Genomic DNA, 62600 nt, shown 5'->3' with positions numbered 1-62600 from the left:
TGAAGTGTGAGAGGAGGATTTAAAGGGAGATGTTTTGTCACGTGTCAAGTGTTGAAGGATGGGTAATTTAAGGGGAGGGGAGGTTCTGACATGTGTCAAGAGTTTAAGGGTGGGTAATTTAAGGGGAGGGGAGGTTCTGACATGTGTCAAGAGTTGAAGGATGGATAATTTAAAGGGAGAGAGGGTTCTGACATGTGTCAAGGATTGAAGGATGAGTAATTTAAAGAAAGTGAGAAGTTCTGACATGTGTCAAGAGTTGGAAGTGGGGTAATTTAAAGGGATGAGAGATTTTAACATATGTCAAGGGTTGAAAGGGGGTCATTTAAGGTGATGAGAGATTTTGACATGTGTCAAGGGTTGGAAGGGGGGTCATTTAAAGGGATAAAAGATTTTGACATGTGTCAAGGGTTAGAAGTGGGGTAATTTAAAGGGAGGGGAGGTTCTGACATATGTCAAGCGTTGAAGAGGGGTAATTTAAAGGGAGGGGGGTGTTTTGACAGGTGTCAATGGTTGGAGAATGACGAATTTAAATGGAGGGAGTGTTTTGACGGTTGTCAATAGTTGGAGGATGGGTAATTTAAAGAGGGTGAGAGATTCTGACATGTGTTATATGTTAATGGTTGGAGGGAGGGATGATTTAAAGGGAGAGAAGATTATGACATGTGTTAATAGTTGGATGCGGGTAATTTAAGTGTCAAATTAGGAATGTAATTTAAAGGAAGGGAGTAATTTTAAAATTATATAAAATAAAAAAAAATTAAAAATTTGATAAAAAAATAATAAACAAAATTGATTAAAGAAATAAAACTAAATAAATATTAAAAATTTTAAAAAATAATAAATAAAATTAATTAAAAATAAAACTAAATAAAAATAAATAAAAAATAAAAGTATTAATGAAAAAATAATAAATAAAATTAATTAAAAAATAAAATTAAATAAAATAAAAAATATATATAAGTATTAATGAAAAATAGTAAATAAAATTGATTAAAAATTTAAACTAAATAAAATTTTTAAAATATATAAACTAAATAAAAATTTTAAAATATATAAGTATGAATGAAAAAAATTAAAATTAAAATTAATTTTAAAAATAAAACTAAATAAAAATTTAAAAATAAATAAGTATGAATAAAAAAATTAAAAATAAAATTAATTACAAATAAAAAATAAAAAATTTAAAATATATAAGTATGAATTAAAAAAATATTAAAAAAAAGACAGAGGGTAGAATTGTGCATTTGAAGAGGGGAGAGAGAGAGAGAGAGAGAGAGAGAGAGAGAGAGAGAGAGAGAGAGAGAGAGAGAGAGAGGGGGGATGACTCCTATCGGTCATTAGGTGGTTCTTAGAAATGGAATAGTGCTAATTGGCAATTAATGTTTATTTATTTTCATGCATCATTTATTCACCGAACTCAGTTCAGTACGTACGGTTTGGTTGCACTAGATTCATAAGTCCCACCTTCATTCTCTTCTTTTTATGGTGAATCTTATCATGCTGATACTTGTGTCCATGAGTCGAGGCTGGTCCCATGCTCATATATTTGCCATATTTCAAGGCCTAACTTGTACTATATATATGTTGAATTCTGAAAAAAAAAAAATTTGGTGCTAATTTAATGTATTTCAATATTTGCATATATTGCCCTCTAAAAAGAATTGTTAATTTGTTTATGAAAAAAAAATTGATGTTTCTGATGTAGAAGCATAAATTTTGATGTTAGTAGTATATCACTGTGAATGGTCTTTCATGATCTTATCTAGCTTCCTATGTGTCATAGCAAGTTAACTCAAAAAATTAAAAGAAGAAGGTGTTTGATCTTGTTCTATTCACATGTTTCACTAGTGTTTTCCTTTTTGAGAAGGTTTAAATCCTTGTTCAGAGAGAAAATATTCTGAAATAGTATTGGTGAAGAATAAAGATTTGGTTCTGCTGCCTTGATTAACCTTTTTTCTACATGGATGTTCACTCTAATCTTTATTAATCATTTCATAATCAAGCAGAATCGTCGTTTCGTTTTCTTCATCTTAATGGAGAGATTGCCATCGAGAACTTGCAGGTGATGCCAAATTTCTTCATCATGTTCCTATAGATTGCAAAGACTCTCTGGTGATTCTCATAATGTTTGACCTCACAAATCGCTCCACTCCAAACAAGTTAGTTTCCTGTCCCCTCAATTTTTCCTGTCATCAATCATCTGTTTCAATATGAGTCATTGTAATATTTTCTCCTTTTTTCGCATGTAGTGTCATTGTCCGGTATCAGAGAGCAAGAAAATGTAACAAGGTGACAATCTTCCTCCTGTCTTTCTTTTATCGATGCACTAAAACTATATGATATGGTTTTCTTTGGGATTTTAGTGATGGGACTGATGATCTTTTTGGTTCAATTTAGGAAGCAATTCCTTATGTAATAGGAACCGAGTTTGATGATTTTGCTCAACTTCCTCTTGAAATGCAATGGGCTATAGTGAATCAGGTAATTTGGCTTCACAGCCTTTGCTATAGGAAATGATTTCTTTTGTACCTTATGAGTTTTTAAGGAGTACCATGATTGCTAAGTTTTTTTTTATAATACAAAAAACAAAGGAGTACACCTTTATTAGAATATGTATATCTAGCAGTAAATAATATAAAAAAAATTATATTAACATATTTTTTGGAATTTTACTTTATTGAAATAGATAAATCTTCGATACACTTAAATAGAAGGTTTAAATAGTATGAAAAGAGTATGGAACAATTCATTAAAGGTTATTTATAGAATTCCAATTGACGGTATATGTTAGTGCAATCATGTCCTGGATGAGAAATTTTAATGATTGATAATTATTTAAGTTTAGATTAATACATTCGATCTAACTTGAGTTCTAAGTTTGCAGGATAAGAGAAGTTCAAAAAAGTCGATGATCGAATTCTTGATAAGAAGAAGTTCTTGCAGGTCGGAAGACCGTATGCAAGGCAAGAGAAGTCCAAGAAAGTTGAGGGTCAGATTCTTGACAAGAAAAAGTTTTTGCAAGTCGGAAGACTAGATCAAAAGCAAGAGGAGTCCAAGAATGTCGAGAACCGAATTTTTGGCAAAAGGTGGGAACCCGAGTAGATAATGAGATTGGATGCTAGGGTAGACGAAGACTCGAAGATGAGGAAGCTCCACGCATAAAGTCTAGGGAATAAGAGGTTCATCTGACATAAGGTAATTAATTTCGATTGGTACATTAAATGGAATATGTGCTTGAGGATTTAGAGACTGAAAAAAAATCAATTTTAGGGTTTGCCAATCGATTGGTGAAAATCACCAATCAATTGGTGAGCTAAAACTTAAAACCCTAAACCTCAAACTTTGGGTTTGCATCACCAATCGATTAGCACAATCGATTGGTATAAACCTATGATTCTGAGTTTAGCAAAATGGTGCATCAGTCGATTTGCACGAATTGCCAATCGATTGGTAATCAATTTTGAGTGCACAGTAGCTTTCCAAATCGATTAGGCATTAACCAATCAATTGGTTGGCAAGCTTTCAACAGCTTTCTTCAAAAAACATAGAAAGTTGCCAAATTGATTGGGTAATCAATTAGGCACTGGCCAATCAATTGGTGCAATTGATTGACAGGCTTTCTTCGAGCAAACAAAAAGTTGCCCAATCGATTAGTCATGATTGACAGGCTTTCTTCGAGCAAACCTAAGTTCCATCTTGTAAGAGGAAGAGAGCTTTGTGAGAGGTTGTACTCCACCGATAAGGAGTAAGATTTAACCGGAGATTACCGGGGACTAATCCACCGAAGGATCAAGGGTTCGTCCACCTCAAGGACACGCCATGGAGTAGGAGCAAGCAATCTCCGAATCACGTAAAGGAATCGTGTTAGCGTTTGTATTCTTGTTTGCTTTCATTGTTTTAGTTTTTATATTTCCGCTATGCACTAACGTCTTGTAGAGAAGCGATTGAAGTTGGGGTGGCCTAACTATTCAACCCCCCCTCCCCCTTCTAGCCAGCCACCGATCTCCTACATGGTTTACTGAAAATGTCAATCAAATTTGATTTGGACTCAACATGGTTAAGTTTAATATTTCCTCTGACAATGTGATCCCTAATGAAGTGATATTTAATTTCAATATGTTTTCTTCTTGAACGATGCAATGGATTTTTGGTTAAGTTAATTGAGCTTATGTTATCAATAAATATGTTTATATTTTTATACTCTAAGTTAAAGTCTCTTAATGTGTGCACCATCCATAATAATTGTGCTACGCATTCACCCATTGCTGTATATTCTACTTCAGTAGTAGACAAAGCAATATAGTGTTATTTTTTACTAAACCAGCTGACAAGTGATGGTCCAAGGAGTTGTCATCCATCACTTGTACTTTTTCGTCTAATTTACAATCGGCAAAATCTGAGTTAGAAAATCTCATAAGTTCAAAGTTTGTTGTCTAAAGGTACCACATTCCTACATTAATTATGCCTTTTATATATCTAAATATTCTTTTAACATTAGCTAGGTGGAATTCTTTAGCATAGGTTTGGTATCTTGCACACATACTAACAGCAAATAGAATGTCGGGTTAGCTTACAGTTAGATATAAGAGACTACCTATAACACTTCTGTAGAATTTAAGGTCAACTGGTTTTCCATTTGGATCATTATCTAATGTTATATTAGTTGTTGTTGGTATTTTTATTTCCTTAGTATTTTTCATTCCAAACCTTTTAAGTAATTCTTTTATGCATCTTTGTTGATATAAATAATTACCTTCTTTAGTTTATTTAATTGTAAACCTAAGAAAAATATTAGTTCACCCACTAGACTCATTTCAAATTCTTGTTCCATTAAGGTTATAAATTCTTGTAAAAATGTTGAGTTAGTTGATCCAAAAACTATGTCATCTACCTATACTTGGGCTAAAAAATATATGACCCAAGGTTTTTTATGAAAAGGGTTGAGTTGACTCATCCTTGATTGAATCCTTTGGATATTAGATATGTAGATAATTTTTCATACCAGACCCTAGGTGCTTGTTTTAGACCATATAGTACTTTTTTAGTTTGAATATATGATTAGGATTATCTATATTTTCAAACCTAGGTGGTTGACCTACATAAACTTCTTCCTTAATTATTTCATTCAAGAAAGTAAATTTAATATTCATTTGATAGAGTTTGAATCCTTTATGGTCTACATAACTTAATAACAATCTAATGAATTCAAGTCTAGCTAATGGGGCATAGATTTCATTATAATTAAGTCCCTCTACTTAACTAAGCCCTTCAGCTACTAACCTTGTTTTATTTCTTATAGTTTCCCCTTTTTCATTTAATTTGTTTCTAAATGCCCATTGTGTTTTTATAATTTTTTTGTTTTGGGACAAAGGTGCTAAGTCTCATACCTCATTACGTTCAAATTGAGCTAATTCTTTCTGCATGACTATAATCCAATCTGGGTCAAGAAGTGATTCTTCTACTATTTTGGGTTTAATTTTAAATATTAATACAATTTGACTTAGGTTTCTAAATACTGATATAGTTTGAACTATTAGGTCACCTAATATTTGTTAAATTAGATGGTCAGAACTAACTCTTATAATTCTTGAATCAATTTGTTCTTGTTGATTCTCTATTGGTTAATCTTGTTTATCTTCTTAATCTTCTATTTGGTTTAGATTTTCACTAGCTCCCCCTTGATCAGTGCTAGACCTAACAAAGTCTATTGGTTGATATTGAGTTTGATTTTGGTTAGATTCAAATTTATATTTGTTGTTTCCTCAATCCTTAGTATATTTTTATTATAAACTCTGTAAACTCTATTATTAAGTGAATATCCTATAAAAATTTCATTTTGAACTTTCAAGGTAAATTTTTCTAAATGTTCTCTTATATTTAATATATACTAAACATTTAAATACATTAAAATATTTAATATTTGGTATTTTATTATAATAAATTTCATAAGAGGTTTTATTATATTTTTTTATTTATTATTATTATATTTTGGACGTAGTAAACTGTATTAACAACTTCACCCTAAAAGAACTTAGGTAGTTTGTATGCATTAAGCATTGTTCTAGTGACTTCTTGTAGGATTCTATTTTTCCTTTCTACTATACTATTTTGTTGAGGTTTTTAAGGATATGAAAATTCATGATGATAACTATTTTCTTGGCAGAAATTATTAAGCCTATGATTTTTAAATTCACCATCATTATCACTCCTAATTCTTTTAATTTTTAATTTTTTTTATTTTCTGTTTGTCTACAAAAAATACTAAAAGTTTCAAAAGTCTCATCTTTATTTCTTAAGAATTTTTATTTAAGTTCATTATAATAGTTTTACAATGAAAATAATTTTGTTGCAAATTTTGTTGCAGATTCTGCAACGAATATGAAAATTTGTTGTAGAATCTTGTAATATTTTTTGGTACATTAGGATAGTTTTGCAATGAAAAAAAAAGTTTATCGTAATATTTATGGCAAAACTACAATGAATATTCAGATTCGTCGCAGATTCCACAACAAATATGATAATTCGTCACAAAATCTACGACGAATATAAAAATTTGTTGCAAAATCTAGACTGTTTTTTAATACATTACGATAGATTTGCGACGAAAATATTTTCGTCGCAAAATTTGTCTCAAAACGTAATAAAAACTATCCAAAATTATGTAAATTTTGTATTTAACTTGGTTGATATAAAAGTATCTATCAAATTCATACACATCGTATCTAACACATCATATCTAACAATAAAACTATACATAAACCAAATCACAATTTATATACATCAAATTCAAACAGCACAAAATATCTATAAAATCCAAACATTTCATACATCAAAATGCAAACATCATCAAATATCCTTACAATCCAAACACATCATACATTAAAATACAAACATCACAAAAAAATCTAATATCCATAAAATCCAAACATCATAAGAAGTTCTAAACCATCCATACATCAACAAATTTCCAAACATCACTAAATCTTCTCCATCTTCTTCTTCTAATATCCTTATTTTCCTGCATCAGAATGAAAATACAAACAATATCAATTATTAAAATAAAGAAATTACTATATATGAACACAAAAAATAATTGTTACTTACTCTGACATTTATTTTCATTGCATTTGACCAATCCTATTTTAAAAAAAAATAGCAGTATTAAAAAAAAAGAAACATTTACAATCAAATAACTAATGTTAAAAAATACTAATTATGAGATAAATAAAATTCATAAAAGAAGATCCATCGTCTCCATCTGGCCATCACCACCAATATCACCAAAACCGAAAGGAGCGGAACTTAACTGAACATATCTCATAATTAAATCTTATTGTTGGCGCATAGCTCTCATTTCTTCCTAGCTAGCTCTCATTTCTGCATCTCTAGCTCTTTTTCCTTCATCTCTTTCTAATATTATGTCCTTTAAATGTGAAACCTCTTCAGTCAAGGAATTGATCTGAGTTGTGAATCCTATTGGGGTGGAAAAGGATTTACGAAAACTCTATTATTTTTGCTTAAAGAACTCATTCCCAATATTCTTCTCCCTCTTTATCCCCTACTAGCCTCTAGCCATAAATCCAAATTATTACCGACAGATGACTCAGTTTCCTCACTAGCACATGAACTTCTTTGTGCCATCGCAAGCTCATCGTATTTGTCCTGTATTGTAATTATAAAATTTAAATAAATTTATTGTAACAATAATTTAGAAACACATATATTTTTAATTATTCCAAACTTTTATTGCTTTTACTCTAGTCCCGCTCTAAGACTTGTCCCTTTTTGTAAAGTTTTGATGAAAGTTTCTATAAATGAAGGTTCCTTCCTCATATCTTTGGTCTAAAAAACAGGATTAGAAATAATAAAATAGTCACGGATTAACCCTCTTCTGTTTGATGATTTGTAGGCCAAGTTATGTGTTCAGCAGTTGCCTTTGATGCATAAAGTTGTTGTAACCTTGGAGTTATAGGCAAATAAAACATATGACTGTATGATTTATGTCATTGTTGATTTCTTCTGGTGATCTTGTACCTAGCTTGATTACAAAATTTACAAACATCTGCATCAGCATCATCTCCCCAATATAGCATACAACCATCTCTGTAAAAATCAATTCTTTCTACTAGAAGACCTAATTCTTTCATCAATTTTTTCATATTGTAAAAATCAGGAGGCAATATATGATCACTTGGCAATGCCTCTTCAAAAGTTTGAACAAAATCATTAAAATAATCTTACGATACTTTTTGCTCTGTCTTTACATTCAAATCTTACAATGAGAGATAATTTAGTATGAATGTTACAGCCAACTCATAATGGTTCATCAACAGCATTGAACACTTCTTGAAATTTAAGATATGTTTCATCAACACCTGGTACTTCTACCTCCTCCAAAGGTTATGTATAAGTAGTAAATATTTGTTCAATTGATGGATGATAACTAGAACTTATACCACGCGTGTTGGGATTTAAATTATGACCCGTTGCATCAAAAACCATCCTCTAGTATGGATTTAATTGATTATAATAGCTCTGATCACTACTAACTGAGACTTATATGTTTCGAGAGTAAAACCAAATCTACAATGATGTTTTTCAACTTTATCAGCGAGTAAAAATTTACCATTGTGACACTTTCTACACAGACACCTTATCTTATTACCATCCTTATACTCAGCTTAACAAGAGGCAAAATTCAAAAATTGCTTCAAGACAGTGATAAACTCATCAGTTATACCTTGTCGGTCAGGCAAATTCTTGTTATACATCCAACTTCTTTCATTCTGTATTTTGTCTATTTCCAATAAATTACATTAATAAAAACAACAAGACAACACACTAATGATCAATATGTATTAAGTACACATACACACGAAAATAAATAACATGAAATTGTATACTAATACTATTATTATTAATTAAAATCAGAAGTGTAGGTGTACCAAACAGAGGTCGATAAAGAAGTTGAGTGTCTCTCAAACATGTCTAATATATACCTGTAAAAACAATATACACAATCAATTATACAGGTCAAAAAAACACAAATAAGCTCGCTATAAACAAGATTATAAGGTTGGTTCAGCTAATAAGTCTCGATCATCTTGGCCATGCCAAGGGCAGCAAGGGCTAGCCAAGGGCAGCAAGGGTCGGGCAAGGGCTAGCCAAGGGCAGCATGGGCCAGCCTTGGGCCCGTAGTCGGACAAGACCAGCCGCAGTCAGGAAGGGCCAGTCGCGGCTGGCCAAGGTCCACTGCAAGTAAACGCGGCCATCTAGGGCCAACCGTGGCCTCCCGCGGTAGGCTAGGGCCAAGCTCTGCTTCCTACAGCCGGCCAGGGCCAGGTTCTACCTCTCACGGTCGGCCAAGGCCAGGCGCTGCCTCGCGAGGCCAACCAGGGGCAAGCTCTGCCTCGCGCGACCGACCAAACCAAGTAGGGGTGAAAATGAGCCGAGCCGCTCGTGAGCCGCTCTCGAGCGGCTCTGTCAAAGCTCGACTCGAGCTCGAATTTGACCGGGCTCAAGCCGAGCTCGAGCTAGCTCGTTTAACATTCAAGTCGAGCTCGAGCTCATTTAACATTGGCTCAAGGGCTCGTCAAGCCTTGTCTAGCCTTATCAAGCCAGGTTAATTTAATATTTTAATAATTAAAATTATTATTACTTTTTAAAATAAAAATAAGTTAAGGAGGAGTTTGTGGCTAGAGCATGTCATTTGGTGTATTTGAGGTCTACGATTCCAATCCTTATTTGAGCAGGTTTTTAATTTATTTTTCCAAGTCAGGCTCGAACTCGACTTGAGCTCGACTCGAGCTCGAGCTCATAAGCTCGATTGAGCTCGAGCTCAAGTCGAACCTATGTAGTTTTCTCGAGCTCGAGTTCGAGCTCAGCTCGGTTCGATTATAGCCCTAGGGCTAGGCGCTGCCGGCCAGGGCAAGCCACTCGCTCTCGCAGGTGGCTAGCACCAGGCATGGGCTCCCGCTGCCTGCCAACACCAACCATGGGCTCCCGCGGCGGCCCAGTGCTAGCTGCCACCGGCCGAGTGTCGGTAGACTCGTCGGTGTTGGAAGAGAGGGGTGACGGCCTTACCTGGACAGAAATTGCCGCACTGAAATCTCCTCCTCACACCGTCCGAGTGTCGGTAGACTCGTTGGTGTTGGAAGAGAGGGGTGACGGCCTTACCTGGACAGAAATTGCCGCACTGAAATCTCCTCCTCACACCGTCCCCAACCAAAATTAGGGCAAAGGATGAAAGGGATCGGATCGGGCAGATTAAATATTTAGGTTTCTTTTGCGACAAAAATAAATTCATTGCCAAATTCTTCGCAGATTCTGCGACGAATTTCAAAATTGATCGCAATTGTAAATATTTTTTATATATATAAATTTAAACTTTTTGAAGTCAAATTTACAATCTGCGACAAATTTTGAAATTCGTTACAAAATCTTCGACAAATTTTGAAATTCGCAAATTTAAGATTTTTTTTATATATAAATTTAAACTTTCCGAGGGCAGTTGAGGTACCTAGAGAGCTTGGAATGAGATGAAATCAGTTCCTACGAGTTCCTATAAATCCCCTGATTTTATAAATATCTTCAATTACAAATTTTACCCAACCGGTGATTTTTTATTATGAAGGTGCCCGAAAAATATTAATCGCCTTCTTAAAATCAATGATTTCAATATATTGGGTAAAATTGATATTTAAGAACATCTATGTGATCAGTGGATTTATAGGAACGTATAAGAATGAGTTTCATTTCATTCCGAGCTCTCTGGGCACTTCAACCGATTTTGAAAAGTTTATTTTAAAAAAAAAAACTACAATCTGCGATAAATTTTGTAATTCATAGCAGAATCTGCCACAAATTTCAAAATTCGTCTTAGATTATAATTTTTTTATATAAATTTGAATGCTCCAAGACCGATTGAGGTACCTAGAGAGCTCGGAATGAGAATTCTATGGATTTCCATAAATCCCCTGATTATATAAATATCCTCAACCACTAATTTTACCCAACCAGTGATTTTTTTTACCGTGAATGTGTTCGAAAAATGTTAATCGCCTTCATAAAATCAATTATCTCAATACATTGGGTAAAATTGATATTTGAGGGCATATATACGATCAGGGGGTTTATAGGAACCCATAGGAATTTATTTCATATCATTCCGAACTCTCTAGATACCTCAACTAGCTAGCTTTGGAATGTTTACTTTTTTTTTAAAAAAAAAATACAATCTGCGACGAATTCGTCGCAAAATCTACAACGAATTTCAAAGTTCATCGCAGAATCTGTGACGAATTTCAAAGTTCGTCACAGATTTGACATTTTATATATATAAAAATTTGAAATTTCTGAGGTTGGTTGAGCTGGAAAAAATAATTTTTGCGACGAATATTAATTTCGTTGCAAAATTTGCGACAAATCCTAAATTTGTCACAAAATTTGAGATGAATGAATTTTTCGTCAGAAAATATGCAACGAATCCATTATTCATTGCAAATTTAGCGATGAATATGGTACTTCGTCGCTAATTTTCAATGACTTTTACAACGAATAATATTTTATTGCCAATTGACGATGAAAATATTTTTATTTCAAAATTTATTGCTAAACTATGACAAGTTAGTTTTTTTATTACAAAAGTTGTCACAAATTTACAATGAATATTTTTTATTGCAAATATCTATCGTTAAATTACATTTTTTTTTAGTGGTGCACATATGGCGATCAAATTTCAAGTGACTCATGATTGCTAAGATGTCGCACTTTCTAAATTTTCTTGGTCGGCCGAACGTGGGATCGGATCGTCTATCCAAAATTAAGCGAATTATAAAATTTGGATAATAATAATAATAATAATAATAATAATAAAATACATTTTCTAACTGTGAATAGGAAGGAGTTCAGGAAAACATCAGATTTTCAGGAAGAAGTTGGAAATGTTACTTATGACTGTCATGAGTAAGTAAATTGCTTCTCGCACCCTCCCTAACACACTCCCCTCCCCAGCCCCATCATAAAGCTTAATTGTATTTATGCTTATACCCTTTTATGGTTTTATTTTTTTATTTTATTGGTTTTGTTTTTACCTCCCGCGAAAAGCACCTCTCCTGGCAGAAAGGGCAAGAGTCCGGCGATCAAGATCGATCTGGGAACCACCTACTCGTGCTTAGGAGTGTGGCACCACTCCTTCCTACGTCGCTTTCACCGACACCGAGTCGCTCATCGGCGATGCCGCCTAGAACCAAGTCGCCATGAACCCTACCAACACGGTTTTTGGTAAGTGGAAAGATTCCCCTCGATCTTGTTCTGGCGATTTTTTTCGCTCTCAATTTTGCATGAACGTAGTGCTTTGATCCTCGAATTTGAACAGTTTTCAAGATATGAATTTCTTTCGTTTTGGTTTTCCCCGACTGCTACTTGCTGAATCAGAACAAATTTTTATTCAAATATTAGCTTTTGGAATCGGATGCATTTTGTTCTTCAGATACACTTCTGATCTCTCCGTCTTCAGAATTGTTGTTCTCTTCAATGTGTTTAGTTTAGTACAAAATTTTATTCTGTGGTCCTTGGATTTGTATTGTCGATCTGTATTGGCTTGTAAGTGATTGAAAACATGACATTCTGATTCAAATTTTGTATCCTCAGATGCTAAACATTTGATCGGGAGGCTTTACAACGATCCTTCCAAGTGACACCAAGCTATAGTCATTCAAAGTGACAAGCCCATGATCGCCGTCCAGTACAAGGGCGAGGAGAAGCAGTGTGTCACCAAGGAGATCTCCTCCATGGTGCTCACCAAGATGAAGGAGATTGTGGAAGCTTATCTCGGAACCACAGTCAAGAACACCGTCGTCACCATCCCTGCCTATTTCAACAGCAGCAGTCAATCAAGGATGTCGGAGTTATTGCTGACCTCAACGTGATGCGAAACCCATGGCTGCGGCCATCGCCTATGGCCTCTAAAAGAAGAGGAGCGCTCCGGCGAGAAGAACGTGCTGATCTTTGATCTAGAGGTAGAACCTTTGATGTCTCACTTCTCACCATCGAAGAGGGCATCTTCGAGGTGAAGGCGACCATCGGCAACACGCACCTCTGCGATGAGGACTTCGACAACAGGATGGTGAATGGAGGAAGCATACAAAGGAAGTGAAATGTAAAAGGTATAAGTGTAACCTTTGTGGTAGGGCCGTAGGAGGGTGCGAAACTGATAATTTAACAATTGGATGGATATAATGTTAAGATCATTTATCCAAGTAAGCACCAAGTTAAGCATAGCTGGTCCCTCCTTTTAAACAAAACGGAAACTCCTTTGCAGCTCCATTACTCACTACGACGCTACAATAATTCTCAAGTACCCATAATTTAAGTCCGATCCTAACTATGACACAATGCAGGATGATTTTTTCTGATGGGATAAAAAATCTGAAACGTTAATTACTAGACGATGAGATACTTGCGCTTCCAGATTTATGACCAGTAAAAAATCTCCGTATCATCTCCGAAATTAATCATACCATCCTTCTCTTTGGAAGGATTCTGATGACCTTGAGCTTCACCAGGTATTATAAAATCTTTTCTCGGTATATTTTGCAATTTTGATAAACTTTTTCTTTGCTCATTTGTGCTTTTCTTCTAACAGTATCAGATATGGATAAAAAAATATTATAACACGAAACCTTATCCCACAAGTAGAGCAGAAAAATAACCAAATTAATATTCCATTCAAGTTGACTGAAGAAACCGGCTCCATAATGGCAAATGATCACCAACTTATTATCCTAATTCTCTTTTTCTTCTCATTAACAGCGTATTTAATTTTAATTAAAAGTAGTTAATTTCATATTTAAGGTTACATATAATATTAGAAGTAGATTTTATATAAGTAGTACCATAAATCATTTTCACTAGGAGCAATGCAATTCTACCCCTGAATCTTCTATACATTAAGCCAAGTTGAAGAAAACTAAAGCAACCAGAATTCACATAGTTGATATGGGACATGAAGTTGGCTAACCAATTTATACCAATGATGCATCTTAAACAGAACAATTGAAAAAATTATAAAATAAATCAGATCCGATGATCAGACAAGAACTCTTATTTTTTTAAAAAAAATCAGGAGTCTATGCAACAAATTATTCAAATATACTTCAAAACTCTAAAGCTAATTACCCGTGCAAGAACCTAGAACAGAGCATATTTAAGATTTAACAATGCCAGCAACAGAAACAATTTCAGAAAATGGCACAATAAAATTAGAAGAGAGCATGAATATTTCCATTGATAAGAGTTATGGTTCTACAAGAAGTGATCTAGCTTGTGAGGTAACGCAGATAATTCAACTTAGACAAAGAATATATTTATTTTCACTAGCTTACAATTCTTATCGGTGGATCTTCACATCGATGAATGAAGTTCGCCATTGTAGAGCAGCGAATTCCAAGCAGGATTTCGTGGTAGATATGTCTCCTGCCAAGGGAGACAAAACAAATGAGTATCTCATTCTCAAAGCAATAAAGGAATATCACAGTCCTTTCTTCCTTCAGGTTATCAACCAACAATTTTTCACTACTTTAACAACTTATTTGGAATCATAATATGTTAAAAAAAATAATTAAAATCTACCAACAATGTTTTCACTATTTTGACAACTTATTTAAAATCTACCACTTGTGACTGACTATCCGGAAAAACTAGGTTAAAGATTTTTCTAGCTTGAAGCATTCGTTTACGAACAAAGCAATTGGGGGAAAAACAAAATCCCTTTTGGGATCACCAAACAGAAAGGTAAAAATTGGATCCCGAAGCCTGAAGTGATGAGAAAATTACAGAGATGTAGGAGCAAGTGGGGACGACGAGCATGGAGTGGCGCTGGGCGTGGGCGAAAGCGGCGTCGCAGAGGCGGGCGGCGAGGCCCAAACCCCTCTTGCTCCTCGGCACGTACGTGTGCACCATGTCCATCGCCACCGCCGGTAGCTTCTTTGCCTTCTCCTGCTCGCCGTCCTCGCCGGGTGCGGCGAGGAGGATGAGGATGTCGTTGATCTGGTACTGGAGGAACGCCTCTTTGTCCTCCGTCTCGAACCTCTGCGCCTTCTCGTCCCACACGATTTCCGGTGGCCGATTCGCCTCCATCCTCCCTAATCCCCGATCCCGATCTGATCTCTTACAGACTACGTTATAGAGTTGTTCTGTAAAATTTGGAAAGAATCGGAGTAAAGAGAAAATTTCCCTTTTAAAATTAATATATTATTTATTACTTAATTTTTCAGGCATTAGGCAATAAAAAGAGAAAATTATTACTTAATATCTAAGATAGAATACCAAACTTGGGATGATTTTTTTTTTTAATGGACGATTGAGCTTCTCAATTTATTTCAAAATTAATCGATGTACTGATTATTTGGTGTTAATTATAAAAAAAATGACTTAATCATATTCTTAATTAAGAATAAAATTAGAAAGAAATTTCTTACATTTCTTCTTAATCATGAATTATCGACGCTTTTTTAATATTTAATTTTAAAAATTATTTTTGAATTACAAAACTAATTGATAAAAGACTTTTAAAAGAAAATATATACCACTAAAATAGATATTTAATAACAAAAAAATTAAGGAATTAGAATAATATTATTAAAATTATTATTTTTTTATTAATATTGTTAAAATATTTAATATTAAAACTATTTTATTTTTAAAATAAAAATACTTAGTAGTGGGGTATATACTAGGCCAAGTATGACACATCTTGCTAAGTCAGAGGCAAAGGATGTTAAATTCTTAAATTCTTCTCTGCCCTTTAAAGAGAGGCAAAATTTATTTATTTTTAATCTAGATATCTCATTTTAACAACAGATTAATTTTGAAGACGATGAGTCCAAATTATAGATCGAATAGAATTAATTTTTATTTTTATTTTTTTTAAAAATGACTATTTTAATTTATTCTATTTGATGTCAATTTAAAATTTGATTAAATTAATTAAATCATACTGATTTAACATATTAATTGATTGATACATTAGAATCAATTAATTACTTGTCCAAATTTATTATAAAAATAATAATTTAAAATTTTATGAATATAATCAAGTCACGGTTAGTTAAAATAATTCTACTATTAAACTAATAAATTTAGTAATTGAATGACATAATTGATTGATGTTCATAAATGAACACAATAAATTAAAAGTCGATTAGTACAACTGACTATTGATGAAAAAATAATCAATTGTGAATAATTTGATTAATTCAACCGAGTTTATATTGATTCACTTTTAATGATAAACTTTAATCAATTCAATTTGTTTCAAAAAAAAATTATTAATTTAATTTAGATTAATTCAAGGTAGTCTATTTAATTTTGACTAAATGATCAACCTTACTTGCACATGTGTGATTTGACCGTCGGTGTCTCAACATTCGATGACTTAGAGTCGACACTCAAATTATTGGCACTCACATTCGACAATCAAAGTCAACACTTGGCAACACATTCGGAAGAAAATAATCAGTCATACAAGATAGTACAATTTTGATCAACAAACTCAATAAAAAAAAATTGAAACCACTTAGTTTGTAATTCCAAAACAAAATCTATTTTTGATGATTATTTTGAATTAAAATTTAGTTATGCAAATTATGTGCCACTAATTCTACAAAAAGTGTATCTTCAATCATGATCTGCATCATTTATTCATCTTAAGAAAGGAAGTGATGGCAACTCAAAATAGGGAATACCTATTGATTTTTTCTTCAAAAAAAAAAAATAGGATTCATATTTGATGTAGCCCGAGGAACCTAGTTGGGTCATCGCCCTAGGGCTTACATGGTAGTCTACATGGACCTTTCACCTCTAAGGGCTTCTGTAACGCACGTTAAAATGAAGCATTAATACCAACATGTCATCCCTTTATTGTCACTATAGCATTAACGCGTTCAGTTCTTTGAACACGTTAATACTTACAGATTTAAAAAAAATAATAATAAACAACATTAACAAGTTCAAGTATTAAAGGCATTGTGGATGCCCTAAGACTATATAAGATCCCTTGAGGGCAACTCTTTTCGTTTTCCTCTAACTCTTTTGCTCTCTCACGCATGCACACAAGCTTCACATTTCAGCCCATTGATGACTACACTTGAAGGAGTCATGCTGGTAATATCGGCCATCGACTAAAGAGCTTTGATTTACAAGACACCAAAAGCGGACACACCAAAGAACCCACCCCATCACAGTTCCAGAGCAAGAAGAAAAAGAGCAGCCCAAGCAGAGAAAGAAGGGCACCGTCAGTATCCATGTAAATAAAATTTGGATCGAAATACACCAAAAAAGCACAAAAATTTCAAGCTAATCCATGTTCTTCAGAACACACCCATCAATTGCAAAGGAAAATGATACTAAATCAGGTGCGGAAGAAACAGATCACACCAAGAGAGAGCAGGAAACGGAGCATTGATTGTACAAGAAAGGGGAACCCTATTTCAAATCCTAAACTTTTAACAAGCTGACTAAGCGCAAGCCTCTCGCCTCGTTGCCATGGCGAAGAGGGCCTCGAGATCCGGCGGGTCGAAGTAGCTGTTCCTCGGCGGAACCCTACGCGTTCCGACGAGCGGAGGGGCGTGGCGCTTCTTCCTTGGAGGCGGAGGGCATCGGAGGGCCGCCGGGATGCGACACTCCCATCGCTTGGGCGTCTCCCAGCCGCCGCCGCTCGGCTCCTTCTCCTCCGCCACCTCCCGGCTCTCCATGCGAGTTTTCAAATCTGGGGCAGGAGGGAAGGGGAAAAGATGGGAGGGACAGGGAACGGACGGCGGGTGATGGAGTTTTAAAACCCCCATTTTGCGTGGTCGTCCCTGATGGCGGGAACCGCGGCGAAGAGCGGGAAAAGTTAAAATGGCAATTTTTACTGCGTGTACTGTAGACAATTTTTTTTTTTTCCACTAATGGTCTATTTTAGTCAACTTTGCTGACGTAAGAATGAGGTAATTTAGTAGTCAGCCACTAACTTGTAGGGCTAATTGAATTTTCAAAAAAAAAAATATTTAAATTATTTTAAATTTTTATATAACTTCCATTTGCATTATCTACTTATATATTTGACTAATGTTATGTCATTATCAAATTTTATCCGTATTGATTATATTTCACATCACATTATATTATTAAATAATATCATTAATTATTTACAATTTAATAAAGCATGCACCTAAATTTCGAAAATCAATCCATTAATAAAGGAACAGTACAATTTTTGACATAGCTAAAACTTGTTTAATCTTATTCTTAACTCTCTAGGATATTTATAAACATTAAAGGGAGTTTATTAATATAAGCTAAGAAAAGAAGCGTTGAAGAAGTAAAGACCTTAGATTTAGTAGAGCTAAAAAGTTCAAAGTTAAATCCTAGACCTTATAAACGCCAAATTGAATAATATTTCTAATGATTAAAATTTTTATGAGAAATATTAGAGAAATAATTAACAAAGAAAATTATTAGTTTAATAAATAAAAAGCATTCCTTATTTTAAGGGAAGTATACTTTAATGCACTCGTTAATGTGAATAGATCTAAGGGAAGTATACTTTAATGCACTCGTTATTTTAAGGGAAGCATTCCTTATTTTAAGGGAAGTATATTTTTAGGGTGCGTTTGATTCAAGTTATCATGTATAATCTTGGTTATGTGATTACCAAGTAATCACATAACCAAGGTTATGGGGCATAAAACATAACCAAATGTTGTTTGGTTCAACTTAGGTCATGCAATAAAAACTTATTTGTTTGAAGGTTTTAATGAATAACCTAGTATAATATTTTACTATATTACCCTTAGTTACAAAACCAACCATTTATTATTATTATTATTATTTAAATTTTATGTGTTTTTTACTTTTGTCTTTTTCACTTTATTTCTATGTTTTATTATTATTATTATTTATTTTCAATTTTTAATTTTTTTAATTTTTTTTAATTTTTTTACTTTTTAATTTTTTTACGTTTTTACTTTTTTTTTTATTGTTTTACTTTAGTTACAAAATTAACTATGCATGTATATAGATAAATAATAAATAATAAATAATAAATAGTAATCAGCTATCATCTTCTTACACACATGTATATAAATAACACAATTTTCAACATTACGCATCACACCATTTGGTCTCAAAGGCTCCGCAAATGTCACACCATCTAGATACAGTTTGAAATTTTTGTGAGGTAAATTAAAATCCAAAATGCATTTCATGTCACAACATTGACACGGTGATGATGATATTGTCCACAAGTTTTAGCACAGTGAGTCCTTCAGCTGAGATGGTACCTCCTCTCCACAAGTGTCTGCACGCTCACTGCATCTGAAACTAGGGGCAGTTGCTACAGTTGTTTTGCCTCTCAAAGTTCTTACAGATGGTGTAGCTCTATGATATAAGTTCAGGAGCAATTAATAAATAGACAGTATAAATAGAGTAGAAGATATATGATATAAGGATACAAAGCAAAAGAGTGAGACTCTTCTTCATCTGCTTGCGTTGCATTATGAAGTTGCAAAGGCTTCTTGGATGTGAGAAGTGAGTTTCTCTGCAATACCAACAGGATTAAATTCACAATTGATCATTCTTTAGATTTCCCAAATACATTTCCAGAAGAATTTGAAATACTTTCAAGAATAGAATAAGCCATATAAATTTGGATTCAAAACTTGTGATCTTCTTGATCTGTTGATAGGATGCATGCATCGAGAATGAACTGCTTAATAGAGAGCGTGCATAGGAATGCTCTAATTTTTATCACAAGTTGATAGTTTGAAGTAAAATAAAAAGTCATCCTTAAAATATTTAGATGTCATTACAGGGACACAATAAGAAATAACATCATGGACGATTAAGTAATTTTTATACCAATGGATAAGTCACCTGAGGCTTGTTTGTGATATTTCTCGACTGGAGATACTCTACAGTTGCGTGTTTGCCTGCATTCACAGTTATAGCACACTTTTCAGTTGCAAGAGTGCAGCTGACTTTTTTTGATTTAATGACTTGTGAATAATATGCTTATTTTCCGCTGCAGTATGTAATTGATCTATTCATAGAATATACAGCATACGAGGGCATGACAAATAATATAAAAATATTTTAAAAAATATTAGTAAAGCGACTAATTGTCCACTATCAAATATTCCATGTAATAAAATCAAGATCAAATGACAACATTTTTTGCTCAAAGAATTTAGAAATAACATTGAGCCGCTTAAAGTTCAATCCAATAACATCCAAGTTCAATCCAAAAAAAAAAAAGATTCATCCAGGTTAAATCAAAACAAAAAGATAGATCCAAATTCAATCCAAAGTATATCAAATCCAAGTTCAATCCAAAGTATATCAAAACATAAGTAGCAAAAACCAAATAGAGTCATTGCAACCTATAATATAAAAAGGACAATGAACCAAATAGAAAATCAACAAGGTGGAAATCCTAATAACTGATAAGCGAAAGATAAATACAAACATAGTTTTCACCTTAGAAGTATCATGAGGTCAGACACATAGATATAAAGTAATTGGGAAATGAGCACATATTTCTCATCCCAATAGTTATCACTAATTCCACAGTTCGAATTAGAAAAGGACTAAAGCAGACAAAATGAAGCCTCCTTAAACTAATTTGACATCATATTCACCTTAGAAGTGGAACCTTTCAAAGAATTTAAATTTTTCAAAAGATTTTATGTTTTATTCAAAGAAAGCAAGGAAATCATAAATTTGCTTGCATGGACTCAAAGTATTACCTTACAAAAGATTTACGGTGCAATTGTATTATGCTGCAGATTTGCAGACTTGACATTTAAACCATTTCTTTTTAGCATATCTCAGCCAAGGAAAGTTGAACGCTAATTGTTAAAGTACTATTAGACACTCTGCTAAGCCTTCAAATACCATTCTAAACTTGTACCAGATCACCCGACACAAACACCAAACTGTTTACCACTATTGTTTCTATTGTTCATGTGTAAAAATCTCAGAAACAATCACGTCGGGTGTAAATTCATACCTGTAATTCTTGAATCCAAGTCTGAACATATGATGTGATAAGATGAACATGCAAAATTTTAGTAAGCATCTGTGCTATCACTCTCACTAAACTAACTATAATTTGCAAGTTCCTATCAAATGGTCAGAGTAACAACCATTGGACACAAATACAAACATAGTTTATTCATTCTTTGATTTTGAAGAGAAAAAGGTTAGCTAATAAAAATCTGATTGTGAGGAAGATCTCAAGATTAGCTAATAACTTGAAAACAGTTCGCCAAAAAACGACACAATTAAATGCAAACAGAATTAGGGAAACTGGAATTTTTTTATCTCTTTAAAAATACCTTCTTTTTTTTTACCCGAAGCAAGATCCTCTTGAGGTTGGACTCCAACCGAGGTGGAGAAGCTTGCTGTCGCCACAGATTTGAAGAAGACGAAGCAGGAGAAGTTTGTCGCCGTCGATGAAGAAGGCGAAGCAGGAGACGTTTGTCGCCGTCGATGAAGAAGGCGAAGCGGGAGAAGTCTGTGGACTGTGGTTGCTGCCGGTTTGAAGAAGACGAAGAGGGAGAAGACTGTCGTCGTTGGTTCGAAGAAGACGAAGAGGGAGAAGCCAAGATCTCTGTCGCAGCCGCCGCCGCCGCCGCTGCGGGTTCAAGTAGGATTTGTTGCCGCTGCTTTAGGGTTTGCGAAAAGAAAAGTGTACGATAGGCGAAAAGAAAAAGGTTTGCTAAACAGCGTTCGCACGAAGGTTATATTTGAGAAAAATATTTACTTAACCCCGGAATCGTCCAAAACCTTACGATTTGGAGGTTTTCTGATTCCGGGATATAACCTCATTTTGCTGACGTGGCGAGAATCAAATATAACTTGGGAATCCCTCATGACCCTGAACCAAACACGGTTAAATAATATAACCTTGATTGGATAACCAAGGGCATGAAGAATAACCCTGAACCAAACATGCCCTTAGAGGAATCTTAAATGCACTCGGCTTTACTTCTTTTTATATCTATAACATGACTCTAGGAATCCGTTAATGTGACGATTCTATATTTTTTAAATATACTCGGCTGATCTATGACCTATAGGTTGCTACTCGGAAAACCTATAGGTTCCACTGTACAAAAATTTTGTACAAAGGTCTGAACCTTTTCCTAGCTACCATGTGTTCTTTTAAATTAAATTTTGGATCGTCTGCGGAACTTAACACGTTTGATCCAAAACTTAATCTATTTGTTCTTTTAGGTTTTGACTTGGATCTCCTGCGGAACTTAACACGTTCGACCCAAGTCTCCTTAAGTTATTAATTCCATTAAATATTAATTTCCATAATTGGTTCCCAGTACTGACGTGGCGAGGCACATGGCCTTCTTGGATATGGGAGCAACCACCACCGACTAGACAAAACCTTTTATAGAAATCTAATATTTAATTTCCTAAAATAACTTTAGGTTAACCGAAGAGAACAATCAAATCACAAGGAAAAGAAAAAAACAAAAGAACACATCATCGAAAAACATATTCAAAATTCAAGAACGTATGCCTCTTGTATTTGGTATTATTTCCATAAATAACTAGTATGATGCGGAAAGAAAAATTACTAGTTATACCTTGTAGAAAAACCTCTTGATCTTCTATCGTATTCCTCTTCTAACCTCGGACGTTGTGTGGGCAACGATCTTCCGAGATGAGAAATCACCAACCACCTTCTTCTCCTCCTAGCTAGGTTCGGCCACAAAGAAAGAAGCTTCACCAAGGAAGAAAATCAAAACACTAACCAAGCTCCAAGAGATGCTAGCTTCCTCTCCTTCTTCTTCTTCTTCTCCAAGTAGTATCCGGCCACCACAAGAGCTCCAAGCCTTTGAGAGAGGTTCGGCCACCACAAGAGGAAGAGAGGGAGATGATGATGATGGCCGGCCACACCAAGGAACAAAAGAGGGAGAGAAAATAATAGAGGTTGTGTCTCATGAAGGCACCCCTACCCCTTCTTTTATATTCCTTGGCCTAGGCAAATTAGGAAATTTAATTATAATAAAATTTCCTTGACATGATTTAATTGAGAAAAATAAAACAAAATTTCCCCAATTGAATTCAATGGCCGGCCACATCAATGAAGGAAAAAATTAGACAAGTTTTAATCAACAATTAAAACTTCCTAATTTGTTTCCGGAAATTTTAAAAAATAAAATTTCTCTTTAAAATCTCTTCATGGTTGATAAAAGGAAATTTCTATAATTTTAATTTTATCAACATGTGGATAATTTTAAAGAGAAAATAAAATATCTCACCAATCTACAAATAAGGAAAGAGATCTAATCTCTTTCTTTAATCTTTTGTAGATCTTTTAAGAGAGATATTTTAATTTTAATTCTCTTTAATAAATTATTTCTTCCACATAATAAAAATTAAAATTAAAATCCCTTTTTAATTTAATTTGGCCGGCCCCCACTAGCTTGGGTTCAAGCTAGGGCCGACCCTAGCTTGATTCCCAAGCTAGCTTGGCCGGCCCCATTAGTGGGGTGGGTATAGAAGGTGGGTATAGGTGGGTATAGTACTCTATAAATAAGAGGCTACGATAGGGACCGAGAGGAGGAATTGGTTTTGGTCTCCCGATAAAATTAAGCATCCCGTGTTCGCCCCGAACACACAACTTAATTTTATCAATAATAATTCATTCCACTAGAGAACTATTATTGAAATACCGCACCAATCCCAAATTACATTTTTTGGGCTCCTTCTTATTATGAGTGTGTTAGTCTCCCTGTGTTTAAGATTTCGAATGTCCACTAATTAAGTGAGTTACTGACAACTCATTTAATTAATATCTAAATCCAAGAGTAGTACCACTCAACCTTATCATCATGTCGGACTAAATCCACCTGCAGGGTTTAACATGACAATCCTTATGAGCTCCTCTTGGGGACATTATCAACCTAGTATCTCTAGGACACAGTTTCCTTCTATAATCAACAACACACACTATAAGTAATATCATTTCTCAACTTATCGGGCTTATTGATTCATCGAACTAAATCTCACCCATTGATAAATTAAAGAAATAAATATCAAATATATATGCTTGTTATTATATTAGGATTAAGAGTGCACACTTCCATAATAACCGAGTTCTTTGTTCCTTTATAAAGTCAGTATAAAAGAAACGACCTCTAATGGTCCTACTCAATACACTCTGAGTGTACTAGTGTAATTATATAGTCAAGATAAACTAATACCTAATTACACTACGACCTTCTAATGGTTTGTTCCTTTCCATTTTGGTCGTGAGCTACTGTTTATAATTTATAAGGTACTGATAACATCATCTTCTGCATGTGACACCACATACTATGTTATCTACAATATAAATTAAATGAACAACTACAAAATGTAGACAATTTGACCAAATGTGATTCTTTATTCATAATGAATGTTTACAAAGCTTAGGCTTTCAGTATACACTCCAACAATAATATGAAAATTATTATGCATTCATGATTTATTACAAAGAATATATAAATGGTAAACGTAGTAAAAATAACTTTATTAATACAAGTACAGCATCGCCCTCCCTGGCAGCTATGTCACACCGACCTCACGACCTCATGGTGACGTCACGGCAGACTCATGACGTCGCTGCGAGGGAGGGTGGACTCGCGAGGGAGTACTCGCGACGTCACTGCGAGAGCAGACTCGCGAAGGAGGACTCACAACGTCACTATGAGGGCGGACTCGAGACATCGCTACTCGCGGCCATGGCGAGGTCGGCGGGAGTGATCGCGTAGGGGAGATAATAACCTCGTGAGGTCGCTTGAGGAGTGAGGAACGTGAAAAGGGAAAAAGTTAATTACTAAAGTACAGAATTAAAATATTTTACAAAGTATTCTAAATCTATCCTCACTGTCAACTCTTCTAATATCTATACTAAAATCTCTCATGTGAGATATGTGTGACCATCTTAGCCCAACTTAAAATCCCGCTACTCAACTCTATCAACCATAATTCTCAAATCGTCTAATTCGTTGAATTGTTATTCCTTAAATTCTCTCCAAACCATCAATTTTCACACTCTCTAATTGTGGTGTTGTCGTGAGACATGTTTTTTTCATTTGATTCGTTTAATACATCACACTTTCGCCTAATTCATTCCTACTGAATTTCTCTCGTAGCCGTCGACACTTTGCAGCCAACACCGACAGTGACGACGATGGCACCATGAACATGCACTGGTAAGTCATCAATGAATGTGTTTTAATATTTTTCTCATTTGATTCATTCAAATGAGTAAGAACCGATATATTTTGTTGGTACACACGATTCATTCACAGTGGTCGATCTCCCTTCTGCTCCATTTTGCTCACCACAAAACTGACATTCTCACCTGTGTAAAGCATAATAACAAGTGAAATAAAATTGATCTTGATTGATACACATTTTCTTTTTGGAAGTCATTCTCATGATCATCAAAGCATAACAGCAACTAAAATAACATTAAAGATTGAAAACAAGAATGAAATTCAGATATCAAAACTCTTGCAATTTATCATACAAAAGTTACAACTAATATATATGAAATTTATATAGATTATGTCGTCTACATATACTTGGGCTATAAAGATATATTGGTTGATTGATTTTACAAATAAAGTTGGATTAATTTGTTCTTGGTTGAATCCTTTGGAAATTAGGTAGGAAGTCAACCTTTCATAATAGGCCCTAGGTGCTTATTTAAGACCATACAAGACTTTCTTAACTTTACAAAAATAGGTACATATGTATAAAAACTGATTTGAGAGATAAAGTTTCTCAAACCGAATGTCAAAACATACATCATAGCTAGGAGTTTATCCTCCACAGTCGAGGTAAACCCCTTGATCATCACACAATTCACTTACATGCTCATACACTTAATGCAACTCATACCATCACTAACATAAACAAAGTCAAACCAACCACCAATCATACACTCACACAATTACAACACCATGACATGGATTACATATGATGAACACGTGGTGTGGCAATCAAACAATGACAACAAGCAGAACCAAAATGTGGAGCAAGTGATACTCGGTCATGGAAAAGCACAGACAGAAGCAATTACATGAACAGTGGCTTCAAAACACGGACAGCAGCACATCCATCCACAGATTCAAGCAAAGGCCACCCTGCACACCTTGGATTGGAAGAAACGATGAACTCCAAACAGAAAGCATTCCTCTATAGATCATCGTCCCACTTTTAACAAGTGGTCAGCTATCAACGGATATGTCATGTTTTTACCGTGAGTCGTTTACTGCGAACTAGATAGATCCTTATGGTGGATCTATGGACCATCTTGGGCTTTTTGGCAAAGCTTCAGCCATCAACGGATTTGGCGTTCTCCTATCGCAAGTCGTTTGCTGTGGACTAGATAGATTATTATGGTGAATCTATTCACCCTCATGGGCTTTTTGGCAAAACCCCAACCATCAACATATTTGACACTGTCTTTACCGCGAATCATTTACTGCGGACTAGATAGATCAATTATGATGGATCTATTCATCATCATCATCTCCCATGCCTCACATGCAAAATTAAAAGATAAATACAAATACATGCAACAAAAATATAGCAAACCAATCTTCATATGCCACCTATGTAAAATCTGGTCAATTCTCCCTTGTGCTACTGATTTAAACTTTGCTCCATCCATATCATAACTTGCATGTACACACAAGACATGAATCTTCAAAACCACGTACAGTAGATGAAGCTCCTTCAAAAACACGGACATAAAAAACAATGAGCTCCAAATTTTGGATAGCAAGCACAGTGAGCTGCAAAAAATAGCAACATCAGCATTGTGGTCTCCATTTCCTTCCACGAGCAGTCAAGTAGAGGACTTCAATCCACAAGTGTTGATAACTATAAAGATTTCATGTTCACAAATCGATGGACATATATTTGGACCTTCCGGAATAGTCAATCCACATCTGGCACAATATCTTGATATCGGCATCTATTCCTAGCTTCCCACACATAATAGATTGAGCTAGAGATGTCTAGATGCCGAGCCTTCATCTTCCTAGTATAACCCTTGTAATGCCTACCAAAAATCTGATGAAACTCCTCAAAGGATTTGAAATTGTACTTGATTTTCAACCATCGCTTCACCTTGCACCAAAGTTCACAAGCCACCATGCATTCGAAGAAGACATGTTGATTGGATTCCTCTTGTTGTCGACACATTACACAATCCTTACTTGGTTCATACTCCATTCAATCCTTGGTCCTCAACCTCTCATGAGCTAGCATCCATAGTGTGAAGTGATGCTTCGGCATGATTTCTGGCATCCACACCATAGATTTCCATACAACATCCGACCCTCTTGGCATGAAGAAATTATATGCATATATAACCCCTTTCCATTTCGAATAAACCAATCCATCATCCTCATATTTTCCTCCCCCACGCCACTGAAGCAACTAGTATCTTGCTTCGGATCCCCAATAGTCTCTTGATTAAAGGTGAGTTTGAGTCCTTCTTGTTGAAGTGTATACTGAAAACCTAAGCTTTTGTAAACATTTGTTTTGAATAAAGAATCACATTTGGTCAAATTATCTACATTTGTTCAATTAATTTATATTGTAGATAACATAGCATGTGGTGTCACATGCAGAAGATAATGTTATCAGTACCTTATAAATTATAAACAGTAGCTCACGACCAAAATGGAAAGGAACAAATCATTAGAAGGTCGTAGTGTAATTAGGTATCAGTTTATCTTGACTGTATAATTACACTAGTACACTTAGAGTGTATTGAGTAGGACCATTTGAGGTCGTTTCTTTTATACTGACTTTATAAAGGAACAAAAACCTCAGTTATTATGGAAGTGTGTGCTCTTAATCCTAATATAATAACAAGCATATATATTTGATATTTATTTCTTTAATTTATCAATGGGTGAGATTTAGTTCGATGAATCAATAAGCCCGATAAGTTGGGAAATGATATCACTTATAGTGTGTGTTGTTGATTATAGAAGGAAACTGTGTCCTAGAGATATTAAGTTGATAATGTCCCCAAGAGGAGCTCATAAGGATTGTCATGTTAAACCCTGCAGGTGGACTTAGTCCGACATGACGATAAGGTTGAGTGGTACTACTCTTGGATTTAGATATTAATTAAATGAGTTGTCAGTAACTCACTTAATTAGTGGACATTCGATATCTTAAACACAGGGAGACTAACACGCTCATAATAAGAAGGAGCCCAAAAATGTAATTTGGGATTGGTGCGGTATTTCAATAATAGTTCTCTAGTGGAATGAATTATTATTGATAAAATTAAGTTGTGTGTTCGGGGCGAACACGGGATGCTTAATTTTATCAGGAGACCAAAACCAATTCCTCCTCTCGGTCCCTATCGTAGCCTCTTATTTATAGAGTTCTATACCCACCTATACCCACCTTCTATACCCACCAATTGGGGGTCGGCCAAGCTAGCTTGGGAACCAAACTAGGGCCGGCCTAGGTATAAAATTGGGTGGTCGGCCCTAGCTTGAACCCAAGCTAGTGGGGGCCGGCCAAATTAAATTAAAAAGGGATTTTAATTTTAATTTTTATTATGTGGAAGAAATAATTTATTAAAGAGAATTAAAATTAAAATATCTCTCTTGTAAAAGATCTACAAAAGATTAAAGAAAGAGATTAGATCTCTTTCCTTATTTGTAGATTGGTGAGATATTTTATTTTCTCTTTAAAATTATCCACATGTTGATAAAATTAAAATTATAGAAATTTCCTTTTATCAACCATGAAGAGATTTTAAAGAGAAATTTTATTTTTTAAAATTTCCGGAAACAAATTAGGAAGTTTTAATTGTTGATTAAAACTTGTCTAATTTTTTCCTTCATTGATGTGGCCGGCCATTGGAGTTTGATTTGGGAAATTTTATTTTATTTTTCTCAATTAAATCATGTCAAGGAAATTAAGGAAATTTTATTGTAATTAAATTTCCTAATTTGCCTAGGCCAAGGAATATAAAACAAGGGGTAGGGGTGCCTTCATGAGATACAACCTCTATTATTTTCTCTCCCTCTTTTGTTCCTTGGTGTGGCCGGCCATCATCATCATCTCCCTCTCTTCCTCTTGTGGTGGCCGAACCTCTCTCAAAGGCTTGGAGCTCTTGTGGTGGCCGGATACTACTTGGAGAAGAAGAAGAAGAAGAAGAAGGAGAGGAAGCTAGCATCTATTGGAGCTTGGTTAGTGTTTTGATTTTCTTCCTTGGTGAAGCTTCTTTCTTTATGGCCGAACCTAGCTAGGAGGAGAAGAAGGTGGTTGGTGATTTCTCATCTCGGAAGATCGTTGCCCACACAACGTCCGAGGTTAGAAGAGGAATACGATAGAAGATCAAGAGGTTTTTCTACAAGGTATAACTAGTAATTTTTCTTTCCGCATCATGCTAGTTATTTATGGAAATAATACCAAATACAAGAGGCTTACGTTCTAGAATTTCGAATATGTTTTTCGATGTTGTGTTCTTTTATTTTTTCTTTTCCTTGTGATTTGATTGTTATTTTTGGTTAACCTAAAGTTATTTTAGGAAATTAAATATTAGATTTCTATAAAAGGTTTTGTCTAGTCGGTGGTGGTTGCTCCCATATCCAAGAAGGCCATGTGCCTCGCCACGTCAGTACTGGGAACCAATTATGGAAATTAATATTTAATGGAATTAATAACTTAAGGTGATTTGGGTCGAACGTGTTAAGTTCCGCAGGAGATCCAAGTCAAAACCTAAAAGAACAAATAGATTAAGTTTTGGATCAAACGTGTTAAGTTCCGCAGGCGATCCAAAATTTAATTTAAAAGAACACATGGTAGCTAGGAAAAGGTTCAGACCTTTGTATAAAATTTTTGTACAGTGGAACCTCTAGGTTTTCCGAGTAGCAACCAACACTTCTTTTGTCATGCCCAAAAATCTGCACCTTTGATATAATGTTGGCGCACCCACTTAACACAAAGTGAATCCGTATTTGCTTGAATGTTCTATAATAATTTGCACAATAATGCTTCATTTCATGCTAGTAGGTCCCTAAGGCCATAACCTGTTTAGGCAAACAAATCTTCGACCAAGAAATGGGTGGATGCTTTGAGGACTACACAAACGTTCGGCATAAAGCATTTATTTTGTCAATCACACCACTAGGAGTAGGGAGCATGGAAAGCCAAAAATATTCCATACCTTGAAGAACCGTCCCCACTAGTTCCAAGCGCCCATAGGATAAAGTGTACTTAGGTCATGAGTTGATCTTCCTTACAATAGCTTCAAGAAGTGGTCCATAATTCGTAATCCTTAACTTTTCCGCCGCCAAAGGGATGCCCAAATATCTAAAAGGAAATTTTTCTTCTTGAAAACCCAAAAGTTGCAATAACCAATTCTTCAAACTTGTGTCCACACCCGCTATGTAAACTTGTGTCTTTTGTGAATTTGCTCTAAGGCTCGAGATCCCTCCAAATTGATTCAAGCAATCCACTAGGTGTTGGGTAGATGTCTCATCCGCTCTACAAAATAGCATTAAGGCATCAGAATATACAAGATGTGTAATACCAACCTCCTTACACATTGGATGAAAATGAAATGAAGACATTATGGAGGTTTCCTTTAGCTTTCTTGAGAGAACCTCAATGCACAAATCAAATAGAGGGGGAGAGAGTGGATCTCCTTGCCTTAGCCCTCTTTTCCCACTGAAAAATTCATATACTCCGCCATTTAATGATATAGAATATGATACTGTGTAGATGCATAACTTGATCCAATCGCAAAATCATTGAGGAAACCCAAAACCAACGAGACCGGCCATGAGAAAGTCCCAATCAACCATGTCAAAGGCCTTCTTCAAATCAACCTTGACCATGCATCTAGGGGAGATCCTTTTGCGAGCATACTTCCGAAGCAATTCTTGAGTTAAGTATATATTGTCCCATATAGAATGCCCCTGAATAAACGCCATTTGAGGCGGGTCCAATAAGAAGTCTAATACCTTTGATAATCGGGTAGTAAGTATCTTCGATATTACCTTATAGAAGACATTACAACAAGATATTGTCCTATAGTTCGAAACCCCAATAGCATGATCTCCTTTTGGCACTAGTGATATCAAAGAGTGGTTCCATTGTTTGAGGATCTTGCTATGTTGAAAGAATTCCTACACTGCTGCCACAAAATCCTTACCAACAATATCCTATGAAGAAATGAAGAATTTTGAGATATACCCATCCGGGCCCGGGGCCTTTCCACATCCAATATCATGTAGGACAACTTTAATCTCTTCTTCCTCAACCAACTTGCACAAATTCTCAGATTGACCCCTTGTGAGTTTCCGCCCCATGAGTCAGTTGTTGTCCCATTCGGCACACACCTCCTTTTGGTCAAGTAATCCATGAAAATAATCAATAAACTCCTCTGCAACTTCGCCTAAGCTTGTGGTTTGTTCCCCATCCCTTTTCTTGAGTATAATGATAGCATTTCTCTTATTGTTTCTCTTTACCACATCATGAAAGAACTTTGTGTACTTGTTCGAACTCCTCAGGTAAACGTTCTTTGCCCTTTGCTGATAAAATTATCTTTCCGCCTCCATAAGTAAGGTAGTTTTCTTCCTCACATGGCTGTACTCTGAGGGAATTAGACCACCATCAAGAATACCCTTTTGTATCTCCGCAAGCTCATCTTTTGCTCTCCTAGCTTTCTCCGAAACATGACCAAAATAATTTTTGTTTAATTCCTTCAAACACTTCTTCAATCGAAACAACTTTGTCTTTAGGATGAATTACGCATTGCCCATCACCGAGGCTACCCATGAATCCCCCACAACCTTCAAAAATCCTTGTGCAATGCCCACGTGTTGACAAATTTGAATGGTCTATTTGGGGCACAATCCTTGGCTAGCGTATGAACAATAGTGCAAGAATGATCCAAAAGACATCCAGGGCCCGTAAATTTCGCATACGCATCAAAATCTGCCATTAGCCAAAAAGAGTTTACAAGAGCTCAATCCAACTTACAAGAAACATTACCATTTGACCATGTAAAGCGACATCCAACAAACCGAAGATCCACCAAACCACAAGCTTGAGCAAAAATCTGCATGTCTCTCATTTCATGATTTGTAACCAAAGAACCACCTTGCTTTTCATGAATAAATAGGAATGAGTTGAAATCACCCATGATCATCCAAGCTTCATAAATGGTATCCCCAAGATCAGTAAGAGCTTCCCACAGAGGTCTTCTTGTGACAATAGAGTGAAGTCCATAAACAAAGGTCACCAAGAATCTCCTGCTAGAGATACGACAATGAACATGACAATGTATATATTATTCGGTGGTCAAGATAATATCCACATCTACCTTGTGCATGTCCCAAAGAAGAAGTATCCTACCATGGTTAGAGAAATCAAAATTATGCGCATAACTCATACCTACAAACCTTCTTTGTAATATGGGACTTAAAGAATCTTCATGGAGCTTTGTCTCCATTAAAGCCATAATTTGGATATCTTTCTGTTGGAGGAGGTGTTGCACTCCCCCATGTTTTAGGGGCTTGTGAAATCCTTAATATTCCACGCAACAACCTTCATTGACCACCATGGCGGGCTGCTCACGCCTGAAGTTGTCTCCCACAACTTGGTGTCGACATCACCTCCTTTGTAGCTCCTTTTGTGTCTTCATTTGCGGTTGAAGTAGTAGTTGTAGGAATGGAGGAGAAAGAAGACTCATTAGATGTAGATGATAATGTTTCACTTGATGTCGTGGAAGAAGAAACGGAGCTCCCCCTGCTGGATGTTGCCGCCTGCTGTCATAGTTCTTCAACAACACTTGTGTTGACTAATGATGGAAGTTATGCAATGTGGGCCTCTCTGTGGATGCCAACCTGATCAAAATGGACTTCATCTTGGCTTTAAAGACATTGGACTTCCACGGATTGGGCAACAACTACAGTAGCTTCAAAAAATTTTACTTCCACGATTTTAGCAATTTTTCCTTGGACACCAATGTCTTCAAAATTGTGGACAACATCTTGGTCAACAACCTTGGTTCCAACGTCTTCAACATTTTGGACAACAACTTCATCAACAATCTAGTCTCCAACGTCTTCAACATTTTGGACAACAACACTACGGTCAACATCACCTTGTAGTCCAACTTGATCAACAACACCTTGGACTCCAACAGCTTGGGATTCAACAGCAACTTCCACATTCTATCTTTGTTGAACCGACCTCCATTGTTGCCTCGTTCTTGTTCTCCCCCATTCTCTTACTGATTGCGACCTTGACCTCCATTGTCGCTGTCCATTTGCACCATGTTGCACATTAGAACCTAACCGATTTACATGCTATCCCGCCGGGGCATCATTTCGACGACAAGTGCCCAAACAATGGCCCAATCTTTTACACACTTCACAGAATTCTGGTAAGCTTTCATAAATGATACGGAGGTCAATTTGAACTTTAGTAGGCAAAGTGATGGGTGTTAGGATCTTCAGATGGCTAGAGAGGGGGGGTGTGAATAGCCTCCTCTAAAAGCTTAAAGAATTTCTTCCTACAAGTCGTTAGCGCAGCGAAAATATGCAAACGAAAATATAATACAAGAAAGAGAGACGAACACCACTAACACCAGTATGTATGAGGTTCGGGGATAACTTGCCCCTACTCCTCGGCGTGTCCGTAAGGTGGACGATCCCTTGATCTTTTGATAGATCACACCCCGGATAGATTCCGGCTAAAGATTTCCTCCTTCTCGGTGGAGTAACCTCTCCACAAAGTCTCAGAAGATATGTAAATAAAGCACAAGACTTACAATGATCAGTGGCTAAAGAGAATGAAGAATATGCTCACAGCCACGCGAAGACGACAGTGAAAGCAAAGTGCAAGAAGGAAGCAGTTTTTCTTTCTCTCTTTTTTTTTCGAACATCTCTTCATCCTTCTTCTTATGCCTCTGCTTTTCCACTGCGTTCAGCCTGTACTGAATCGTTGTCAACCTGCACCGAATCGCTGCTGCAAGCTAAGGCGTCGCCAATCACTCTTCCTCCTCATCTGGTTCTCTGAACTCACACCAATAGAACTCATGGTCTTCACAGGTGTCTCTGAGCTCGAACCAATAAGCAGGAGTCAAGCTGATTCCCAGCTGATCGCAGTCAGATCACAGCCAGTAAACGTTGATGCTCCAATTGCACCATTTACAGCGAAACACAGTAAAAAGAACACTTTGTCTTATTCTTCTGATGGAGCTTGATTTGAATTTAAGCATTGGCATGATACCTGCAACCTGCAGATTTAAAAAGCTCACAGCAGATGGTTAAATCAGACGAATCAGAAGTTGCAGAGAAACAGCAGAAACTACAGACATTATTGTGGATCGGTCAGCAGACCGATCCACAACCTTTTTGACCGATCAGGAGGGCTCTGATCGGTATGTGGACCGATCAGGCTATAGGTGGATTGGTCCACAGACCGATCCCCCTATCCTTTCTCCCGAACTCCGTTGCCTCCTGATCGATCTACAGACCGATCAGTAATTCTCGGTGAGTTCACAGAGAGTTACTGATTGGTTACTGATCGGTCTGGTGACCGATCAGATAACCATAGTATCACTGGATCGGTCAACAGACCGATCCAATGCCTATGTAGGTTTAGAGCTTCCCAGCCCTAAACCCTAAAGCCTTCCTGGTCTAGAGAACGAGCTACCGAGCCCTCTCTGACCTAGTCCGGAGAACGAGCTACCGAGCCCTCTCCGACTTCGTCCGGTCCAGAGAACGAGCTACCGAGCCCTCTCTGACCTAGTCCGGAGAACGAGCTACCGAGCCCTCTCTGACTTCGCGTGCCAAGTTTCCATACTTGGACTTTTCCCTTCCACCTGATCAACCTTGATCAGTAATCAATCTGAGTTTAATTAATATCTGATACAAACTTAAATCAGTGTCAACATCAAAACAACAGCCAGGTCAGACTGTATCAACAATCTTCCCCTTTTTGTTGTTTGACAACACGATTTAAGTTTAGATCAGAAATGCTTATATTTCCATAATTTTAGGGGAATCAAGGTCCTCCCCCTAAGATGGATACAACACTATGTAAGGAAGTCAATAATCCTCAAGGTTATCCTCTCCTCTAAAATCAAAACTTCATTCATCTCTAAACTTAGTCATCTTCTCCCCCTTTGTCAAACACCGAAAAGGTGCGAATTAGGTAATAAGACTTAAAGGACTCCCCCTTAACTCATACTGTCTCTTTCTTAATCCACATAGAATTCCCTCTAAGTGTATTATCGGATAGTAAATAAGAGACAATCAAGATATGGCATATGAAAAGCGTATAAATAGCCAATAAGAACTAAAACATAAAGAGAAGCAAGTAATAGAAAAATGAGTAGCATAAATATATGAAAACAGCTAATATCCAGGTCAGACACATGTATCTATCAAACAGTATCCGTAACATAGGCAATCAAAATGATCAACATAAAACAAGGTGTATCAATCAACATCCTCAATATGAGGAGCATCATCATCATCAGCTGGAGGAATGAGTCCCTGAGGCGGCATGCTGCTGCTTGAGGGTGGATAACACGAGTAATACTGCGGAGGTGGGTAGCTGGCCATCCATCCCAGAAGCACCTGCTGCGTCGCCAAATGCTGACTGTGTAGATCATCGTAACGCTGGTCAATCCGAACGCGCAGCCCATGGAGCTCAGTAGCCAGCAGCTCATCGTGCTGATCGATGCGGCTCTCTAGCTCAGCGATCTGCCAGCGCAGATCAGGATTTGCCTCTCCATACTCAGCAGCAGCAGGAGGAGGAGGAGCAATAGGAGCAGCATCAACCTGTCGTGGAGGTGCCCGTGGTAACTCACCCAGTGCTCTCTCGTCCTTCCAACGAACCGCCCCATACTTTCCTATGATGCCAGACTTGGAAAATGCACGTTTTCCAAGTCTGCAGTCCTACCTCACCATCTTGACTATCCTTCCCTTGGAGACATCAATCTGTAGGGTCTCAAGCCAATCCGTAATTATATGCTCATAAGGCATATAAACGGTGAAGCTGTTAGGCTCACTATAGGAGATAATAGATGAATCAATGCTCGACATGATGTCAAAATCAAGACGCCGCCGCAATCCATAAAGCATCAGGCAGTGATATGGTCGGATCTCTGACAAGGGTTTAGATGTGATTGGCAGAAGGCAATTTGTGACAATCTTAAAGAGAATGTAATCTGGGGCAGATAGTCTCAGGGCTGCAAAGGTAGGAAAATCAACATCTAACTCATCTTGTCCACCCGGTCTAGGATGTCCGAAGAAATACTCATAAATGGAGTTAGATGAGACATCAAAGGGAGAAGGTAAGGGGTCTGGTTAATCAGGATATATGGAAAAGATATTTCCTGAACACCTCCGGCAAGCTAGATAATCAAAGAAGGTCGAGAAAGGAAAATCAATAGTTTGCTTAGCAACTCTAGTTCTATAATTAACATCATTAGTTTGATGAAGATTATTATAAAACTCAGATACTAAGTCGTAATTGATGTCCCGTTCTAAATAGACTAGAGAATCAAGTTTGTAATAGGCAAGTATTTCCGACACAGATGTGTTGGTGCGGGTAGCACTAACGGTCTAACCCAGGTTTTGATGAATGACAAATAGGTTAAGTTAGTTGTGTTGTTGTCTGACACTTTGATCAAGTGTGCAGGAAAAGTCCAGCTAGGTCGACGGGCTGACCGGATAGCTGGCAAGAAGTCCAAGCGGGTCGACGGGCTGACCGGACGCTTGGCGAGAAGTCCAGCTAGGTCGACGGGCTGACCGGATAGCTGGCGAGAAGTCCAAGCGGGTCGACGGGCTGACCGGACGCTTGGCGAGAAGTCCAGCTAGGTCGACGGGACGGTTGGTGAGAAGTCCAGACGGGTCGAAGGGCTGACCGGACGTCTGGCAGGTAAGTAAGGTAAGTCACTGGAGGGGAGTGACTGCGAGGACGCGTTCCCGGGAAGGGAACATTAGGCGTCGATCCGGCTTAGATCCATTTCGGATATCTAAGTCGAGATCGTGACTAGATTCCGGTCTCGGAAAGACGGAATCTAAGTCATACTTTGCTTATCCATAAAACTGTGCTAACAATCTTTGCTGCAGGGTACATTTTGCCTCGGACTAACCTTTTCTTGCAGGAGAAGGACTTTCTGGAGAAGAGGGGTCCGGGCGCCTGGAGGGGATCCGGGCGCCCGGAGGTCCGGGCGCCCGGGAGGCAAGTTTTATCCCGATTGCACGTCGCCACGTGGAGCTCACTGGTTGGACCTGCCACGTCCCACCAGGGTGCCTGGAAGGGATCCGGGGTGCCCTGAGTTTCATATAAAAGAAGGGGCAAGGGTGGAGCTTCACATCAACTAAGAATCCAAGATCTGCTGCTCTGTGCTCTTGCGACGCTACGAAAAGCTCTCCGACTCAGTGCTGGTTTTGTTTTAATTCTATTGTCGGTATTTTCTTTATCTGTCAATTCTTGTACTTAACTCTGTAATATTCGAATTGATAGTGATTGCCCAACGAAAGTGGTCAAGGACCACGGGCCTTCGAGTAGGAGTCGTCATAGGCTCCGAACGAAGTAAAAAACAACTGTGTTCATTTACTTTTCCGCTGCGTATTTATACTATTGTTTTTCGAATCGATATTCACCCCCCCTCTATCGAATCTAACGGTCCTACAAGTGGTATCAGAGCAGGTACCGCTCTGATTTGGTGCAACCACCAATCAGACAAAGAGGGGGTCTTTTTAAAGAAAAATTATATATCGTTCGTTTTTTCCCTCCAAAACTGGTTTTGAAAAATACATCGTCATCTTTTCACTATTATTTAGTATCGACAAAATATTACATTTTCAAAAAATTGAGATAATATTTTTTATTAATATTTTAATAATATTTTATTATTTTTTTTAAAAAAAAATTTAGTGAAATATTATTTTTTTTCCAGCACTGCTAATCCAAGACCAAGTCTTGGGATTTTGTCTTTGTTTCATTGTGTGCAAGAACAATGTCTTTTCAAGAAGGATGGAACCCCAATGAACCACCACCGTACGATGAAGATTTCAACTATTGGAGGCGAAGAATGGAATGCTTTTTAGGAAGCATAAATATCGATTATATGCTAATATTGAAAAAACCTTCTCAGAACTCGGAACTGAATAAAAACGTAAGTAAAATTATTTGTAATATTTTACCTAACAATATTATATGCAGACTAGAAAAATACAAGAATGCATATGAGCTGTGGACCCAGTTGATCAAGCTTCACGAGACGCCAATGGAGCTAGAAGATCAAGTTAAAGTCGAATCCGGACTCGAGTCAGATCCAACGGAGAAGCCTGCTGAATTAGGGGTTGCGCTCAAGGTTAGTAATATTTACCAAAACACCCTTGCTAGTAGTAGTTTAAAATATGTGCATGTTAATTTGGATATATCTGAAAGTATATGTGAAAATAGTGTACATGACAATACTTGCGAAAATACCCCTAGGACATTTTCTGATAAAACAAATATAATTAATTCAGAAAATACAGAAAATACCCCTAGGATATTTTCTGATAAAATAAAAATAATTAATTTAGAAAATACAGAAAATCTGAAAATAATTAATAAATCTAAAAATTCGAATTTAAACCTAAACAAATTTGAAAATTCAAACAAAAAGGATGACAAAGTCAATATCAATCTAGACACAATTAATAAATTGTTTAATAATCTAGACAATATGAATCTAGAAAATTCTATCCAAACCCAAGATAATTTAATTAACAAAAAATTAAATTTTAATGATAAGACTTATTTAATAAATTCCACTAATTATATCAACTTAAAAGGTAAAGAAAATATAAGGATAAAATCAAACACTTTGATAAAATCAAAACGGAAGTTAACAAACTTAAAATTAAATGTTAAAGATAACATATTAAACAAAAATAATCTAGAAAATTCAAAATTAACAATTAATAAAAAGTTAAAAGATAAACCCTTAAAGAAATATAATTCAAACAATTTAATTAACTCAAAATTAAATAAAAACCTAAACTTTAAAAATAAGCTACTAAAGAAAGATAAGTCAATTAACCCAATAAAATTAAAATTGAAAGAAAATTTAAATATTAAATATACTCTTTTAAAGAAAGATAATTTGACCAATTTAATTAATTCAAAATTAAAAACTTAAATTTAAATTACAAATTAAACATTAAAACTTAACTAAAACTAACTCTAATTATACAAGAAATCTTAAAAATAAAAATCAACATTTTAGGGGGAGGCTCCAGAATAGCTGGCACCTCCAAAAATAACTTACCCGGTAGGGTACCCAAAAACCAACCTACCTGGCAGGGTAGTTAGGAATAGAATAAACAGGGACAAAAGTTTAACTTGACAAGTAGTACTGGTGAAGTTTTGGATGATAGTACGTTGGGGAAGCTTGGGCATCGCATGTCTAGAAAGATATGGCTTCGATCTGGTGCATTTGGCCAAGTGGAACTGACCGAAGCTACCCCTTACGGATCATAACTAGGTAGACCAAGGTTTGGTACTAAGCTCCGTGGATAGGACTATTCGGAAAACCTCGAAGGGTTGGTTACTTCTAATGATGTCCAGGTGACTCACCAAGCTTAAAAGTTTATCCGAAGAATGCCTATTTGTTGAGACCAAAGCCAAACCTGAATCTAACACAAGTTAAACCAAACTCTGTAATTAAATCTAATTCATCTCACAAAATTATAGGATTCCCTGATTGATAATCTAGATTGGGTGAGATGAATAAGGATTAAATTAAATAAGTTTCAAATTAAAATTAATTTTCAATTTTCAAATTAAATTAAAATTAATTAAAATTAAAATTCGAATTTCAAATTGAATTTCAAATTCAAATTATAATAACTTTAAAAACAATTTTAAAAATTCTTTAAAAACTATTTTTTAAAATTCTTTAAAAAACTATTTTAAAAATTCTTTAAAAACTATTTTAAAAATTCTTTAAAAACTATTTTAAAAATTCTTTAAAAACTATTTTTTAAAAATTCTTTAAAATCTATTTTAAAAATTCTTTAAAAACTATTTTAAAAATTCTTTAAAATCTATTTTAAAAATCCTTTAAAAACTATTTTAAAAATTCTTTAAAAACTATATTTAAAAATTATTTTAAAAATTCTTTAAAATCTATTTTAAAAATTCTTTAAAAACTATTTTAAAAATTCTTTAAAAACTATTTTTAAAAATTCTTTTAAAAAAAAAATTCTATTTTAAAAATTCTTTCAAAACTATTTTAAAAATTCTTTAAAAACTATTTTAAAAATTCTTTAAAAACTATTTTTAAAAATTCTTTAAAAAAAACTATTTTAAAATTCTTTAAAAATTATTTGAAAATTTTTTAAAAACTATTTGAAATTTTTTTAAAAACTATTTTAAAAATTCTTTAAAAACTATTTTTAAAATTCTTTAAAAAACTATTTTAAAAATTCTTTAAAAACTATTTTTAAAAATTCTTTAAAAACTATTTGAAATTTTTTTAAAAACTATTTTAAAAATTCTTTAAAAACTATTTTTAAAATTCTTTAAAAAACTATTTTAAAAATTCTTTAAAAACTATTTTTAAAAATTCTTTAAAAAAAAACTATTTTAAAATTCTTTAAAAATTATTTGAAAAATTCTTTAAAAACTATTTGAAATTTTTTTTAAAAACTATTTTAAAAATTCTTTAAAAACTATTTTTAAAATTCTTTAAAAACTACTTTTAAAATTCTTTAAAAAATATTTTTAAAATTCTTTAAAAACTATTTTTTAAAATTCTTTAAAAAACTTTTTAAAAATTCTTTAAAAACTCTTTAAAAAATTCTTTTAAAAATTATTTTAAAACATTTTAAAAATTATTTTAAAAACTCTTTTAAAAATCATTTTAAAAAACTTTAAAAATTCTTTTAAAAATTATTTTAAAACATTTTAAAAACTCTTTTAAAAATCATTTTAAAAAACTTTAAAAATTCTTTTAAAAATTATTTTAAAACATTTTAAAAACTCTTTTAAAATCATTTTAAACTTTAAAAATTATTTTAAAACATTTTAAAAACTCTTTTAAAATCATTTTAAACTTTAAAAAATTATTTTAAAACATTTTAAAAACTATTTTAAATATCATTTTAAACTTTAAAAAAAAAAAAATTTCTTTTAAAAATTCTTTTAAAACATTTTAAAAACTCTTTTAAAATCATTTTAAACTTTAAAAAATTATTTTAAAACATTTTAAAAATCATTTTAAACTTTAAAAAAACAATTCTTTTAAAACATTTTAAAAACTCTTTTAAAATCATTTTAAACTTTAAAAAATTATTTTAAAAATTATTTTAAAACATTTTAAAAACTATTTTAAAAATCATTTTAAACTTTAAAAAAAAATTCTTTTAAAACATTTTAAAAATTATTTTAAAAACTCTTTTAAAAAATCATTTAAAAATTGTTTTAAATTATTTTAAAACATTTTAAAAAATTATTTTAAAAACTCTTTTAAAAATAATTTTTTAAAAAAAAAAACTTTAAAAATTCTTTTAAAAAATTCTTTTAAAACCTTTTAATAACTATTGTTATTTTAAAAATTATTTTAACTTAAAAATTATTTTAAATTAAAAATTATTTTTAAAAAAAAAAACTTTTAAAAATCATTTAAAAAATATTTTAAAAATCATATTAAAACTATCTAAAAATTTTGTATCATTTTGAATGAAATTTTGTTAACTTAAAAATAGTAATAATAAATTATTTCTATAGATTATTTTCACTTTAAAAATTATTATTTTGACTTTAAACTCATTTTTAATCTTAAACATCATTTTAACCTTAAAATTAATTTTTAATTTGACTTAACTAAAAATTAAATCTTAAATTAAAACTTAATATTGAAATTACAATTAAAATTAAAATATTTAACTTAAACTTGAAATTAAACTTAAACTTAAATTAACCACTAATATTAATTTAAATCTAAAATCAAAACTGAATCAAACATATGTTAATTGACATAAAACATATTATAAAAATCATTTTAATTTCCTTTTAAATGCTGTTTTAGAAATCCCTTTAAAATTTTTTTAATAATAATAATAATTATAACTAACACTTTCATTGACCAGCTCAATCAAGTAATATGAAATTTAAATTATTTCACTAAGTATTAAATTATTAAATCAAGTAAAAACTAATCAATAAATTATTGATAATGCTTAACTGTTATTGAATTAATAAAATCTTATCTTATTTAACCTTAAACTAAAGTTAAGCACCTGAATCTAAAATTAATTAATAATTGATTAATCAAATTCAAATAAACAGTTATACCAAGGATACAGAGATAATAATATATGTATTACTAAATTAGACAAATGTGTTAGGGCTTTGAAATTTAACACAACCAAACCTTAGTATTAAAGGGGAGATATTAAATTAAGGGGAGTAACCAATTCAGGGGGAGGTTCAATTTCTTTTAAATCCCCTAGAAAAATTAATAAATAAGGAGGATTAATAAATTAAAGGAATATCAATATCAAATTCAGGGGGAGGTTTATTTTTTAATTATCTCCTTAAGCGTTATTTTTTTTAATCTTCTCTTTAAAATCTCTCTAGAAAATTCTACCTCATTTAAAAAAAAAAAAATTACTTTGAATATTTTTAGCAAATATTTTCAAACTTTTAAGTATCAAGTTCAGGGGGAGAAATTAATTAAAATTTTGTGTGTTTGAAAAATGTTTTTTTACATCTATTTTAAAACTAACTTATTTTTAAAACACCAGTTTTCAAAAAGTTAAATTTAACTAAGTTTAATCCCACCTAATTTTCAAACCTGATTTGAAAAATTAACTATTTCCAAAATTAGCCTTAAAAATTAATTTTGGCAAAAATTTTATTTCTTGAAAAGTTTAATTTTTGCTTTGTTTTAAAAAACGAAGTTGAAAAATTTACCTTTTGAAAATTAAATGTTACTTAAACATAAAAAGTAAATTTGAAAAACCTGTCATGAAAATTTCTAGACGCTTGAAAAGTTAAACTTGATTAACTTTAACTTTTCAAAACTCAACTTGTCTACCCCAAGTCAACTTGACTATTTTTTAACTTGGTGTTAAAAAAAAATTACACTTTTATCTTTCAAATTTTGAACCAAACTTAGTTATCTTTCAAAATTTGATTACCTGTTACAGTAACTCTTCACTATGATTATTTACCTTTGTTCATTTTTTGATGAATGCCAAAGGGGGAGGAGGGTTAGGTGGTAAAGTTAGCTAAACCAATTTGAAAATACAAACTAACAAACTTTACAACCACATAAATGCATATTGTTTTCTTGCATATGTTTTCACTAACTTAACCAGGTTGTCATTCCATCAAAAAGGGGGAGATTGTTGGTGCGGGTAGCACTAACGGTCTAACCCAGGTTTTGATGAATGACAAATAGGTTAAGTTAGTTGTGTTGTTGTCTGACACTTTGATCAAGTGTGCAGGAAAAGTCCAGCTAGGTCGACGGGCTGACCGGATAGCTGGCAAGAAGTCCAAGCGGGTCGACGGGCTGACCGGACGCTTGGCGAGAAGTCCAGCTAGGTCGTCTCCGGATAGGTGGCGAGAAGTCCAAGCGGGTCGACGGGCTGACCGGACGGCGAGAAGTCCGCTAGGTCGACGGGCTGACCGGATAGTCGGTGAGAAGTCCAGACGGTCGAAGGGCGACCAACGCGTCTGGCGGTAAGTAAGGTAAGTCATTGGAGGGAGTGATCTGCGAGGACGCGTTCGGGAAGGGAACATTAGGCGTCGATCCGGCTTAGATCCATTTCGGATATCTAAGTCGAGATCGTGACTAGATTCCGGTCTCGGAAAGACGGAATCTAAGTCATACTTTGCTTATCCATAAAACTGTGCTAACAATCTTTGCTGCAGGGTACATTTTGCCTCGGACTAACCTTTTCTTGCAGGAGAAGGACTTTCTGGAGAAGAGGGGTCCGGGCGCCCGGAGGGGGTCCGGGCGCCCGGAAGGGATCCGGGCGCCCGGGAGGCAAGTTTTATCCCGATTGCACGTCGCCACGTGGAGCTCACTGGTTGGACCTGCCACGTCCCACCAGGGCGCCTGGAAGGGATCCGGGGCGCCCTGAGTTTCATATAAAAGAAGGGGCAAGGGTGGAGCTTCACATCAACTAAGAATCCAAGATCCGCTGCTCTGTGCTCTTGCGACGCTACGAAAAGCTCTCCGACTCAGTGCTGGTTTTGTTTTAATTCTATTGTCGGTATTTTCTTTATCTGTCAATTCTTGTACTTAAATCTGTAATATTCGAATTGATAGTGATTGCCCAACGAAAGTGGTCAAGGACCACGGGCCTTCGAGTAGGAGTCGTCACAGGCTCCGAACGAAGTAAAAAACAACTGTGTTCATTTACTTTTCCGCTGCGTATTTATACTATTGTTTTTCGAATCGATATTCACCCCCCCTCTATCGAATCTAACGGTCCTACAAGATGGACAAAATTCATCCATGAATTTTTGATCCACAGACCTACAAGGAAGCAGTTTGAAGGTTCTTTGTTGAAAAGCTTGTTCAAAGTGATGGTTTGGAAATCTTCCAGAAACGGATGGTTGAGGTCGGGAGGGAGCCTTAGCTTTAGAGGTTCCCTCACTAACTTGTTTCTTCCTAAAGGTTAAAAATGTGACACGAACGGGGCAAATAGGTGAGCACGGAAGCCACCAACAACCGAGAACCAAGCCAAATTACAAAGATACGGTGAGAAATGAAAATGAAGTGCCAAAATGAGTAGAGCTCGGGGAGAATGGAGTTACCTTGGTGCCATATATGTATCTTTCGGATAAAGGAGAGAAGAGTTGAGGCATAGGAGGGTGTCGGCTAGGGCTTCGGCGTGCAATGGGAAGAGAAAGGATCGAGAAGAGTTAAGAGGGATGGGTGATCGATCCAGGTGTTGATATGATCGGACGGCTGTCCGATCAGGAGAGATCCTGACCGATCAGGGAACCTCCTGATCGGTCCCTGGACCGATCAGTAAACAAACAGAGAGTTCTGGATCGGTCGACAGACCGATCCAGCCTCTCCTGATCGAGCTGTAGACCGATCAGTGTCTGACAAATTGAAGATTCTCCATTCAGTAACTGAAATTCGTAGAAGTTTTTATCGAAAATTCTGAAGATTCAGAACTCAAGAAGTTCAGAAACTTCCAAATTCAGAACCTAGAACCTGAAGAATCTATAAACATAAATATTTTCGAAAGATGAGCTCTTACGGTCTGAAATTGTTCAGAACCGGAAGGTTCCAAACATTAAAAAAACTCAAACCAATTCCAAACGCATAGAGTTCAGACGTTTTGAACTTTAAGGTTTCAAAACCAGAAAAACTTCTGAAACTATGATCTATAGTGAACCAAGGTATTAATCAAGACTCAGGCTATTTATTACATGGTTCAAAACACATCCTTGCTATGATCAGTTTCGAGTTTGTTAAAATATATCCAAATTGCTATCATTACTTCAACAACTTGTCCTATTTTCAATCAAAATCATGAAAGGTATCGATCAAATATATCAATCAACACATCAACCAAAGTTAGATAATTTCTAGGTAAAGGTCCAACCAAGTTTCCTTGGTTGGAATATATGAGTAAGATCTAGGAATCAAATACACATGAATTATGTAATGGTCTTCCCCATACTCGATTTATGTCTCTTCAACCTAATTATTCAAGGGATGCATGATACATTTTGAATAATTTGGCTGATCCTAGCATCTCACCCCATTTCTAGCAAACAAAAATAATTTGTTAAACCTTATAGTTTGTGTGAGATGTCCCCAAGTTGCCCAAATCAATTTCTCTTATCGTTTTAATTGTCCTTATTGATCATGATGAAGTCCTAATGGCCTATTGAGCCAAACACATTCCCAATTCTCTCCTTAAATGACTAAATTCATTTTCCGGAAGGGGTTTGGTGAAAATATCGACTAGGTTTAATTTTGACTCAACATATGTGAGCACAATGTCTCCCCTAGCTACGTGATCTCTAATGAAGTGATGACGCACTTCAATGTGTTTAGTCCTTGAATTATGGACTGGATTTTTCGTTAGGTTTATTGTGTTGATGTTGTCACACAACACTTTCACTCCCTTATACGAAAGCCCATAATCTTCTAGGGTGTGGATCATCCACAACAATTGTGATACACTCTCTCCCATGGTAATGTATTCAGCCTCGGTCGTGGAGAGAGCAACGCAATGTTGCTTCCGACTTGACCAACTAACCAATGATGAACCTAAAAATTGGCAACCCCCACTAGTACTTTTTCGATCCAATTTGCACCCAGCATAATCGGAGTGCGTATAACCTATCAAATCAAAAGACTCAGTACGAGGGTACCAGAGACCTACTCTAATTGTGCCCTTAAGGTATCTCAGGATTCTCTTAACTGCAATTAAATGAGATTCCTTGGCACATACTTGATATCTAGCGCACATGCCCACAACAAAAAGTATGTCCGGTCGATTAGCTGTGAGATATAGAAGACTACCGATCATGCTTCTATATTGCGTTAGATCAACTGGTTTTCCATTCTCATTATTGTCAAGGCGAGTGATTGTCACCATTGGAACAGATACTTCCTTAGAGTCACTCATTTTGAATTTCTTGAGCATCTCTTGAGTGTATTTTGTCTGATGGACATAAATGTCATCTCGAGTTTGTTTGATTTCAAGTCCAAGGAAAAATGTCAATTCTCCCACTAGACTCATCTCAAACTCACTTTCCATGTGAGTGATAAATTCATTCAAATAGCCCTTGTTATTTGAGCCACAAATTATGTCTTCGACATACACCTGGGCTACAAATATGTTTTCACCATCTCTACGCAAAAATAGTGTTGGATCTATTTGACCTCTTACAAAACTCTTTTCTAGTAAGTAAGTTGACAACCTTTCGTACCAAGCTCGAGGTGCTTGTTTAAGCCCATAAAGAGCTTTCTTGAGCTTGTACACGTGGTTTGGAGCTTCGGTATTCACAAACCCCGGTGGTTGTTCAACAAAGACCTCTTCTTTAATGAAACCGTTTAAGAAGGCCGATTTAACGTCCATTTGATAGAGCTTGAAGCCTCTATGTGCAGTAAAAGCTAGCATTAAACGAATGGACTCTAATCGGGCCACGGGAGCATAAGTCTCATCATAATCGAGGCCTTCGACTTGACTATAGCCCTTGTCTACAAGTCTTGCTTTGTTTCTTACGACTTCTCCCTTTTGGTTTAACTTATTTTTGAAGACCCATTTGGTTCCAATAATGGTGGTCTTCTTAGGTCTAGGAACTAAGTCCCACACTTGGCTCCTTTCAAATTGACCTAAATCATCTTGCATAGCTATGATCCAGTCAGGATCGTGCAATAACTCACAAACTAATTTTGGTTCGATTTCTGAGATCAAGGCGACCTCATTAGACTCATTTCTAAAGAATGATATAGTCCTAACCCCTTGTTGGATGTCTCCAACAATCTGGTCTTGGGGATGACTAGACGCTATCCTAGATTGCCTTGGTGTTGGCGGTGTCTCATGAGTGGTCTCACTAGGCACAGGCAAGGACTCAGTATCAGGCAAGAGATCAGCCTGAGCCCTTTGTTGCCTTTGCTCATCATCATCGGAGTCAACTTCGACTCTTTCTATGTTTTGATCATTCAAACTTAGACTTCTAAATTCAAATTGAGTTTCTCCTACATCCCTCGATTGATCATTTGATTTAGGGATTTCTTCAAATGCTACATCCGAGGATTCTTCAATCAATTTAGTCCTATTGTTGTAGACTCGATAGGCTTTGCTGATGAGAGAGTACCCGACCAGTATCCCTTTATCAGCCTTAGCCGTGAACTTTCCAAGATGATCTTTGGTGTTCAAGATAAACACCTTACAACCAAACACCCTAAGATGTTTAATTGTAGGGGGTTTCCCAAACCAAAGTTCATAGGGAGTCTTTCCTAAAAACCTATGTATCAAGACTCGGTTTTGCACATAGCAAGCTGTATTTACAGCTTCAGCCCATAGGTAATTCGGTAGTGAGTACTCATTGAGCATGCTTCGTGCAGCCTCTTGCAAGACTCGGTTCTTTCTCTCCACAACCCCATTTTGCTGTGGGGTCCTTGGAGTATAGAACTTATATCCTTTTTCTTGACAAAATTCTAAAAATCTATGGTTTTGAAATTCTCCACCATGATCACTTCTAATTGTTTTAATTGTTGTTGATTTTTCATTTTCAGTTCTTCTACAAAAAGAAACAAAAATATCTATGCTTTGATCCTTATATTTCAAAAAGAAAGTCCATGTATATCTAGTAAAATCATTAATGATCACTAAGCAGTATCTACTTCCATTCAATGAAATGATATTACTGCAATCAAATAAATCCATATGTAATAAATCTAAAGCAGTAGATGTACTTACAGCGCTTTTACCTTTATGAGACGCTTTTGTTTGCTTACCCTTTTGACATGCATCACATAATTTTGTCTTTTGGTACTTGATGCTTGGTAGACCTCGCACTAATCCTTTGTTGGCCAACTTTCGAATATTCTTCATGTTCACATGGGCTAACCTCCTATGCCAAAGCCACGATTCTTCTTCTTTTGACATGAACACTTAGCAGAGGCATTAGTAGCACTTTTAAAAGATACTTGATAAATGTTATCTACCCTTGTGCCTACTAGTACCGTGTCAAGTGTGTCAATGTGTTTGACCAGACATTAACTTGAATGAAACTCAATTGTGTAACCCGTATCACATAATTGGCTGACACTTAGGAGATTAAAGGTCATCCCCTTGACTAGAAGGGCATTCTTGATTTGGAGACATTCGGATATATGAATGTCTCCAACTCCTATAACCTTAAGGCTACCATTATTACCAATTGACACATTACCTCTATTTTTATTTTGAAGGGTAGTAAAGAGTGATTTGTCCCCGGTCATGTGCTTGGAGCATCCACTATCAACGAACCAAGTTGATAGATGCTCCCCCTTGACCAATGCCTACAAGACACGAAAGATAGACGTTTTAGGTACCCAAATCTTGGGACCTAATGCATCTACAATGAGCGACCTAGGAACTCATGCCTTAGTCACAACCTTCCTAGTCTCATGAACCCTAGAAGCATGTGATCTATGAAATTGGGTTCTAGACACTAGCGAAATGAAACTAGACTCCTTAGGTTGATATCCTAACCCAGCCTTGTTGTAGACCGCCCTTTGGGCATTAAGAATCATATCTAAGGTCTTAGAGCTAGTTGAGAATTTTTCAAGCATTTTCTTGAGTTTCTCAACTTCACCCTTTAAGGCTTTATTTTCATCCTCAAGGGCCTCTTGATGTAGGTCATCAACCTCATCTTCCCTAAGGGCCCTCAAGTGCTCTACTTCATCTTTTAATGATTTAATTTGAGTTTTTGATTTCTTAAGCAAAGTAGATAAATGTGCAATGGTTTTATAACATTTTTCTAAATGAGGAGAAGTTACCTCTTCATCATCCGAAGATGATGAACCCGCGGCTGAGGTATCACTCGTGTCACCATCACTCCCGGAATCCGATTCCTCCCTTGCCATGAACGCTAATTGACGTGTGCTTTTCTCTTTCTTCTCTTCCTCCGATGAGCTTGAGGAGGATTTATCCCAAGTAGCTTTGAGAGCTTTCTTCTTCTTGGGCCTTTCGTCTTTCTTCTTGAGTTTTGGACACTCGCTCCAATAGTGTCCTTTCTTGCTACACTCAAAACAAGTGACATTAGTTTTATCAACATTTTGATCGATAGATTTACCTTTCCCTTTGTATCTCCGACTCCTTCTCATGATTCTTTTTACAAAGTTGGCCATCTCGCTTGATGATGATCCACCTTCATCATCGGACTCGGAGGAGGATAAGGATGAAGGAATCTCTTTTTCCTTCTTCTTTTCTTTCTTCCTTCTTCCATCTTTGCTCTTTTCTCCTGCAACTAAGGCAATACCTTTCTCTTTTTGACCCTTGTTAGCAAATTCATGGAGTTCCATTTCACAAAAAAAATCATCTAATTTAACAATTGAAAGGTCCTTGGAGACCTTGTAGGCATCTACCATAGATGACCACAAGGCATTCCTCGGAAAGGCTTTGAAAGCATACCTTATAAGATCGCGATTCTCTATGCGTTCATCTACGGAATGAAGACCATTGATAATTTCTTTGAACCTTCCGTATAGTTCACTTACCGTCTCGTTCTCCTTCATGGTGAGGTTTTGTAATTGATTTAAGAATAAATCTCTCTTGGCGATCCGAGAGTCTCGAGTTCCTTCTTGGAGCTCGATGAGCTTGTTCCACAAGTCTTTTGCGATCATGAATGGACCTACCTTGACGAGTTGATCCTTGGCTATCCCACATTGTAGAGTGACCACATCTTGGCATCGGCTTGTCCTTTACGAGTTTGCTCGGCGGACCACCTTGATGAGTCTAGTTCCTTACCTTCTTCGTCCTTCGGAGGTGTAAACCCTTCCTTGACGGAGAACCACATTGAGATGTCGGTCTTGAGATAATATTCCATGCGGCTCTTCCAATATTGAAAGTTCGCTCTGTCGAAGTAGGGTGGACGATTGGTGCTAAACCCTTCCTTCATAGCCATCTTCTTGCTCTTTAGGGTGTTAATCCGGATGAAGAGAACCTCGCTCTGATACCACTTGTTAGGATCTTCGGATGGCTAGAGAGGGGGGGTGTGAATAGCCTCCTCTAAAAGCTTAAAGAATTTCTTCCTACAAGTCGTTAGCGCAGCGGAAATATGCAAACGAAAATATAATACAAGAAAGAGAGACAAACACCACAAACACCAGTATGTACGAGGTTCGGGGATAACTTGCCCCTACTCCTCGGCGTGTCCATAAGGTGGATGATCCCTTGATCTTTTGGTAGATCACACCCCGGATAGATTCCGGCTAAAGATTTCCTCCTTCTCGGTGGAGTAACCTCTCCACAAAGTCTCAGAAGATATGTAAATAAAGCACAAGACTTACAATGATCAGTGGCTAAAGAGAATGAAGAATATGCTCACAGCCACGCGAAGACGACAGTGAAAGCAGAGCGCAAGAAGGAAGCAGCTTCTCAGCCAAGAGCTCAAAGCTTAGCACACTCGCTTGATCGACAGAGAGTTTTTTTCTTTTTTTTTGAACATCTCTTCATCCTTCTTCTTATGCCTCTGCTTTTCCACTGCGTTCAGCCTGTACCGAATCGCTGTCAACCTGCACCGAATCGCTGCTGCAAGCTAAGGCGTCGCCAATCACTCTTCCTCCTCATCTGGTTCTCTGAACTCACACCAATAGAACCCATGGTCTTCACAGGTGTCTCTGAGCTCGAACCAATAAGCAGGAGTCAAGCTGATTGCCAGCTGATCGCAGCCAGATCGCAGCCAGTAAACGTTGATGCTCTAATTGCACCATTTGCAGTGAAACACAGTAGAAAGAACACTTTGTCTTATTCTTCTGATGGAGCTTGATTTGAATTTAAGCATTGACATGATACCTGCAACTTGCAGATTTAAAAAGCTCACAGCAAATGGTTAAATCAGACGAATCAGAAGTTGCAGAGAAACAGCAGAAACTACAGACATTATTGTGGATCGGTCAGCAGACCGATCCACAGCCTTTTTGACCGATCAGGCTACAGCCTGATCGGTCCAGGAGGGCTCTGATCGGTCTGTGGACCGATCAGGCTATAGGTGGATTGGTCCACAGACCGATCCCCCTATCCTTTCTCCCGAACTTCGTTGCCTCCTGATCGATCTACAGATCGATCAGTAATTCTCGGTGAGTTCACAGAGAGTTACTGATTGGTTACTGATCGGTCTGGTGACCGATCAGATAACCATAGTATCATGCCTATGTAGGTTTAGAGCTTCCCAGCCCTAAACCCTAAAGCCTTCCTGGTCTAGATAACGAGCTACCGAGCCCTCTCAGACCTAGTCCGGAGAACGAGCTACCGTGCCCTCTCCGACTTCGTTCGGTCCAGAGAACTAGCTACCGAGCCCTCTCTGACCTAGTCCGGAGAACGAGCTACCGAGCCCTCTCCGACTTCGTCCGGTCCAGAGAACGAGCTACCGAGCCCTCTCCGACTTCGCGTGCTAAGTTTCCATACTTGGACTTTTCCCTTCCACCTGATCAACCTTGATCAGTAATCAATCTGAGTTTAATTAATATCTGATACAAACTTAAATCAGTGTCAACATCAAAACAACAGCCAGGTCAGACTGTATCAACAATGGGGACCTCATACACCCTCTCTCCAATCGTCGAAATTTCCACCAAAAGTCTAGCATACGCCAAGCAATCTCTTGTACGCGTCAAGTTATCTGTGTAAAGTGGTTTACCCACCTTCGATCCAATCATACTTAGCACCTTTTGTGTCCAACAATCCGACAATAGCCCATGAATTTGAATCCAAGCAGGGACAAAGAGATAGTCTTCATTGAAGAGAAAACACCTTGACATGATTTTCAAAAAAATAGGTATGCCAAAGATATAGTATAGTCCTCCCTTTATAACCTTTTCACGATCTTCCTCTATGTCAAAGCGGTAGACCACCCACTCATTCTTGTGTAAGAAATATGTGTACTTAATCTTCCATCAAGCACCAATAATTCTGATGCCATCTATCCCAAGGTGTCGGCCCATGAAGCAACCGACCAAACATAACCCCATTGCATCTTCGACACTATCAATGTCATCATAGTCAAAACTAAGTCTTTCCCCCTTAGCTTCATATTGATCCAACGACATGGCGAGCTTCGTCTTTCGATTATCTTTGAAAATATTAGCCCAAGACTTCTTTTGCTGAGGTTGCTTGTCCCCTCTATTTCTCGTAGTCTTGTTGCATTCTTTCGTTTGACTATTTGCTACCAGAGGTTGCTGTTCTGATGGGGTCTCCTCCACCACATCCGGTGATGGTGAACTTGGCACTCCTTGAGTCTGTCCTAGGGGAGGAAACTCCGATGTCCCATGTGGCAAGGTAGCCACACCAACTGCATGATCCTCATCAATTTGATTCTTCAAATGAGATCTTTGTATGAATTTCACTCAATGGAGAATATTTGAAACCTTTCTTCTTTTTATCCATTGCCAAGTGTCCACTTGAAATCTCAATCACAAATCAAAAAATGTCACCAAGCCTTCCAAATGTCAACAAATCACAAAACCTTCAAAGATTACCATGCAAAATTGCCACCAAGCCTTCCAAGTGTCAACTAGTCACAAAACCTTCAAACATCACCATGTAAAAATTGCCACCTAGCCTTCCATATGTCAACAAGTCCCAACATCTTCAAAGATCACCGTGTAAGACCAAGTAATCTAATGAATTTTCCACCCAATATTTCCAATTATGCACCACTCCAATTAAATCCAAAATCCCTTAGAATCAATGACACATTAATGCTGAGTAATTGTATAGAACTTTCCTTCTTTACAATAACTTGGCTGGAGAATCCACTGGCTATTCAGTTCCCCGGAAAACCCAAGGGAAGTCCTTCGTTGATGTGTGGAAATGGAGAACCAGCAAGTAACAATCCTTTGCACATGAACCAAAATAGAGGAGGGAAAAAACATGGAAGAACCAAAGAAGAAACCTAGAAAAACACAACAAAGGACGGGGAGAGGAGAGGAGCAGGGTTACCAGATAATGAAAGAGTAATTTTCCAATAGAACGGTGAGAAGACACCCCTATATCAGAGAATAAAACTCTAATATAGCCAGTAGGATATCCTCTTTGCACCCTCCAAATCCACCCGAGAACCACCGGCTAGAGGACGTCCACCACGAGTGGACGGTCGCCGGAGAAGAGACTTCCAAAGTCGTCAGAAAAAGCCTAAGAATCACTCACCTCACCATGTGGAAGATGGCCAAAAATCCAAGAAAGAGGTTAGAGTTTCTCTTTCTAGAAAGCAGACATAAACTTCTTCTTTTATTAGCCCATTTAAAAAGGTGGATTCCACATCCATTTGATAAAGCTTAAATCTTTTGTAGGGTGCTTAGCAAAGTAACATTCTAATAGACTCAAGTCTAGCTACTGGGCATATGTTTCATCATAGTCAAGTCCTTTTACTTGACTAAACCCTTTAGCCACTAGTCTAGCTTTATTTCTAATAATTTCTCTATTTTCACTTAGTTTATTTTTGAATACCCATTTTATTTCTATTAGCTTTTTATTGTTGAGTGGTGGTATTATGCCCCAGACTTCGTTTGTTTCAAACTAAGCTAGTTCTTTCAGCATTGATATAGTCCAGTTTGGGTCAAGTAAGGATTTTTCTATCGTTTTGGGTTCAATTTTTGAGATCAAAGATATTTGACTTAAATTTCTAAAGGATGATCTAGTCTAAACTCTTAGGTTTGGGTTACCAATTATTTGATCAATTGGATGGTTTAGGTTAACTCTTACAGTTCTAGTAGGTTCATTTACTTGAGGTTGATCTTCTTCTTCGTATTCATGACTTAGGTATTCACTGGCTTCCCCTTGACTACTGTTACCTCGAACAAAATAAATTGTTTGAGTTTGGGTTTATTCTAAGTTTTGGTTGGTCTCTTCAAATTTTACATTTGAGATTTCTTCAATTCTTAGTGTAACTTTGTTATTTACTCTGTAACCTCTACTATTTAATGAGTAACCTACAAAGATTCTATTTTCTACTTTTGAGGTGAATTTTTATAAGTATTCTCTTGTGTTTAGTATGTACGTTGGGCATCCAAATACTTTAAAGTATTTAATATTAGGTTGTTTATTGTAATAGAGTTCAAATGAGGTTTTATTATATGTTTTATTTATTGTGATTTTGTTTTGTACATAACAGGCTATGCTAACAGTTTTTGTCCAAAAATATTTTAATAGTTTATACTCATTTAGCATTGTCCTGGAGGCTTCAAATAGAGTTCTGTTCTTTCTTTCTACTATTTTATTTTGTTGGGGAGTTTTAGGGCATGAAAATTCGTGATGATAACCATTTTCAAGGCAGAATTGATTAAAGTTGCGATTTCTAGATTTACGTCTATTATGACTTCTGATTTTTTTTAGATCCTTTTTATTTTCAGTTTGTTTGCAAAATTTGGTGAATACTTCAAACGTTTTGTCTTTATTCTTAATAAATTTTACCCAGGTAAATCCTGAACAATCATCTATTATTACAAGGCAATAGAGACTCCTATTTATGGATTTGATTCTATGAGAGTCAAAAAGGTCCAAGTGCAGTAATTCTAATATTGAGTTAGTTTGAGTTTGATTAATTAATTTGTGAGCTGATTTCGTTTGCTTTCCTTGTTGACAAGCATTATAGATTGTTGCATCTAAGTTGGGTAATTTTGGTAAGCCTCTAACTAAACTATTTAATTTTGTTAGGTTCCTAAAGTTTGTGTGAGACATTCTTCTATGTCATTGCCTATGTGTCAGGTGACATTTGAGTGAAGAGACAGTTAGATTAATTGTATAAATGTTGTCCTTCCTAAACTCTTTTAATTTATATTAGGGTTACCTAAATGCTTGATTAAGCATTCAGAAGATAAGAATCTAACCTTATATCCAGAATCATACAGTTGACTAATGCTAAGTAGATTATATTTGAAGTCATCAACTAATAGCACTTTTTTAACAATAAAGTTAGTTTTGAGTTCGATATTACCTATCTCAATTATCTTGAGTTTGTCGTTGTTCCCAAAGGCAACTATTCTTAAGCGTTTGTAAGTTAATTGGATGAACTTGGTGTGATCTCCAGTCATATGTTTGGAACATCCACTGTCTAATATCCACTTTATTTCCTACAAAAAAAAATAGGATTTTATTTATCAATTGGATAGATTATCTTGAATTTAGATTTTAAGTTTTAGATTTTGTTTCAAGTCTAAACTTAGTTTAATTTTATTTATAAATTTAATTTGAAAGTCCACGTGGAGTTATTTTTGAAATAAATTTGTAAAGTAATTTTTAAAATGATTTTTAAGAAATTTTTTAAATAATTTTTAAAGTAATTATAAAATAATTTTTAAAGTAAAATGATTTTTAAAGTAATTTAAAAATAATTTTTAAGTGATTTTTAAAGTAAAATAATTTTTAAAGTCATTTTTTAAATAATTTTGAAGAATTTTTAAAATAATTTTTAAAGTAAAATAATTTTTAAAGTAATTTTAAAATAATTTTTAAGTACTTTCTAAAATAATTTTTAAAATAAAATAAGTTTTAAAGTAATTCCAATTTTGATTTAGATTGATATTGGTATTTATTTTGATGTAATAAAATTTAATTTTGATCTTTATTCATCTCACCCGATCTATGTTTTCAATTAGGGAATCCTATAATTTTGTGAGATGAGTTAAGTTAAATTTCAGGATTTGGTTTAACTTTGTGTTAGATTTAAGTTTAGCTTTAGATTCACCAAATAGATATTCTTTGAATTAACTTCTGGACTATGGTGAGTCACTTGGACATCATTAGAGTAACTATGCCTTTGAGATTTTTTAAATAGTCCTAACCACTGAACTTAGTACAAAACCTTGGTCTAACTAGTTAAGATCTGTAAGGGATAGCTTCAGTTAGTTCTACTAAGCCAAATGCACCAGGTCAAAGTCATATCTTCCTAGACATGCATAGACAGAGTTTTCCTAATTTACTATCATCCAAAATTTCACCAGTATTGTTGGTCAAGTTAAACTTATGTCCCTATTTAGACTAGTCCTAATTACCCATCTGGGTAAGTTATTGATTTTTGGAGGTGTCAACTAATTTGGAGTCTCCCCTTAAATTATTAAATATTTGGGTTTAAGTTTTGGATTTACGTCGATTTGTTTTATAGTTGTAGTATAGCTTGTGTTTATGTTGCATTCATTTAAGTTAGGTTTAATTAACTTAAGGTTTTTCTTTTGATTTGTATTTATTTTTGAAGTTTTAATTTTAGAATTTAAGGGAAAGTCATTTGATTTATATAATGAATTTTATCTTTATATATGTAATATTTATTGAGTTCTACTTGCGTGGTTAGGCATATTTTTGGAACCCAGACCTTAATTTGATTTTTATTTTGGTTAACTAAATAAATAAAGGTTTTGTTGGTTGAGCTGTACTTGTATCCAAGTTCGGTTTTATTGTACACAACTCTTTGTGATCCAAGTATCATGTCAAGGTACTTGGATCTAGATGTAAATTTCTCAAGTAATTTTTTTAGTTCAATTATTTCATTTTTCAGTCTGAAATTATCCTCCTGAAGTTTTGCAACTTAAGTTGGGATTTTAGCTTGAATTGGTTCAGTTGTTGAACTTAATTTTATTTTATTTGTTCTTTAAGTATTTTATTTTCTTGGGTTAGTTTAATTATTTTAGTTTCAGAAGGAGTTAATTTCTTATTTAAACATGAAATGATTTTAAAAAACTTTTTACTTAAATCAAAATATATTTCATCGGAACCTTCGGAAATAAGTGCGAACTCGTAGCTTGACTTAGGCTTAGACCCGTCTTCCGATTCACTCTTTGATTCTGGTTCGTATGCCATCAGTGCGAGGTAGTTGTTGTGTCTTAGCTCGTCGTTGTCCAATTCCTCTGAGGACGATTCATCCCAAGTTTCCTTTAGAGTTTTCTTCTTCTTAAGACTTGGGCAGTCGGTCTTATAGTGCCCCTTCTTGTTACATCCAAAGCATCTCACGTTCTTGCTGTTCGAGTTGGAGGTGGAGTTCATCTTCTGCAGATCCTTTTTGGTGAAGTTCTTCTTTCTCCTGGTGAACATTTTTCTTACCAAGTTCACCAGGTATTCTACATCGCCTGACTCTGGGTTAGACTCAATTTTAGGTTTCGTCTTGGTCCTAGATTTTTCTTTCAACGTTCCTGTAAGAAGAGCAATATCTTTCTCGATTTTGGCGTTAGTTTGTTCGTGTAGCTCTAATTCACAAAAAAGTTCGTCTAATTTTAATTTTGGCAAATTCCTCGAAATCTTATAGGCATCCACGATGGATGCCCACAATGTATTTCGAGGAAACACGTTTAGAGCATACCTGATTAGATCCCAATTCTCCATCTGATGGCGGATGGTGTGAAGTCCGTTGAGAATATCCTTTATCCTCGTGTGCAGATGACTGGTAGTCTCACCTTCCTGTATTTTTATATTAAACAATTTATTTAGATATGTCTCTTTTCATTACCTTTTGCGTCGTTGGTCCCCTCGTGTAGTTCTATGAGTTTGTCCCATAACTCTTTGGCGTTTTCGTGAGGGTTGACGCGGTTCAACTCTTTTTTTGTTAGCCCGCACTAGATTGTGTTAAGGGCCTTGAAGTCAATTTATACTTTTTTTCTTCATTTCTGGATTCCAATTTTCTGGGTCCATTGGAATTCTGACGTTGTCCATTAGTGCCTTGTACCCTTTGGAGACGTTGAATCACTGATCGAAGTCTGTTTTCAGGTACACATTCATCCGCTTCTTCCAGTACAAGAAGTCATCACCATTGAAGAGGAGAGGATGGACGGTGTGTATCCTTCGTTTTGGGCTATTTCACAATTGTAGATAGAAAACTAAAAAGAGATGTCAAGACTTGGTCTTGGATTAGCAGAGTTTGAGATATAAAAAAATATAAAAGAACTTGAGAGGTGTTGCACCAACATCAAGTTAAAATCGAAAATCTGCTCTGATACCACTTGTTGTGCCTAAAGGATGTCTGCATATCTCCACAATGACATGATATTATCCACTTTGGGTCTAGACCCTCATGGCTTTGCTCTTGGGCACTCCCCAAAAGATCTCATGTCAATGGAGATATCCTACATCCTTTTAAATCCATGATCTTTATCAAATTTTTCCAATGTGGGACTTTAATTGAACTCCAACAATCCTCCCCTCAAACGAATGACCACAATACTCTCATGATCCAGGTCTCCCCGCGAGCATCTGGTCACCCTGACCTGCTTTGGGTCTCCCCGTAAACATCCGCTTCCTGTCACCATAATCTGCTCCAAGCCTCTCCACGAGTATTCGGTCACCTTGACCTGCTTCGGGCCTCCCTGCGCGCATTCGGTCAGCCCGTCGATCTATCTGGACTTCTCTTGTACACTTAATCAAGTGGTTAGATCACAACAAAATCTAACTTAATTTAAAGCTTTTTTTTGTAAAGTAATTAAAAAAAAAAAGTAAGCAAATGCTCCCCTAGATTAATGCCTTATTTAATGATATGACATACAATTTTTTTTTTGTCTCCCCTAGATTACGATTTTGACATTTTTTATCTAAGTAATAAATTTGATCCTTGAGAATTCAATATGTGATATGTCTTATAATCAAGCTTGATTTAGGAACTCCAAGCTGTAATTGTTTTATTTTTGCTCGGATGCCTATTTACTAAGGATATATATGATTTATAACAAGCTCTAGATATGTAACTAAGTCTGAATTTATTGTATACAACTAAGTGAGACTTAAGCATCGTATTTAAATATTTTGAACCCAATGTGAGCCTTTCCAATGTATATTTAAGTCTTCAACTTGACCTTTCAAGAGAGAATTTTTTTCTTAAGTTTTTAAGCTTAAGTTGAGATTCCTTCATGAACTTTTTTAGCCGATGAACTAAGGTTGATCTCCCCCTTAAGATCTTTCACCTCCTTCAGAAGTGATCTAATCCATTCTTTAGACTTAGCTAATTTTCTAGTCATGCAGGTAATTATTGCATATAGTTTTTCAACTAAAGGAGAGGTTACCTCATAGTCTTATTGGTTTGGATTTGACTCTGATTCGGAGCCACTGTCTAACTTGAACTCAAGCTCAAGCACATCTTCTATTGCCATTAGATTCTGAGGATGACTCAGGTGGCCTTAACTGCTCTTCTTCTTCCTTTGTTTCTTGATATCTTTAGAGTTGGGGCATTCGAACTTATAATATCTCTTTTGATTGCATTTGTAGCAAATCACATCTGCTTTGGCTTTATTGGTTTTGCTCAAACCCATTTGCTTGCCTTTGGCTTGAATTTCCATTTTAATATCCCTCTTAGTGAAGCTCTTCTTCTTTTTGATCATCTTTCGGACCATGTTAACGATCTCCAAGGTCAACTCCTTGTCGTCTTCATCTGAATCTAATTCATCTTCGAATTTTGGTTCCAGTCGAGATCTCCTTGGCCTCCTTGTACTTGGTTTGACCTACAATGAAAGTAATATCTTTCTCGATTTCACTCGAGTTAGCCTGCTCATGTAATTCAAATTTACAAAACAATTCATCCAATAATATTATAGAAAGATCCTTAGATACTTTATATGTATCTATCATAAATGCCCACAAAGTATTTTGGAGAAAACCTTTAGTGCATATCTTATTATGTCCTAGTTGTTAGTGGGTTGTCCGATTGAGTAAAGCTCATTCAAGATGTCTTTGATCATTACATGCAGTTCACTCACAGACTCACCCTCCTGCATTTAACAGTTGAATAACTTATTTAAATATAAATCATGCTTAGTTAATCATTGGTTCCCTAGTGGAGCAGGGTGTTGTTGAAGGTCCCACTCAATTGAGCTCTTCGTTCATCAGTTTGCATTGGAGGGTGTTCGTGGTCAGGCATTGAGTTGAGCCTTCTTCATGATATTAGGGTCCACTTCTCCCATTCTAGTGGTTCTCTGGACTCATTGATTGGTAATGTGAACCCCTTCTTTACGATGATCCTCACTATTTTTATATAGTACTTCATTCATCTTTTCTAGTAATCGAAATCATCACCATTGAATAGGAGAGGACGAATGTTAGTGTATCCTTCTTGATGGGCATCAAGGAAAAAGCCTAACGTCGCATATGCTAGTTCGAGGAAAGGGCAAAGATAGCTTGAAAACAATTTTTTTTTTAAAAAAAAAAAAAAGGTGGCAATGTCATAGTAGGCAGTCGCACACAAAGCGTCACTCATAATATTTGCTTTGTACACATGGTGTATTGCATAAGGTTCCTAACATATCAAACTTATATATAGAGAGAGTTTTGATATATTGTCCACCTTATGCCGCACACTCCGTGCACCTAAATTTATTTTTCGATTTGAATTTTTTTTATGTTTAATACTATAACCTAAACCCTAAACTCTAAAGATAAAATCATGTGCATTCATCTATAGACAACACGTGAGCACCTTTATTATTTTTTTTAATCTTATTCACCCTCTATTCTTTAAATTAAATTTTAAGCCCCTAAGGTAGTGCAGACGATGGGTGCATGACATCTTTGACGTAATGACCCAAGGTCGATTCTCAGAAACTAATGACCTGATGTTTATCCCACCATGCACCTAACATATATGTATCTATATTTATCTCACTCTATATCCATAAGATCAACACTAGAAGACACGTTAATGTAACATATCTATATTTTTTTAATTAATTTTTTTTAAAAATAAAACTTCTCTAATGCCCTCATCCAACTTTTTTTTCTCAATTTTTAAAATTATCATTTATAATTTTATTTTTTTTTATAAGAGGAATATAATTTTACTTTATGAAATGTTCCATTATCATCCTAACTACACGTACCTAAATTTCTGAAATACTCACGCACTATTTTTTAATTATTAAATTATTTTCTGAAATACCTTTTGTTGCGTTGAGATGAAAAATCCAATTATAAAAATTAATTTTTTAAAATTTGAATGCCACTATTAAATCTTGATTATTTACGTATTTGGAAGCATATTTTCAATGCCGAATCTACTCTCCAATATTTTTTCTTTGGTATTCTCTCGTACTTAATTTGATAATTCATTTGAGCATATTTTTATTTATGTCTTAGTCAATTATACTAATGATTAATAATCATTCATGATTTATCTTTTTTAATATTAGTCAATTGACAAGACAATGCTGATGAACAAATATCCACTACACATTAATTTACAGTCCAAGTCATAGTCAAATTCATTATCACATGAGTGATTTATAAAATTAAGATAAAATTGAGAAAAATATTCTTCTTATAATAGTCAATTATAATTTTATGATTTACCTCTCATTTATATTCATCGGATCAATCATAATAATCAATTATAATTTTATGATTTACCTCTCATTTATATTCATCGGATCAATCCCATGAACCGGATCAATCTCATGGAACCGGTGAAATAACGAATTTCACCTTTTTACAACCACTGCACGTTAATTTACTCTAATATGTTTTTTTTTCCAACTACAATTTTGATAAATTCTTAAATAATTTATTGAATCCTCACTGAGCAACCGACTTCATCAAACCTACTTAAATAAGCTCTAATAAATTATAAGGTGTTTGGTTAAACTTATTAAAAATAATTTATAAGTTCGTATAATTTATAAATTGTTTTAGAAATTTATAAATTGTTAGATCTTATTTTAAAAATAAATTGTTAAAGTGTTTAAGTTAACTTATTACAATCAACTTAAAGATATTGATGTGTTTGGTATTATAAAATCTTTTTATTAATAAAATTACCAAAAAGAGTATAATATTATTAATAGAGGGTTTTGAGATTTTTATTAATAGAGGGTTTTGGGCGAA

The 62600-nt window shown here is 35.4% G+C and overlaps 2 protein-coding genes and 1 long non-coding RNA gene across 3 annotated transcripts; all 3 read right to left on the bottom strand.

Moving 5' to 3' along the window:
* Window positions 1-14261: 14261 nt before the first annotated feature.
* On the bottom strand, window positions 14262-15196 carry LOC122046830 (acetyltransferase At1g77540-like). The gene is made up of 2 exons (XM_042607732.1): window positions 14836-15196; window positions 14262-14475 (listed from the first exon to the last, which is right to left on the bottom strand). Exons 1-2 carry the CDS (start codon window positions 15136-15138, stop codon window positions 14404-14406), a joined length of 375 nt encoding a protein of 124 aa, XP_042463666.1. The 5' UTR covers window positions 15139-15196; the 3' UTR covers window positions 14262-14403.
* Window positions 15197-17295: 2099 nt separating this feature from the next.
* Window positions 17296-17771, bottom strand: LOC122049433 (cyclin-dependent protein kinase inhibitor SMR4-like). The gene has a single exon (XM_042610815.1). The coding sequence runs from the start codon at window positions 17751-17753 to the stop codon at window positions 17517-17519; it is 237 nt and encodes a 78-aa protein (XP_042466749.1). The 5' UTR covers window positions 17754-17771; the 3' UTR covers window positions 17296-17516.
* Window positions 17772-19159: 1388 nt separating this feature from the next.
* On the bottom strand, window positions 19160-21725 carry LOC122049432. The gene is made up of 4 exons (XR_006130954.1): window positions 21378-21725; window positions 19915-19970; window positions 19494-19579; window positions 19160-19419 (listed from the first exon to the last, which is right to left on the bottom strand). It is a non-coding gene; the product is annotated as an uncharacterized LOC122049432 (long non-coding RNA).
* Between the last annotated feature and the right edge of the window lie 40875 nt (window positions 21726-62600).

The sequence above is a fragment of the Zingiber officinale genome, chromosome 2B, assembly GCF_018446385.1.
Source record: "Zingiber officinale cultivar Zhangliang chromosome 2B, Zo_v1.1, whole genome shotgun sequence".
Lineage (NCBI taxonomy): Eukaryota > Viridiplantae > Streptophyta > Magnoliopsida > Zingiberales > Zingiberaceae > Zingiber > Zingiber officinale.
This window is presented reverse-complemented; position numbering and strand designations above follow the sequence as displayed.

What these genes read in the sequence shown, in the direction of transcription:
- LOC122046830 (XM_042607732.1), bottom strand. Translation starts at nt 15,138, where the DNA reads ATGGAGGCGAATCGGCCACCGGAAATCGTGTGGGACGAGAAGGCGCAG. An exon ending in CCACTTGCTCCTACATCTCT is followed by an intron (nt 14,476 to 14,835) that starts GTAATTTTCTCA and finishes CTCCCTTGGCAG; the next exon opens with GAGACATATCTACCACGAAA.
- LOC122049433 (XM_042610815.1), bottom strand. Translation starts at nt 17,753, where the DNA reads ATGGAGAGCCGGGAGGTGGCGGAGGAGAAGGAGCCGAGCGGCGGCGGC.